The 72,089-nt window shown below is 45.0% G+C and overlaps 1 protein-coding gene and 1 long non-coding RNA gene across 2 annotated transcripts; one reads left to right on the top strand and one right to left on the bottom strand.

Annotated features, from left to right (window-relative positions):
• Window positions 1-30,523: 30,523 nt before the first annotated feature.
• Window positions 30,524-57,192, bottom strand: LOC121232963 (Krueppel-like factor 9). Its single transcript, XM_041121536.1, has 2 exons — window positions 56,470-57,192; window positions 30,524-31,597 (listed from the first exon to the last, which is right to left on the bottom strand). The coding sequence occupies exons 1-2, from the start codon at window positions 56,933-56,935 to the stop codon at window positions 31,368-31,370; spliced, it is 696 nt and encodes a 231-aa protein (XP_040977470.1). The 5' UTR covers window positions 56,936-57,192; the 3' UTR covers window positions 30,524-31,367.
• Window positions 39,505-51,124, top strand: LOC121232974. The gene is made up of 3 exons (XR_005931780.1): window positions 39,505-39,631; window positions 44,983-45,239; window positions 48,250-51,124. It is a non-coding gene; the product is annotated as an uncharacterized LOC121232974 (long non-coding RNA).
• Window positions 57,193-72,089: the final 14,897 nt, after the last annotated feature.

The following is a 72,089-nucleotide window of genomic DNA, read 5'->3' as shown; positions in this document are numbered from 1 at the left end:
CTGAAGTCCAGGTCGACAACATCCACAGCCTTCCCCTCATCCACTAGGTGGGTCACCTGGTCATAGAAGGAGATCAGGTTGGTCAAGCAGGACCTGCCTTTCGTAAACCCATGCTGACTGGGCCTGATCCCCTGCTTGTCCTGGACTTGCCATGTGAGTACTCTCAAGACAAACCGTTCCATAATCTTCCCCGGTACCAATGTCAGGCTGACAGGCCTGTAGTTCCCCAGATCCTCCCTCCGACCCTTCTTGTAAATGGGAGTCACATTGGCAAGCCTCCAGTCCTGTGGGACCTCCCCTGTTGACCAGGATTGCTGATAGATGATGGAGAGTGGCTTGGCAAGGACCTCCGCCAGTCCCCTCAGTACTCTTGGATGGATCCCATAGATTTCTGAGTGTCCAGATGGCGTAATAGGTCGCTAACTATTTCCTCCTGGATTATGGGGGGGTATATTCTGCTCTTCATCCTCACCTTCCAGCTCAGGGGGCCGAGTACCCTGAGGATAACTGGTCTCACGATTAAAGACTGAGGCAAAGAAGGCATTAAGTACCTCGGCCTTTTCCTCATCTCTGGTGGCTACGTTCCCTTCTGTATCCATTAAAGGAAAGATATTGTCCTTGGGATTCTTTTTACTGTTAACATATTTGTAAAAACATTTTTTGTTGTCCCTTACAATAGTGGCCAGATTGAGTTCTAGCTGAGCTTTTGCCTTTCTAATTTTTTCTGTATGACCTAACAAGATCCCTGTACTCCTCCCAAGTTGCCCGCCCTTTCTTCCAGAGATGATAAACTCTCCTTTTTTTCTTGACTCCTAGCAGAAGCTCCCTGTTCAGCCAGGCCGGTCATTTTCCTCGGCGATTCGACTTGCAGCACATGGGAATAGCCTGGTCCTGAGCCATTAAGATTTCCTTCTTAAAGAATGTCCATCCCTCCTGGACCCCTTTGCCCTTCAGGACTGTCTCCCAAGGGACTCTCTCAACCAGTGCCTTGAAGAAGCCAAAGTTGGCCCTCCGGAAGTCCATAGTGGTGGTTTTGCTGACCCCCTTCCTTGCCTCACCAAGAATTGAGAATTCTATCATTTCATGGTCCCTAAGCCCAAGATGGCCTCTGACCATCACACCTCCCACCAGTCCTTCCCTGTTCGTAAACAACAGATCTAGCAAGGCTCCTCCCCTGGTTGGCTCACCTACCAGCTGTGTCAGGAAGTTATCTTCCACACACCCCAGGAACCTCCTAGATTGTTTACTCACTGCTGTATTGTATTTCCAGCAGACGTCCAGAAAGTTGAAGTCCCCCACGAGAACAAGGGCACACGATTCTGAGACTACTGCCAGCCGCTTGTAAAATGATTCATCCGTCTCCTCAACCTGGTTGGGTGGTCTATAACAGACTCCCAGCACAATATCTGCCTTGTTGGCCTTCCCTGTCATCCTCACCCATAAGCACTCCACCTTGTCATCACAATCGCGTAGCTCTGTACAATCAAAACATTCCCTAATATAGAGAGTCACCCCACCACCTCTTCTACCTTGTCTATCCCTTCTGAAGAGCTTATAGCCATCCATTGCAGCACTCCAGTCATGGGAGTCATCCCACCATGCTTCTGTGATGGCGACTAAGTCACATCTATCCTGCTGCACAACGGCTTCCAGCTCCTCCTGTTTATTGCCCATGCTGCGTGCATTAGCATAGATGCATTTGAGCTGGCCTATCGAATCCACCCCTAACATCAGCATGCTGCCCCCAGGCTCATCTCTGGTGCGCCTAGTTTTATCCCTTACCCCCTTCAAACCTAGTTTAAAGCCCTCTCTATGAGCCCTGCCATCTAATGAGCAAGGATTCTTTTACCCCTTTGAGATAGCTGGATGCCATCTGTCACTAGCAAGCCTGGTGCCATGTAAACCTCCCCCTGATCAAAAAATCCAAAATGCCACCAATGGCACCAGCCTCTGAGCCACATGTTAACCAGGTGTGTTTTCCTGTTCCTTTCAGTGTATTTCCCTGCCACTGAAGGGATTGAGGAAAACACTACCTGTGCTCCCGGTCCTTCCACTAATTGCCCCAGTGCCCTGAAGTCCCTTTTGATTGCCTTTGGATTTCTCCCTGCAATCTCATCACTGCCAACCTGCACAACCAGCAATGGGTAATAATCAGAGGTCCGAACCAGACCACAGAGTTTCCTGGTAATGTCTTTTACCCGGGCCCCAGGGAGGCAGCAGACTTCCCTGTGGGATGGGTCAAGTTTGCATATCGGGCCCTCTGTCCCTCTCAGAAGGGAGTCACCTATGACAATTACCCTCCTTTTTCTTTTTTCAGAGGATGTGAGAATGCGTGGGGCTGCCCGACTGAGCCTAGGCACCTCCCTAGATAGGGCTTCACCTACACCCTGATCTTCACTGGCCTGGTCCTCAAGTTCCAGAGCCCCATACCTGTTGTGAAGGGGCAACTGGGAAGGTGAGGGAGACCGTGAGCAGATTCGCCTGCCTCCCTGAGCAGGGACCTGTATCCATTCCCCTCCACCTCTTAGGTCCCCTCCTGCCCAGTGGCAAGAGGGCCGGGGAACCTCTGCTTCTTGCGGAGCCTCCATCTGCTGCCTCTGCCTCAGGGATGGGAGGGTGTGGGCCCACCAATCTATCTCCCTCTCACACTCCCTGATACTCCTCAACCTTTCCACTTCCTCCTTCAGCTCTGCCACCAGGCTGAGCAGATCATTCACCTGGTCACACCTCACCCAAGAGGTGCCCCTGCTGCCCTCCATCATCAGTGATAGACTCAGGCACTCCCTGCAGCCAGAGACCTGGACAGCTGCACGTTTACATGGGACCTCTGTCTGCATCACCACATTTTTCCTGACAATGGCTTTCACCTGAGTGGCAACCATACCTGGGTCTCCCTCCGGGCCGACGCCCACTGCTTGAGTAGCCTTCGAGAGAGGAAGAGGAAGAGGAAGAGGAAGAGGAAGAGGAAGAGGAAGAGGAAGAGGAAGAGGAAGAGGAAGAGGAAGAGGAAGAGGAAGAGGCTACGCCCTACCCGCTCGAACTGCCGCACCACACCCCTGGTCGCTGACGCTCCTCAGGGCCGTTTAAATCTCCCGCGGTTGCCCCTGGCAACGCCCACGCCGCGTCAGCCTCTCTCGCGAGAGCTGCGGGCTCTGGCCGGGTCCCGGGTCCCTCCGCTCTTCCTTGGGGCTCCTGGGCCTCGGGAACCTCCCAGTCCGCCTCAATCTAGCGCTTAGCTGCCGACTTACCGTCCAATTATGCCAGTTATCACAAGCCCATTCAACAGAAAATTTGGGACTTGGACTGATTCCATGTTTTTATAAGTAATCAGTGATACTACTTGCCATCCTGCCGACTATGCCAATTTGTCACAGGGGGAATTAAAAATGAGAGAGAAAGGTTCAGATCGCTTAAAGAATCACCTCCAATTGTATTATCAATAGAAAAATTATTTAATAGAAATTTGTATAGAAGCGCAACTTCACAGAATTCACTGGCAAGGTTCACTCTACTACTTAGTACATGGATGAAATGCACACAGGAAAATTAAATCAGAATCAAACTAAAATTATGTATATAGGGACCAAAACCATAATAGGGTAAAAGGAAATGTGGGAAAGGGTAAGGGAGACCCTCCCGTTGAGTCACGAGGTTCAGAGAAGACCCCCTTGCTTTCTAAACTCCTGTCAGAGTCTAGGTGCAGCTGGATCAACTCCTAGTCCCAGACTTGGTCAACGGTTGTATTGGGTCTGGCTGAGATGGAGTTAATTCTCCCCATAAGCAGACCTTGTAGTGCTGTGCTCTGCATTGGTAGTTAGAAAGGTGTTGGTAACACACCAGTGTTTTGGCTACTGCTGAGCAGTGCTGGCACAGCAGCAAGGCTGTCTCTCCAACATTTTCGCCCCTCTCAACGGCAGGCTGGGGCTGGGCAAGATCTTGGGAGGGGACATAGCCAGGACAGCTGACCTAAACTAACCAAACAGATATTCCATACCATATGACGTCAGCTCAGCTATAAAAGCTAAGTAAAGGGAGATGGAAGGGGGGGCATTTTCATCTTCCAGAGCAACCACTATGCATACTGAAGCCCTGCTTCCCAGGAAGTGGCCAGACATCGCCTGCTGATGGGAAGTAGAGAATAACATCATTTGTTTTCCTTTGCTTTCGTTCGCGACCTTTGCTTTCACTTTATTAAACTGTCCTTATCTTGACCCACGAGCCTTTTGTTATATTTTCTCCCCCCTGTCCAGCTGAGAAGGGGGAGTGATAGAGCGGCTTTGGTGGGCACCTGGCACCCAGCTAGGGTCAACCTACCACAATGATTTATATCTAAAGGGATTATGAGTATAATAGCAGCCTAAAATTCATTCACAGTTGAATAAAAATCACGACAGTAATTCAAGTATAAATTTGAAAGTATTAACTTATAATATATCTTATAATATACTTGCTATAACATACTTAACTTATAATATACTTGCTATAACTTGCTGTAGACTATTCAGGTTAGTACACGCATATGCCTAAAGACACTAAGAGAAATACATATAAGAGAGAATAAAAGAGAGTAAAAGAGGGAGAAAAAGAGGCATACCTGTTAAAAATTCCCCTCAAGGTCAGTGAAAATATTCACATCGAATGCTTCGGCATTTGTCTCAACAGGCGAAGGGTCAAGCCTCAAGGAGCGAAGAGAATCAGCCCAGATCGTGTCGGCTTTCGGCGACAGACCTCCAATTTTCACAAACAGGAAAGTTTGTGAACTCTGAGAGGCGTCCCACTCAGTGGGAGATGCTGGTCACAGCCCGCTGCAGTCCAGGAGAGCTCAAAGGGCCTCGCTTAGTACCGCTGTTTATAGGTTCGGGAGATGATTGACTTTCGTCATCAACAAATTGATAGAATCCCAGCTGAGCTGGAAAATTCCGAGGCTGTTGGAGAATAACTCAAAACATAGATAGGGGATGCTCCAAGATTGTCAGGGGAGGATTGTAATGTCTCAAGGCTGTTATGAGAGAGAACTGGATGCAGGTTGTTATGAGAACTGGCTATCTCTACTCCCGTCCCCCCGCCTTCACTGGGCAGCAGGAGTGCTTGAGACACACAACATATCTCACTGTCTTAGCTGTGTAAGAGTTCCGCCTGACTCATTACACTTATGCTAAGGCCTAGCAAGCCTTCCCGAGTTCATAAATCAGCCTGGAGAGGGAGAAAGAAATGCAGCACCACAAGTGCCCACTGGAGATGTAGTCTCGTAAGTTGGAAAGGGATTTCTTCCGCCAGCCGGCCACGCTTTATGTCTGCTAGGCCAGGCGGCTGCCTGAGCTTGTTCTGAATGGGCAACTCCTGTTACAACTAGGGGAAGCATGCAAGCAGCTTAGCACCACTAGCCATCTTGTTTTCTGAAACCAAAAGTAATGCAAAAAAACCCAAACTCCACCTCTCTTCTAAAAGAACTCCTCTTTACCTCCTCGACTCTCCTCCAGCCAATAGACACCAGCATGGCACTCTGCAAGCCAATGACCAGCTTCACCATAGCTTGTTCACGCCCCTTCAGCCAATGCGTGCATTTTTCACCACAGGACAATGCCCTGTCTCTGTTTTCTTGCTTGTCCATGGGAGGGAAGGGGAAGTAGGATGGGTGGGTGTGTAAGCGTAAGTGGGTTCCTTTTTCAGATGCACGGCATGGGGAGGAGGTTGGGGGTGAAGATGGCAGCAGCAGGCAAATGGAATCTGGGTGCTTGTCAGCTCAGTAGGAGCAGCACTTAGCAGACAACGAAGGCTACTGAGCTCTGCACCCATTTTGTTGACAGCTCCATCATAAGGATCTTCATGGAGAATTTTCATTGATGTCCTGGTTTCGGCTGGGATAATTTTCTTTCTAGTAGCTGGTATGGTATTATGTTTTGGATTTAGTATGAGAATAATGTTGATAACACACTGATGTTTTCAGTTGTTGCAGCATACGAAGGTGTTCAAGTTGCCTCGGAAGTGGTTGCTACTGAAACACAGCTCCTTTTAGCACCCTGACTGCCAGTGCTGGGCTGGATGTTCAAAGGGAGGGTCTCCTCTACACATCATGCAACTGATGCCACATGGAGTAAAAGTGGGTCGCACTGATCACACAACGGGCTTGCATAGGAAACCCCAGTCGCCCAGGAATTTTAGAAGTGATCACGGACTGGCCAGAAGGCAAAGATTTTGGAGTGTCACCAGAGGAGGAGGTGACACATGCTGAAGAGGCCCCACTGTATAATAAACTGCCAGAAAATGAGACGCAATGTGCCCTGTTCACTGACGGATCCTGTCGCATTGTGGGAAAGCATCGGAGGTGGAAGGCTGCTCTATGGAGTCCTACACGACAAGTCGCAGAAACTGCTGAAGGAGAAGGTGAATCGAGTCAGTTTGCAGAAGTGAAAGCCATCCAGCTAGCGTTAGACATTGCTGAAAGAGAAAAGTGGCCAGTGCTCTATCTCTATACTGACTCATGGATGGTGGCAAATGCCCTGTGGGGGTGGTTACAGCAATGGAAGCAGAGCAACTGGCAGCGCAGAGGTAAACCCATTTGGGCTGCCGCACCGTGGCAAGATATTGCGTCCCGGCTAGAGAATCTGGTTGTAAAAGTACGTCATGTAGATGCTCACGTACCCAAGAGTCAGGCCACTGAAGAACATCAAAATAACCAACAGGTGGATCAGGCTGCCAAGATTGAAGTGTCTCAGGTGGACCTGGACTGGCAACATAAGGGTGAGCTATTCATGGCTCAGTGGGCCCATGATGCTTCAGGCCATCAGGGAAGAGACGCAACATATAGATGGGCTCATGATCAAGGGGTGGACTTGACCATGGACACTATTGCACAGGTTATCCATGAATGTGAAACGTGCTGCAATTAAGCAAGCCAAGCGGTTAAAGCCCCTGTGGTATGGAGGGCGATGGCTGAAATATAAATATGGGGAGGCCTGGCAGATTGACTATATCACACTCCCACAAACTCGCCAAGGCAAGTGCCATGTGCTTGCAATGGTGGAAGCAACCACCGGATGGCTGGAAACATATTCTGTGCCCCATGCCACTGCCCAGAACACTATCCTGGGCCTTGAAAAGCAGGTCTTGTGGCGACACGGCACCCCAGAAAGAATTGAGTCAGACAACGGGACTCATTTCCAAAACAACCTCATAGACACCTGGGCCAAAGAGCATGGCATTGAGTGGGTGTATGACATCCCCTATCATGCACCAGCCTCTGGGAAAATTGAGCAATACAATGGACTGTTAAAGACTACATTGAGAGTAATGGGGGGTGGAACCTTCAAACATTGGGATACACATTTAGCAAAAGCCACCTGGATAGCCAACACCAGAGGATCTGCCAATCAGGGTGGCCCTGCCCAGTCAGAATTTTTATGTACTGTAGAAGGGGATAAAGTCCCTGTAGTGCACACAAAAAATATGTTAGGGAAGACAGTCTGGGTTACTCCTGCCTCAGGCAAAGGTAAACCCATTTGTGGGATTGCTTTTGCTCAAGGGCCTGGGTGCACTTGGTGGGTGATGCGAAAAGATGGGGAAGTCCGATGTGTGCCTCAAGGGGATTTGATTTTAGGTGAGAATAGCCAATGAATTAAATTGTATGGTTAATTGCTATATAACCCTGCCACTGTATGTCATCAATTACTATAATTGTTATATGCTATATCAATGGTATTACAGTAAGAATCACATAGATTCATGAAGAATGAACTTTGATGAAACTGAGCGAAGCGCAGTAGTGATGGTGAGACAAGGGGAGTCAAAAGAATCTCAGTAGACATAATAAAGGGGGATGAAAGATGATGTTTATGATGTTTAGCGCTTACATTGTTGAAATTAGCTGAGGTAGAGACAGTCCTTGAAAAGAAGAGCTGGTCCCAAGAACCAGCTAAGACTGGTCTTGCGGCTTGGCTGAATACCAAGAAACCACTGAGCCTGCGCAAGAAAAGAGGTTACTAGCGGTGACGAAGAGGAGTCATCTATCTTCATCTCTGCGACCACCAGACGACTACCATAAAAAGGCACTGCGCAAGCGCAGTTGAGAGGAGACTATGGAAATGACCTCTCGGAGCTAATTTTAATATGAAGCTTGGATAGGTCATGCCTATGTATAGGCGTATTGTGAATATGTAACACTTGACTGTATAAACTTGAAGCAAACTGCCGAGTCGGGCGCGCACGACTTTGGTGGGACTACCCCCTGTGCTGCCCAGCGCTGAATGAACATACCTACTTTACGATCTCACTGATTGTGGAGTCTGTTTTCCGCGCGTCAATGGAACCAGGACTGACTTCAGCATGCAACAATTCAACGGTGCACACCATCCTCCTGCTGCGTCCAATGTCACCTGCCCACTACTACTGCACTGAAGCCTGATCCTTTTCTGCCAACTGAGTGGACTTCGTGCCATCCCTCCTGCCCAGAAAGACTGGTATGACAGATGGAGCCCAAAGTCATAGACTGAATGAAGTCAATGAACATCTTATAGGGATGGCCCATAGACTAAGGGAATGATATCTTGTGTGTATATATGTCAAAGGACATGAAAGGTGATGGTGATTAATTGGGATGTATTGGAAAGCATGGGACCTGAGCATGACGTAAATGATATAGAATAAGGGGTGGATACTGTCCTGGTTTCGGCTGGGATAGAGTTAATTTTCTTTCTAGTAGCTGCTATAGTGTTATGCTTTGGATTTAGTATGAGAATAATGTTGATAACACACTTGTTGTGGAACATATTTAGCTAACGGTCACAAGAGCATTCCAGATACTTTTAGAAGGCCTTGAACAGAATAAACAAGAAGACAAAAATAAGAAAGATACCAATTAGAAAAACACAGGTGCACATTCCACGATAAAGAGAACTTGGCACAAACAACCTCAATTCGGAAGTTTATCTTGACCAATTAGGCTGAAACAAGTCTCGTATGTCTTAGTTAGTCTAGCCAATTATGTCTTATGTTTATACGCGTGTACGGTGTTGATATAACCAATCATTAGGTGTATTTAGGCGCGTGGACAGTGCATGAATAATGTGTGCAACCAATAGTAAAATAGCTAAACGCATGTACAGATGTAACTAATGTATAAAATGATGTCTGATGCTCTAGTAAAGTGGACTTCACCTGATCACATTGGTCTGTGTGTGTTGTCCTGTGCCTCCGCACACACTGATGTTTTTAGTTGTTGCTAAGTAGTGTTTATACAAAGTCAAAGATTTTTCAGCTTCTCATGCCCAGCCAGCAAGAAGGCTGGAGGGGCACAAGAAGTTGGGAGGAGACACAGCCAGGGCAGCTGACCCCAACTGGCCAAAGGGGTATTCCATACCATGTGACATCATGCCTAGTATATAAACTGGGGGGAGTTGGCCTGGGGGGGATTGCTGCTTGGGACCTAACTGGGTGTCAGTTGGTGAGTGGTGAGCAATTGCATTGTGCATTACTTTTTTTGTATGTTCCAATTCTTTCATTATTATTATTTTAATTTTATTATTGTTATTATTATCATTATTTGTTTCTTCCTTTCTGTTCTATTAAACTGTTCTTATCTCAACCCACAAGTTTTACCTTTTTTTCCCCGATTGTCTCCCCCATCCCACTGGGTGGGGAGAAGTGAGTGAGCGGCTGCGTGGTACTTAGTTGCTGGCAGGGGTTAAACCACAACAAGTGAGGAAGTGGCTGGTGCTTTGTTACTTCAGGTGATTATGACTGAGTGGCTGGTGTTGGCCTGTGGGATGTCTTTGAGCGTGGGATGCTTTTGAGCTTTGTTATGCATTCTCTCTGTTGGAGTTGGGCCATAGGTCGCTGGCTAGCATGAGTGCTCTAGGTTTCCTCCCCTAACCCTCCATTTTAAAGTGGATGCAAGATTTGGGAACTGGCTTTTAAGTCAGAAGAGCTAAATCTCAAGCACCAGGTTTGCAAGACAGGGAAGTACTTGCTGTTACCAACTATGGTGCAATGAGTGGAGCATCCCTCAGTTAATGGAGGGCCTTAATAAGGTCTTGGATGTCAAGATGAGCCAGGGCTAGAGGAAAGAGCTGGGTAAAACTTTTTTTTTTTTTAAATGCTGAACCTATGCTCAATAGGAGGAGAGGACCTGCTGTGTGGATTATGGGTTCCTATAGGTTCTTTGTGCAGTGCTACTTCTCTGACAGGTGTGTTCTCCAGCAGAGTCCATGTGAACCTTTCTTCCCCTAAGGTGCATTAAGGATTTAACTGCCACCTTCTCTTCTAGAAGTACTTAAGATATGTTACTGTCTTATCACTTACTGTTTCTTGTTTCTTTTTTAGTGTTAGTGCTTCAGTTTCTCTCTGTGTCTGGTATGGTGTGGGAACAGAACAGCAAATGGTGAATTTAATTATAAATGTGGGGGTGTTAGCAATCATGCTAATGTTATTTAGTTTGTCTTGAATTTGTATGCTAGTGCTTGGTCTTTTCCTGTAGTTCGTATTGCACTAGGCCTGCTGCATGCACCCAATGAAAGATAATATCGAATATAAGCAAAATGTAAAAAAAAAAAAACCAAACCCAAAACCCCAAACAAACAAAAAACCCCAACCTTACTGATAATAGGCTAATTCTCTAAGTTCTTGCAACTAAAATAACGTACTGCAAAATATCCAGTCTATGAATAGGGTGTACCACAGAATTCACAGACTTTTTGCAGAACTTGAGACCCATATGCACCATATGGATTGGACTTAAGTGGAATCTCCTTCTGTGACTGCAATGTAGGAGTCAAATGGAATCAAATATAACAGACAGCTGAACTCACTTTTTTTAAGCTGTAAAATAATACAAAGTTCTAGTTAAAGTCACTAGAAATTGTCTGAATTTAACATTTCATTCTTTATAATCTTGTGAAGAAAGTTGTTGTAAATAACATGGCAAGTAGGATTTTATTCTACATTGTTTTAATGTAGTGGTAGTTTTCACTCTGAGGATTTCTTATAAAATCATATTTTAGGGTTGAGTCTAGATTTGATAAAAGTATATCTGTAATATGTAAATATAATTCTAAGGTGACTTTAAGCAAGTGATTTTTTTTTAACCTTATAAACAATATGTTACATAAGAAAATAAAATTATTGTGCTTTCCAGAAAATATGACATCTGTGAAGTACATGCAGAATCCAAACTGAAGATGATTGTAGGTGTTAGTGGAACAGCAAAGTTGAGCATTGTTTGTGCTATCTGCCTGGGACTGACTGCAAAACCTTTTATCGTATAAGCTGATAAAGTGAATACAAACTTTTGTAAAATTTTGATGTTTAATCTGAGTTTTATTGACGGCTCAGCCCATCACAGGGGAACAAAAGACTATCTTCATTGATTTATTTTTTTTTTATTTTTTTTTTTTAAATAAAAAGGTGTCTGAATTGTAGAATAACCCTGGTCCAGAGACAAAGGCTTTTACCAAATGGATGGGTTTATTTAACTGTTTGTTGTCTTGGCTGAATTCTGAGATGGAAACACGTGAATTCTCCTAGAACCTTACTAGACTAGGTATTACGTTGGAAGATTTCCAGGCTTCTGTAGTCGGGTGTCGTGGTTTAACCCCAGCCAGCAACTAAGCACCATGCAGCCGCTCACTCACTCCCCCCCCACCCAGTGGGATGGGGGAGAAAATCAGGAAAAGAGGTAAAAGTCGTGGGTTGAGATAAGAACGGTTTAATAGAACAGAAAAGAAGAAACTAATAATGATAATGATAACACTAATAAAATGACAACAGTAATGATAAAAGGATTAGAATATACAAATGATGCACAGTGCAATTGCTCACCACCTGCTGATTGATACCCAGTTAGTCCCCGAATGGCGATCCCCCGCCGCCACTCCCCCCAGTTTCTATACTAGATGGGATGTCACATGGTATGGAATACCCCGTTGGCCAATTTGGGTCAGCTGCCCTGGCTGTGTCCCCTCCCAACTTCTTGTGCCCCTCCAGCTTTCTCGCTGGCTGAGCATCAGAAGCTGAAAAATCTTTGACTTTAGACTAAACATTACTTAGCAACAACTGAAAACATCAGTGTTATCAACATTCTTATCATCCCTAATTCAAAACACAGCACTGTATCAGCTACTAGGAAGACAATTAATGCTATCCCAGCTGAAACCAGGACAGTATCCACCCCTTAATCTATACCATTGATGTCATGCTCAGTTCCCATACCTTTAGTTACATCCTGGTCAATCATCACCTTTTCCGTCCCTTTAAGACATACGAACAATGATATATATATATATGTATATATGTATACACACACAGAGACATCATTCCTTTAGTTTATGGGTCATGTTCATAAAATGTTTGTTGAGTTCATTTAGTTCCCGACTCTGGGCTCCATCTGTCATACCAGTCTTTCTGGGCAGGAGGGATGGTGCAAAGTCCTCTCAGTCAGCAGAGCAGGACTGGGCTTCACTGCGGTGTGACGAGCAGGTGACATTGGACGCAGCAGGAGGATGGTGTGCACCGTTGGATTGTTGCATGCTGGAGTCAGTTCTGGTTCCATCACTACTGCGCTTTGCTCAGTTTTATCACAGTTTTTTCTTGCTTGATCTAAGTGATTCTTGCTATAGTACTATGGATATAGCATATAACAATTATAGTAACGATAACATACAGTAGCAGGGTTATATAGCAACTAATATCATACAGTTAAATACTGGCTATTCTCACCTAAAACCAAATCCCCTTGAGGCACACATTGGACTTCCCCATCTTTTCGCATCACCCACCAAGTGCACCCAGGCCCTTGAGCAAAAGCAATCCCATGAATGGGTTTACCTTTGCCTGAGGCGGGAGTAACCCAGACTGTCTTCCCTAACATATTTTTTATGTGCACTACAGGAGCTTTATCCCCTTCTACAGTACGTAAAAATTCTGACTGGGCAGGGCCACCCTGATTGGCAGATCCTCTGGCGTTGGCTATCCAGGTGGCTTTTGCTAAATGTGTATCCCAATGTTTGAAGGTTCCACCCCCCATTACTCTCAATGTAGTCTTTAACAGTCCATTGTATGAACACTATCCTGGGCCTTGAAAAGCAGTTCTTGTGGCGACATGGCACCCCAGAGAGAATTGAGTCAGACAACGGGACTCATTTCCGAAACAACCTCATAGACACCTGGGCCAAAGAGCATGGCATTGAGTGGGTGTATCACATCCCCTATCATGCACCAGCCTCTGGGAAAATTGAGCGAAACAATGGACTCTTAAAGACTACATTGAGAGTAATGGGGGGTGGAACCTTCAAACATTGGGATACACATTTAGCAAAAGCCACCTGGTTAGTCAACACCAGAGGATCTGCCAATCGGGGTGGCCCTGCCCAGTCAGAATTTTTCGTACTGTAGAAGGGGATAAAGTCCCTGTAGTGCACACAAAAAATATGTTAGGGAAGACAGTCTGGGTTACTCCTGCCTCAGGCAAAGGTAAACCCATTTGTGGGATTGCTTTTGCTCAAGGGCCTGGGTGCACTTGGTGGGTGATGCGAAAAGATGGGGAAGTCCGATGTGTGCCTCAAGGGGGTTTAATCTTAGGTGAGAATAGCCAGAATTAAACTGTATGATATTAGTTGCTATATAACCCTGCTACTGTATGTTATCGTTACTATAATTGTTATATGCTATATCCATAGTACTACAGTAAGAATCACTTAGATCAAACAAGAAAAAACTGTGATAAACCTGAGCGAAGTGCAGTAGTGATGGAACCAGAACTGACTCCAGCATGCAACAATCCAACGGTGCACACCATCCTCCTGCTGCGTCCAATGTCATCTGCTTGTCACACTGCGCTGAAGCCCAACTCTGCTCTACCGACTGAGAGGACTTTGCACCATCCCTCCTGCCCAGAAAGACTGGTATGACAGATGGAGCCCAGAGTCAGGAACTAAATGAACTCAACGAACATTTAATGAACATAACCAATAAACTAAAAGAATGATATCTCTGTGTACGGATACATTTATATATATATATATATCTCATTGTTCATATGTCTCAAAGGGATGGAAAAGGTGATAATGATTGACCAGGATGTAACTAAAGGTATGGGAACTGAGCATGACATCAGTGGTATAGAATAAGGGGTGGATACTGTCCTAGTTTCAGCTGGGATAGAGTTAACTGTCTTCCTAGTAGCTGGTACGGTGCTATGTTTTTGATTTCAGTATGTGAAGAATGTTGATAACACTGATGTTTTCAGTTGCTGCTAGTAGTGTTTAGACTAATGTCAAGGATTTTTCAGCTTCTCATGCCCAGCCAGCGAGAAAGCTGGAGGGGCACAAGAAGTTGGCACAGGACACAGCCAGGGCACCTGACCCAAACTGGCCAACAGGGTATTCCATACCATGTGACGTCCCATCCAGTATAGGAACTGGGGGGAGTGGGGGCGGGGAATCGCCACTCGGGGGACTAGCTGGGTGCCGGTCGGTGGGTGGTGAGCAATTGCACTGTGCATCATTTGTACATTCCAATCCTTTCATTATTGCTGTTGTCATTTTATTAGTGTTATCATTATCATTATTAGTTTCTTCTTTTCTGTTCTATTAAACCTTTCTTATCTCAGCCCGTGAGTTTTGCTTCTTTTTCCCGATTTTCTCCCCCATCCCACTGGGTGGGGGGGGAGTGAGTGAGCGGCTGCGTGGTGCTTAGCTGCTGGCTGGGGTTAAACCACGACACTGCCTTTGACTCTAGTTCGTATTGAAGTTCTAGCATATCTGGAATGGCAGCACTCAGCGGTGGCGTAACTTCATTCAAGCCACGATAGTCAACTGTTAGTCTCCACTCCCCATTAGACTTTTGCACTGGCCATATGGACTATTAAAGTGTGAGCGAGTTTTGCTGATCACTCCTTTGTGGGAACATATTTAGCTAACGGTCGCAAGAGCATTCCAGACGCCTTTAGAAGGCCTTGGACAGTATAAACAAGAAGACAAAAAAAGAAAGATACCAATTAGAAGAACACAGGTGCGCATTCCACGATAAAGGGAACTTGGCACAAAGAACCTCAATTCGGCAGTTTATCTTGACCAATTAGATTGAGACAAGTCTCTCATGTTTTAGTTGATATAACTAATTATGTCCTATGTTAATGCGCGTGTACAGAGTTAGTATAACCAATTATATCTTATGTTTATGCGTGTGGACACTATATGCTTGCATGCAGCAACCAATCAGAGCTTTTAAGGAACTTAGAGAATAGTATAAGAATAATCAGCTGTGACTAATAAACTGGCGACTTTGATCATCATATTGGTGTCCTGTCGTCCGTCCCTGCATGGAATTTCTCTGCACTCCTTGGCTCTCCAGTTGGCGAATCAACTTGTGGATGGGAATCAGAGAGTCTCGGTTGGTGTGATATTGCCGCCAGTGCACCGTCGTGGTAGCAATTGGCACTTGTTGTTCTTCAGCCCTCAGCAACCCCACAGTCGAAGGGTCTTGAGAGAGACCAGGCAGGGTAGACAGCTGTTCAGTGCCCTCCGTCTCCAAGGCAGCTATACCAAAAGCCCATCGATATCCCTTCGGGTCCTTAAAATACCTTCTCCTGAGATAGATAGTCTATGCCAAGGATACACGGAGCCTCTGGACCAGTCACAATGGGGTGTTTCTGCCATTCATTCCCAGTTAGGCTTACTTCAGCTTCCAATACAGTTAACTCCTGGGATCCCCCTGTCACACCAGAAATACAGATGGGTTCTGCCCCTTTATAACTTGATGGCATTAGAGTACACTGTGCACCAGTGTCTACTAGAGCCTTATATTCCTGTGGGTCTAACGTGCCAGGCCATCGAATCCACACAGTCCAATAGACTCGGTTATCCCTTTCCTCCACCTGGCTGGAGGCAGGGCCCCTCTAATTCTGGCCAGAGTATCCAGTACTCACTTCTCGTAAAATTGGCTCAGAAGTCCCTTCAAGAGGATCAGAAATAAGATCAGCCCTTCTACTCTGTTTGGAAACTGGAGCGGCATTTTTCCTGGTAGAATCCCCTTTTGTGGTGGTTTTTCCTCGCAGCTCACGTACCCGTGCATTTAGGACCGAGGTAGGTTTTCCATCCCATTTCCTCATGTCCTCTCCATGATCACATAGGTAAAACCACAGGGCACCTCGCGGTGTGTACCTTCTATATTCTCTCTCTTGGGCAGAGGAGCGCTCACTCCTAATAGCCGAGACATTGGTCCTTACAGGTGGGCAATAGGACATATCCTCTTTGAATTGCTGGAAATCCTGGGACAGCTTCTCCACAGCCGAAATGCAGGCTTGTAGGGAGGAGGAGAGATTTTCTTCATATTGATGGAGTTGGTGAGCCACTTCATCCACTGTCGGTGCCTCTTCGTCTTTCCAGGTCATTATTGCCAGTGAGTTAGCATAGGACGATGGTGCGTTCCGTAAAAACTTCCGCCACATGGGTCGTGTGCATTGGACTTCGTCTGGATCTTTGGGTAATTGTGAGTTGTCCAGGTCATGATGAATCGTCTCTAGCACAGCTAATTCCCTCAGATATTGGATACCTCTTTCCATGGTTGTCCACTTGCTTGATTGACATATAACATCTTCCTTAAAGGGGTACCTTTCCTTCACACTTGACAGGAGTCTCCTCCAGAGGCAGAGGGCTTGTGTCCCTTTTCCAATTGCCTTGTCAATGCCACCTTCCCTGGCAAGCGATCCCAGCTGCTTGGCTTCCCTACCTTCTAATTCCAAGCTATTAGCCCCATTGTCCCAGCATCGGAGGAGCCAGGTGCTCACCTATATGGCGGCCGAAATCTTTTCGCATATCCCGCAGCTCGCTCAAGGATAGGGACCGGGTTATTACCTCTGGTTCTGCCTCTTCCTCCTGTTCCCGTGATGACCCTGGCTCATCTCCCTCCTTCGCTAAGCGAACTGATTTTTTTGTATATTTCTTCTTCTGGACGGGGGCAACTGATACTGGTGCAGGTTGATCCGCTGGTTCAGTTGCAGTACCACTTGCCGGGTTTTGGAAAACTGCAGTGCCTGTCGCCGGGGTTTGGGTAGCCACAGTGCTCGTCGCCAGGGCTGGAGGGGCTGCAGCGCCTGCTGCCGAGGTCTGTTGGCCGCAATGCTCTTCTTTTTGTTGTTAGATCCACAGACCTTCTCTTCCCCTTGAGGGTACTGAGTGGTGTTGAACAGGGCTCTATAGGCATGGGCCAGGCCCCAGCACGTTGCAGTGATTTGTATCTCTCTGGAGTTGCCAGGGTGACAGCATACCTTTTCCAAATATTTTACTAGTTCTTCTGGATTCTGCACTTGTTCAGGGGTGAAGTTCCAAAACACTGGAGGTGCCCACTGTTCTAGGTACTTGCCCATACTACCCCACACACCCTGCCACTCATAATTATCCAGCCTCAGGGCCGACCTCTGGCTGATCTTCTTAAATAGTTGTTTAACCTTAAACAAGAGCTGAACCACATTCAGGAGCATGCTAATTCCCAGCAGTAGGGCTAGGACCGTGCTGGTATCAACATCCCAAGAGTATTCAAATTTTTCAAAATTCCCAAACACCATTGTAACTGGACTGAAAGAGAAAGGAGAGGGGAAAAAAGGTATCCCACTCATAGACTGGTTTTCCAAGGAGGAAAGGTAAATGGTATAATTATTAATAGTTTCCCACAGATGGCTCCCGCAGTATAAAGGTGACAATGCTGAGTGCAAATACCGGATTAATCCCACAACCGATGACTTTATCATACCATAAACCAGTGTTAAACAATACATCAAAGCGGAAACCTTAAACCACCTCCCCCGCATGATAAGCAGCAGAAGAGGGACTACATACAGCAAGTGAGGTGATACATAACAGAACTTAAAAAACCAGAGCAACATCTCTAAGAACACATAAATCAACATAGTGACCAGCGACTATTAGACCAATATAATGAATGCTTGTAACAAATTTGTTTTAACAAGCTCTGGTCAGGTTTGTCGTTATCTCAACCCTTCGGGCCCCACGTTGGGCGCCAAAATGGACTGTCGTGGTTTAACCCCAGCCAGCAACTAAGCACCACGCAGCCGCTCACTCACTCCTCCCCCCCACCCAGTGGGATGGGGGAGAAAATCGGGAAAAGAGGTAAAACTCGTGGGTTGAGATAAGAAAGGTTTAATAGAATAGAAAAGAAGAAACTAATAATGATAATGATAACACTAATAAAATGACAACAGTAATAATAAAAGTATTGGAATGTACAAATGATGCACAGTGCAATTGCTCACCACCTGCCGATCGACACCCAGTTAGTCCCCAAGCGGCGATCCCCCTGCCCCCACTCCCCCTAGTTTATATACTAGATGTGACGTCACATGGTATGGAATACCCCGTTGGCCACTTTGGGTCAGGTGCCCTGGCTGTGTCCTGTGCCAACTTCTTGTGCCCCTCCAGCCTTCTTGCTGGCTTGGCTTGAGAAGCTGAAAAATCCTTGACTTTAGACTAAACATTACTTAGCAACAACTGAAAACATCAGTGTTATCAACATTCTTCTCATACTGAACTCAAAAACATAGCACTGTACCAGCTACTAGGAAGACAATTAACTCTATCCCAGCTGAAACCAGGACATGGGGTAAGAAAATGCCTCCTATTAAGTAAATAACATTCAAATAATAATGCCAAATAAATGTAAGGGAAAATTGGAATTAAGTCTACCATAAATTTCCAAATCTCTAAGATCTATAGAGGTAACATCACTGATGTGTCTGAGAATTTATCTAAAAGCCTGGAGCCATTAAACTTTGATTTAAATGCAAGTTGGTTGATTTGGGGTTAAGCGTTCCTATTATCTTCAATGGAACTATCGTTTTTACTCACAAGAGAAAATGTGCTGGCAAAATAGTAGGAAGCTTGTTTGCATTGGCAGATGTTTTAGTTTTTCCTCTTGCTTTGTTGGATATTTTGGTTACATGGAATGTGTTTCAGTAGAACTTTGAAACACTAAATCTGAGCATTTAAATGATTTTGTATATTCTCCAGTTACAGCTCAGTCTTGAGCAAATGTAAATATGGAAATTGTCTGCATGGCAGTACTGTATGTTAGTATTATTTATTGGCCTCTCATATATATATATTATACTATTAGAGTTAACATTTGGACATGTTTTTCATTTGTATTGCCTTTGTTCCCTGAACTCATGGAAACTCCTTCATCTCTGTGGATCTGTTAATTATATTTTGTTCACTTTGGGAGGTTGAAATTGATCAGAAATTGTTAATGTGTAGAGGAAGTTCTAATACTGCTAGTTAATGAAGAAGTTAACAGTGTCTTCCTTTAGTTATTGTTAATAGAAATCCAAAATACATTTTTAATTTTTCACTGTCAGTTTTCAATAAAAATATACCATTACAGAAACCATATTCCACAAATACATATTTTTGTAAGAGAGGCTTTTAAGTAACTGCTATTTTGCAGTAATTTCTATGATTCATTTTGTAGGTTTGTCTCCCTGTAAAGCAGGGCCACTTGAAAGGTGTAGTTGAAATTGAACTGTAAGTAGTAAAATTATATTTCCTCATGCATTTTAATAGGATTATTTCCCTACACAGTCATGGGGGGAGAATATCTAATGTGCAGAGATCTTTCTTTAAGCAGGTGCCTCCTCCCCAATTTTAAGCTTAAAAACTTATGTGTTGTGGGTTAACCCTGGTAGGCAGCTGAATGCCACACAGCTGAACACACCACACACACACAACCCCCCCCCCCCAGGCAGGATGAGGGAGACATCTTGTGGGTTGAGATAAAAATAAGTGAAGGAAAGAGGAAGCGGGCTGTGGGAGCAGCTCGGAACACCTGACATTTGTTTTCAAGAGTGAACGTTAGAATTTGTTGTGCTGCATGTTTGCCAAGCCTTTGAAGAAGTAGTTTTACAAGGTCAGGTCGGAGGACTGCCTGGTGTGTGCCTGGGAAGATGTGGCTGAAGACAGTCACGAGTATGTGTATGGAATGTTTTTATCTTTAACTGTTCTGAGGACTGGCAAACATCCCAGCCGAGCCAGAGATGCATTCCTGTTTTGGTAATATATAAGTATGCTGTAAGAGACAATAAAGAGGTCTTTTTGCCATTGCTTTGGAACCATCTCGTTGTCATCCCGAGTGCCTCTTGCATCGCCGCATTTTTGGTGCCCCGCGTGAGGCTTCAGGGGAGTGCAGAAAGCTCAGAGGAACTTTCCGGCGACCCGCAACCCGACGGGTGAGTAATTGTGGCCACAATTCCTTAAAAATAAGGAACAGTAGCGTCCGTTGAACAGAAAAGCTACAGGGTTGTGATGTGCGGAAACGGACTCCACAATCAGTGAGATTGTAAAGTAGGTATGTTCATTCAGCGCTGGGCAGCACGGGGGGTAGTCCCACCAAAGTCGTGCGCGCCCGACTCGGCAGTTAGTTTCAAGTTTATACAGTCAAGTGTTACATATTCACAATACGCCTATACATATGCATGACCTGTCCCCGCTTCATATTAAAATTAGCTCCGAGAGGTCATTTCCATAGTCTTCTCTCAACTGCGCTTGCGCAGTGCCTCTTTATGGTGGTCGTCTGGTGGTCGCAGAGATGAAGATAGATGACTCCTCTTCGTCACCGCTAGTAACCTTTCTTCTTGCGCAGGCTCAGTGATTTCTTGGTATTCACCCAAGCCGCAAGACCAGTCTTAGCTGGCTCTTGGGGCCTGCTCCTGCTTCTTATCAGGAACTGTCTTTACCTTATTGGCTGGTTCTTAGGACCAGCTCTTCTTATCAAGGACTGTCTCTATGTCAGCTAATTTCAACAATGTAAGCGCTAAACATCATCTTTCATCCCCTTTATTATGTCTACTGAGATTCTTTTGACTCCCCTTGTCTCAGTCCCCCTTTTCTAGAAAATAGTAAATTCTTTTACTATATCTAATCCTAGTACTTCTAATACATTATCTCCCTATCTAGCATCTTCTCAAAGTATTTGTTGGTCTCGAGTTTTCGTCGTAACTGATTCTTTTTCCATTCACTGTAAGAGTCTCCTGTACTCCTACAGCACAAAAAGCCACATCGAACCACTATGCCAAGAACCACAGACAAGAGAATAATGATTATTATAGTGAGAAACAATTGCTTCAACCATGTCAAATCTGGCAACCAGGAGGTTAATTTTTCTAATATGTCTGTCAAGTCCCAAGAAGTGTCATCTTGGGAAGCTTCATGTAGTATTCTAGTCTTTTCCCATATCTCTTCAAGATCTGTTTCAATTCGTTGGTTTTGATTGATATAGGTACAGCAGGTTTGGTTTATAACTACACATAAGCCCCCTTCTTTTGCTAAAAGCATGTCCAATCCCATTCTATTTTGGAGTACTACTTTACTTAGGGATTGTATTTCCAGTTGCAGCCCTTGAATTGCATCAATTGTAGCCTTTTCTATAACCTCTAATGTAGCAGATATATTCACGATAGCTTTCTCCAATTCGCTTACCCCTAAAGAGGGGATTAGCCATCGGACAAAACTATGGTACCTAGTACCTCGAATAATTAGTGGGTTTTCAGTCCGTTTTACACGGAGCCAAGGTGTTCTCAAAAACCCTCGGGAAGGCGAAGCTCCCTCGAATATACTGATCTGAGGTGCAAGGTACCCCGAACACAGTGTCCCTTCCAGTTCTGGGGTAAACTCTTTCTGGCCCTGCCATCCCCACAGAGCCACCAGTATCCGGGCCCTGTGTTGCATCTTGGACCGAGATGTGTCTCCCTTCTATCTTGTTCTTGCCCCTTCTTTTCTGGCCCCTTCTTTGGTTTCCGGATATAATAGAAACTGATAGTTAAGTTCAGTCCAAGACGTTCTAATTTTTCTTTATCAAAAGTTCCCAGAATTTCTGCAAGGCTACAATTATCCATGTCTCCCCAAATATTATCAGTAATATTTAAGCAACGGCCAGTAATTAAGACCTCTTTAGGGTCAGGTACCTCCAGATCAAAGCTGGGTCCCCGCTGGGTATTTCCCTTTCCATAAAGGCATAATCCATTCCTGTCTGGCCCATCTTTAATAAGAGATGTCCAGTTTGTGGTTGGGACTCCTAGAAAGGGGAGTTCCATGTTCCCCTGAGGAAGGGGATTACATACCCAACAATCTGATAAATTTAGTACTTTTGAGATACTCTCTGTCATATTTAAATAAGTATTTCAATCCCAAGCCTGCCCCTTGGGCAAGGTCCAACTGAGGAGCATGACAATCAATGTCTTACAAATTTGAGCTTCAAAGGTCCCTTTTCTTGTGAAGTCCATTGTCCTTTGGGTGCCTTCTTCACCCTAGTGTGATGGATCCAGGCGCTCTGTTCCTTGATCCTAATCGTGGTGAAGGAGGTAAGTAATACTTGAAATGGTCCTTCCCACTGCGGCTCCAGAGTTTTTTCTGTAAGAGACTTTATATACACATAATCTCTTGGTTGTATATTATGTACAGGCCCATCCAAACCTCTCCCTCGAGTCCCTACCACATGCTTCCTGATTTTATTAAGTTGCTTACCTAATGCTACCATGTAAGAAGTCATAATTTCATCCCCCGCTTGTACAGACACCCCTCTCTGTATCCCATAGGGTTGTCCATACAGAATTTCAAAGGGGCTCAGTCCTTCTTTTGCCCTTGGTCTTGTTCGTATACGCAGAAGGGCTAAAGGGAGAGACTGAGGCCATGTCAAATTTGCTTCTTGTCCCAATTTCACAATTTGCTGTTTGATTAAGTGGTTCATTTTTTCCACTTGACCACTCGACTGGGGGTGATATGGAGTATGAAGCTGCCAATCTATACCTAAATGGCGGCTAATTTGTTGTACTATTTTTGAGACAAAATGTGGTCCTCTGTCAGAGGATATGGTTGCTGGAACCCCAAAACGTGGTATTATCTCTTGTACTAGTATTTTAGTTACCTCCCGAGCTTTAGCCGTTCTTGTTGGGAATGCTTCTGGCCAACCTGAAAAGGTATCAGTTAATACCAATAAATATCGATACCCCCCCTTTTCTTGGAAGTTCTGTAAAATCAATTTGCCATTGTTGTCCAGGCCCATTGCCTTTTCCAATCTGGCCCATTTCCGGCTTGGGGGTATTCTTAGGATTAGTCTGGAGGCAAAGATCACACTGTTGAGTCACCTGTCTCACCGTGGTGTATAAATTTCTAGCCACAATTTCTCTTATCAAATGATTATACAGAGCCTCTGTTCCCCAATGTCTTTTCCTATGCTCCTCTCGTATCAAATGCCATAATAAGCAAGAGGGAACAATTAGCTTTCCTTGTGGGGTATGAGCCCACCCCTCTTCATTGTACGACCCTTCTAAATCTGTAATGAGCTTCTGATCTTCCTTGGTGTATTCTGGCTTACCTTCTAGGGAGATCTGCCTATCCGGAATTAAAGCCCCTTCTGTTTTTACCTTTGTTTTGGCCACTTGTTTTGCCTCTCTGTCCACCAATTCATTCCCTTTTTCCAAATCTGAGCTCGCTTTCTGGTGTGCCTTAATATGCATAATTGCTACTTTCTTAGGGAGTTGGACAGCTTCCAGTAACTTCAGAATTTCTTCTGCGTGTTTGATATTTTTCCCTTGAGAACTCAGTAGTCCTCTCTCCTTCCAAATTGCTCCATGTGCATGTACAACTCCAAAGGCATATTTTGAGTCTGTATAAATGTTCACAACTTTGCCCTGGGCCAACTCCAGGGCGCGGGTTAGAGCAATTATTTCTGCCTTCTGTGCGGAAGTGTTCATGGGCAAAGCCCCTGATTCTATTACCTCTTGGCTGGTGGTGACGGCATATCCCGCATGTCGATTACCATTTAGGACGTAACTGCTTCCGTCTGTGAACCAAGTTTCCCCGTTTTCCATGGGGCTGTCTTTCAGGTCTGGGCGACTGGCGTATATTGCTTCAATGGTTTCCAAACAGTCATGATGTACTGGTTCTCCTGTGTTCCCACTGAGAAAAGAAGCTGGGTTAACAATGTTAGTGACTACAATCTCCACATCATCCTGCTCTACCAATATAGCTTGATATCTCAGGAATCTTTGTGGAGAGAGCCAATGTCCACCTTTTGCTTCCAGTACTGCTGATACTGTGTGAGACACCAGAACAGTCATTTTCTGGCCCAGAGTAAACTTTCGGGCTTCCTGTATATTCAGTATCACAGCCGCAACCGCCCGCAGGCATCCAGGCCAACCTTTTGCAGTCATGTCTAAATGCTTAGAGAAGTAGGCAACTGCCCGTCGATATGGACCCAGGTTTTGTGCTAATATTCCCAGGGCAATGCCCTGCTTCTCATAGGAGTAAAGAAGGAATGGCTTACTCACATCTGGGAGTCCTAAGGCCGGGGCCGACATCAAAGCCTTTTTCAGTAGCTCAAAGGCTCGTTCGGTCTCCTTGTTCCACTCAAGGTGATTCTGCTCAGTGGCTGTCAACGCATACAGTGGTTTAACAAGCAATCCATAATTATAGATCCGCAATCGGCACCACCCTGTCATTCCCAGAAAAGTCTGTAACTCTTTTACTGTCTGAGGTCTCCGAGTTTGACATATTGCCTCTTTACGGGCCTGTCCCAAGGTTCTTTGTCCCGCACTAATTTCATAGCCCAAGTAATTCACTTTGCGTTGCATTACCTGTGCCTTTTTCTTGGATACCCGGTACCCCTGGAGTCCCAGAAAATTTAACAGACTCACCGTCCACGTCATACAATCTTTCTCTGTTTTGGTGGCGATCAGGATATCATCCACGTACTGCAACAGCTTCCCCTCCTCAGACAGGGCTTCCCAGGATTCCAAGTCTTTCGCAAGCTGATTGCCAAAAATGGTAGGACTATTCTTAAATCCTTGTGGCAACACCGTCCAAGTGAGCTGGGTCTTTCGACCACTTTTGGGGTTTTCCCATTCAAATGCAAATAATTTTTGGCTGGCTTCATGGAGAGGGAGGCAAAAGAAGGCATCCTTCAAATCTAAAACAGTAAACCAAGTCAATTCAGGTGTTAATACAGTCAACAGGGTATATGGGTTCTCCACTACTGGGTAAAGATCTTCAGTTATCTTATTCACCGCCCATAAGTCTTGGACCACCCGATATGACCCATCGGGCTTCCGAACAGGTAATATAGGGGTATTGAATTCAGACTCACATTCTTTTAATAATCCCAATTGCAAAAATTTTTCTATCACTGGCCGGATTCCTTCTCTGTCTTCCTTCTTTAGGGGATATTGTTTAATTCTTACCGGCTTTTGGCCTTCCTTGATCCTAACTTCAACAGGTGGAGCACTTTTCGCTCTTCCAGGTGCATCAGTAGCCCATACCCCTGGGTACACTTGGTTTAAGATGTCCTCATTAATGCTTCCTTCTAGGGGGACACTGGTTAAGGTTAGGCTCAATATTTGAACATATTGCTGATCTTTTACCTCCAGAGTAATTTCTCCCTTTTTGAATACAATTTTTGCTCCCAATTGTTCCAACAAGTCCCTTCCCAAAAGTGCCTTTGGGGAGTTGGGCATATATAAAAATTTATGAATGCCTCACTGTTTTCCTAATTTATATTCTAAAGGTTTACAAAAATATGCCTTTTCACTTTGGCCAGTCGCTCCTTTCACCATGACATAATCATCTCCCAGAGGCATCAAAGCTTGATTCAGAACCGAGTATGTTGCTCCTGTATCTACCAAAAATTCTACCTCTTGTTGTGTTTTCCCTAGCTTAATTATAACCAGTGGATCCGCTAGGGTAGATTCCCCAGGTTCCCATCAATCTCCCTTCACATGGGCTACCGTTCTTCCTGTTTGAGCCCTCTGATCCTCCTCGTTCCTTGGGCATTCCTTTTTCCAATGACCAAATTTCTTACACAAAGCACATTGATCCTTGCCGAGTCGGGGCAAGTCTCGTCTAGGCCCTCTTCCTCTTTCTTCCTGGATAACAGCCAGTAATTTCTTTTGCCCTTGCCTATATCCTTCCTCTCTGTTACTAAATACTCTCCATGCTTCATCCAACAATGTTTCTAAATTCCTACTCTCTGTAGGCCGTAATTTCTGAAGTTTACGCCTTATATCCCTTGTAGATTGACCCAAAACCAGGGAGACTAATTGTTGTATTCCTACCTCTGACCCAGGATCTAGCGGTGTGCTGCGGTGCATTACATCCCTCAGTCGATCCAGGAATTCAGATGGAGACTCGGAAGGACTCTGTTTGACTGCATATAAAGCTGACCAATTTATAGTTTTGGGGATTGCCCTCTCCATTCCTTTTGTAATCCAATCCTGATACCCCTGCAATCTTTCCATATGTGCAGATCTATTAACATCCCACTTTGGGTCTTGGAGAGGGAAATATTCCTTAATGTCCCCTCCTGTAATCTTATAATGGTCTTCAGCAAGATTCCCTGCTGTTTTTAAAATCAGCTGTTTCTCTGTCTCAGTCATATATTCCAGTAATAGCTGTATATCCTTCCAGTCAGGGTTATGCTGTTTTACAATAAATTGGAAATGCTTAGTTACACCTATCGGATCACTCCTATAATCTTTTGCAACCTTTTTCCATTCCACTAGGTCAGCAATAGAAAAGGGTACTTTGATTAACATCGTCCCCCCATCCGGCCCCACTGCCTCTCGGAGAGGTGCTTGTAAAGCTGTTGAGGTAGTTTTCTTCCTAGTACGGGAAGATACAGGGCTGTCCGGGGGGGGTCGGAGTTCTATCCGAATCTGCATCCTGTTCCTGTGGTCGAGGGGGAGGCTTAAACAAATCAGTTAGATCTTGTTCTGGTGCCTGATGGATTTTATTTGCCTTAGTACATCTTTGTCCAATACTACATGCCGAACAACACCGCCTCAGTTTACCTCTAAGCTCCTTGTTGTTCTCTCGCTCAAGTGCAAGCACCATGGGGTCCTGTGGGGGTACCATTCCACAGTCCCTTTGCCACTCCGGATGGTTTTGGAGGGTGAAAAACATGTCTGCATACGAAACCTCATCCCATTTTCCTTCTCTCCTTAAAAACAGCATTAGTTGTAATAGAGTATTATAATCTATTGACCCATTAAGTGGCCACTTAGCGTCACCTTCTAACTTATACAACGGCCACCATTGATTGCAATATTTAATAAGGTTTTTTTTACTTTCCGTACCTCCGGTCCCAACAATATCTTTCCAGTGGGCAATTACACAACCCAGAGGACTCTTCCTCAATACTCCTCCTTGATTGTTTCCCATTTTAGTACTCCTTTAATAAGCTTCCATGCAAATCGTTTCTTACACTTCTTTATAGTCTTCCCCCAGTTTTCTTCCCACACGTCCCAAATTTCTGGAATTAAATTTTCCCTTCCACACCAATCTCACTATTTCAGATTCTTAGTATGCTCTTTCCCAACCACAGAAGCATGGAATTTGGGAAAACACTCAAGGCAGTGTGGTTTCCATCTGTTAGATGTACAGTACCACCTCCTCCCACAAGATGTACACTTCAACAAAACCCAAGCCGGATGCTAATTGCTAATTATTGTATAGTCCAGCTGCAAGCCCACATACAAAACAGGAAATCACCCCTATTAAGACGTAAAGACATTCACACATTAACAAACATACATACACCTATAAATTTCAACATATCATTTCCACACATCCACACAAAATCTTTAACATAAACTTCCAAACATTCACATCATACAATCATCGCTCCAGTTGACAACCTTTCAGCAGCTGCAAAAGTAAACCAAGCGCAATTGCGAGGCGGTCCGCTTACCCTTCTCCTGCCTCTTATATACCAGTCATCGACAGGTCCGTCCTGGCTCCCGATACCGGGAAACAGCGGTCACCCCGGATTTGCTCGATCTACCTCCAAGATCGCTAGCGGCCGCTCTATCGGTCAGCAAATCCCCCTTTTTTTACCATACAGGGTACCCTCCTCCCATACGGGGACTCTGCTGCACGCCAGACATCTCTGCGCAATTTACCAGCTGCCCCGGCCTGTACCTTTACAGGCTCCCTTTGTGACACATACCGTTTGGTCCGCGGCTTCAGAAGGTCGTTGTCTGCTCCCGCGGTGAGCGGCTGGCAGTGGAGGCCCCTCCGAGGAAAGTGCTCGGGGCGCGCCGAGGGGCGTCCGCTCCGCAGTCAGTCCCGCAGCTGAGCAGAGAGCCTCCTGCCTGGCTCGCCAAACTGACGTGTGGAAACAGACTCCACAATCAGTGAGATTGTAAAGTAGGTATGTTTATTCAGCGCTGGGCAGCACGGGGGTAGTCCCACCAAAGTCGTGCACGCCCGACTCGGCAGTTTGCTTCAAGTTTATACAGTCAAGTGTTACATATTCACAATACGCCTATACATAGGCATGACCTGTCCCCGCTTCATATTAAAATTAGCTCCGAGAGGTCATTTCCATAGCCTCCTCTCAACTGTGCTTGCGCAGTGCCTCTTTATGGTAGTCGTCTGGTGGTCGCAGAGATGAAGATAGATGACTCCGTCACCGCTAGTAACCTTTTTTCTTGCGCAGGCTCAGTGATTTCTTGGTATTCACCCAAGCCGCAAGACCAGTCTTAGCTGGCTCTTGGGGCCTGCTCCTGCTTCTTATCAGGAACTGTCTTTACCTTATTGGCTGGTTCTTAGGACCAGCTCTTCTTATCAAGGACTGTCTCTATGTCAGCTAATTTCAACAATGTAAGCGCTAAACATCATCTTTCATCCCCCTTTATTATGTCTACTGAGATTCTTTTGACTCCCCTTGTCTCAGTTTTAAAAACTAAGGAAACCGTTATGGACACCAGTTTGTTGCTTGGAGACACCTGAGATGTCAAGAAGCGGATGAGTGAGGAAGACTATGAAAGACCACCAGAGGACTCCTGAGGACCACCAGAGACCTTCACTGCGCCTGCGTAAAGGACATTTACATATGCTAATGATTTCCCGGAAGTCTAATGAATATGTATAACTTTTCTTGGAAATCTAATGAATATGTATCAATAAGTCTTAATATAAGGTGTATTGTTTTGGTGACAGGTGTGCGTGGTTTGTGAGAGGACTCGCCCGCGCACCCGGCTGTCAATAAAGAAGCGTCTGCTTATCTACACTAAATTGGTGTTGATAAGTTCTTCATTCCGAGCTTTTCGGTAACACTCAGATAATGACAATGATTTAAATTTTTCCTTCAGTGATGTTTTTGCTCCTTTTAAAGAGCAAAAGATAGTTTTAAAATAAATATTGCCTTTCTCAGTATTTCATGTGTCATGGGTGATACAGGTACAATGCAAGGTACCTAGAGAAGCTTATGACACTAGGAATATTATGACACAACTTCTGTGTTGTATTTCCAATTAGCTCATGGTTTTCCCCCATACTCTACAGCAACAGCTACAAAGAGATATAGGAGCCCTTTCAAAATGCTCTTTACAATAATTTTAGCTGTTTCCATTAATAGAGAGCTCTTAAGGAAATGTCTACTCTCTCCATAAGCACACACAACTGCCATTGGATTTTGCAGGAGTTAGATAAGCCTATGAAGAGAATAAATCTTTAAGGCAAGTGTATGAAGAGAAAAAAAAACTTTAAAAAGCAGCAGTTTATAAAGATGACAGCTGCTGTTATGCATCCATTCAAACAAAACAGCAAAATAAAGCACTGTTAGTAGCATTTCTATAGTACAGTACTGTATTTATTGTCAAATGAAAGTATAGGGTTAACCAAGAGATGTATTTTTCTGCCTTCATACCCCTGTGTATGGATTGTCCAGCTCATAGTTCACAAACAAGTTTCACCATGTCTAGTGCACACAGGTGACTCATGAGGGGTTACAAAAGCGACCCAGCCTTGGATTGCCTTGAGGCCCTGTCTCTCTGCAGAGATGACTCACAGGGAGCTGTGTAGACAGCTTAGCCCTGGGTTGTCTGATAAGCCCTAAACTAAACAGGGTGGTGGCTGCACCATTCAAAGAACCAAAACCTGAATTGAGCCTTGAAATCCCTCAACAAATAGTATGCCCTGAGTCTCAATCCAACCACTATTCAGTTGCCTGAGGAAGCAAGGTAAAGAAAAGCTGGAGGGTTTCAGCTTCAGTTTCAAAAGACAACCTTGCGTATTCAAACAATCACAGACCAGCAAAAGAAAGATAGATAAGGGGAAACTCCACTCAGATATATATAATCCACTCAGGCATATATACATAATCCACTCATAGTCATACACACCGTTCCACAAATCAGGGGATAAAACCCCTAAGATTCAGGTTGGAAATGGGGGAGTCAATTCTCCAACTATACAGTTGGCTTGTGAAGGAGACCCTTCCCCTCCTTGATCGGGACGCTGGTCGAGGTAGCTTCCCTGGGATTGAGAGCCCTTACCTGGAGGGGTAAGTGAATATTGTTTATGCTTTAAGTTTGTAAACACGTGTGTGCTTGTGGTTGTCTGTGAATTGCTTGTGGTTGTAATAGTGTACTACTCTTGCTTTTAAAATTGCAATAGTGCATTCCTCCATTGTATCTGTAAAACCTGCAATAGTGGCGTGTTAAGTCTGTAAGTGAAGTTCAAATAAATCATTTGCTTGAACCTTGCAGTTAAGTCTCTTTCTGCCGCACCCTGCCACATTACACAGGCTGATTTCTATTTTTTCCAGGTAAGTAAATAATAGAGCTAAATACACATACTGTCAGTAAATGACTGAGCTGTTGTGACTTTCTTTGCTTTAAGTATCTGCTTGAATTATACATTTTTTTACTGGATAAAGTGCAGCTTATATTCAAAAGTATAGTTAATACAAAGAAAAATTGAAAAGACATTTACTTTAATGGGTCTTCTTGAGTATAAATTCACCTTATTTTTGTGTATCGATCAGATGCTATTAGTAATAAATGCAATATTTCTCTTAACCACCTTTTTAAATGAAGGATCATTCTGAGATAGAAGTAAACCCACTTTTAAAATGTGCTATGGAGTTTTTACTTGAGAATTATTTAAGTGACTCTGAGTAAAACATGGGTTTACTCAAATTTTAAATACAAGCAGCATTACATTGTTCAACAAAACATGTTCATGACACAGCAACCACAAAGACCATGCTACTGTGGTGTCACAGGCCAAACCATCCAGTCAGACATATATACACCAGTGTCAATGCTTTAAATTACAGAAGAAAGTCATTGCCTAGACCAGTCACCATCCCTTCCCTCACTCACTCTGCAATTCACTTGCTTAAGACTGTTGCTCCTAGCAAAGGGTGGGGAGTGGGGCACAGAGTACTTATTTTTTAAACTTCGGCTACATGTGCTTTCAAACCGTGAGTAGAGACTGAACAGCACGGCAGCGGAGACTGCTCTTGCACTGTTCATCATATCCTTGCTGTGGCTCGCTTCCCCCACTCTCCTCCCCAGGCCAGCTCTGCCTTCACAAGGAGCTGGAGCTGGATTTTTTGGATCGCTTGATCATGCTGGGGTGAAACTCGGTGTGGCGCCGGGCATGCTTTGTCAGGTGGTCACTCCGCATAAACCGCTTCTCGCAGAGGGGGCACCGAAACTGTTTTTCGCCTGTGTGTGTTCGGTAGTGCCGGGTGAGCTCATCGGAGCGAGAGAACTTTTTAAGGCAGCCAGGCCACGTGCAGGGGAATGGTCGCTCGCCTGCAGGAAGAAAAGGATGCCAAGAAATTTAGGGGAGGGATATAAACACCAGCACATACAAACTTTGCTGCAGCAGGACAGCTGAGAAGCTGGGTAATATGCTGCTGAGGGGATGTTGTGGTTTAACCCCTGCCAGCAACTAAGCACCACGCAGCTGCTCACTCACTCGCCCCCACCCAGTGGGATGGGAGAGAGAATCGGAAGGAAAAGGTAAAACTCGTGGGTTGAGATAAGAACAGTTTAATAGAACAGAAAGGAAGAAACTAATAATGATAATAATAACAATAATAAAATGACAACAGTAATAATAATAAAAGGATTGGAATATACAAAACAAGTGATGCACAATGCAGTTGCTCACCACTCGCTGACCAATGCCCAGTTAGTTCCCGAGCAGTGATCCACCCCCAGTCCAACTCCCCCCAGTTTATATACTGGGCATGACGTCACATGGTATGGAATACCCCTTTGGCCACTTTGGGTCAGCTGCCCTGGCTGTGTCCCCTCCCAACTTCTTGTGCCCCTCCAGCCTTCTTGCTGGCTGAGCATGAGAAGCTGAAAAATCCTTGACTTTACACTAAACATTACTTAGCAACAGCTGAAAATATCAGTATGTTATCAACATTCTTCTCATACTGAACCCAAAACATAACACCGTACCAGCTACTAGGAAGACAATTAACTCTATCCCAGCCGAAACCAGGACACATGCAATACAGGTGGGGGGGGCTTCACCTGCCACCCCTGGTTGCATGGCAGCAGGATTAGGTAAGACAGTAGAAACCATAGGATAGAGTGTGGCAACCAGCAGAGCAGAATCAGAAGACAAAGAAAGAGCATTACACGCATAAGGTGGGGCGGACGCAGTTGGGGCATTATCTGAGGCTTTGTCTGGGGCAGTAGCCTCCACTACTGCAAGCATTACCTTTGGCGATGCCTCTTTCATCCCACACCTCTGACTTTGTTTTTTTCTCTCCCACGCCAAATCATCCCAAACATACCAGTAATCCATTTGTCCTGGGAACCTATCCTCTAGGCAATGTCGCAGAAAGGTAAGTCTGTGCTGGTCAAAGGTCCCTTGCGGTGGCCACCAGTCTGCTGGGTTTCCATCTCTAGTTATAAATGGCCAGCCTTCTCGGCATAAGGTAACTGTGTGCTTTTTTGATAGGCTTGCTGTACCAAAAATTCTTTTCCAATTTTGTAATACCTCGACCAAGGACATCCCCTTCTCCGTGCCGGGTGTATTTCCCATCACTTTCCTTATTTATCCATATGTGCTTTACACTGATCCCCCTCTCCGGCCATGAAACAGTATCCTATTCCCCAAGAAGCTGAGAAGAGCATTCAAAAGCAAATAGACTGGTATTTAGCTCAAGGAATTTTGAAAGCATGTGTGTCACTGTATAATACTCCTATACTCCCTGTAAAAAAGAATAGATTAGATGAAGATGGGGAGCCAGAATACCGTTTTGTACAAGATCTGCAGGTAGTTAACCAGCACGTAGTGGTTCCTCACCCAGTAGTGCCCGATCCCTCTACCATACTTCTACAAACACCACATTGGGCAAGATATTTTACTGGGATTGATCTAACCACCGCCTTCTTTAGTATTCCTTTAGATGAGGACAGCCAACTTTTGTTTGCCTTTACATGGAAAGGACAATTAACCTGGACGCATCTCCCACAGTGGTTTGCAGGGTCTCCTACATTTTTTTCATGAATACTGGGAGAGTAATATCTATCTGTTAAAGGACAGGGGACAGTAGTTAATGAGAATGTATAAATTTGTATGTTGGGTATAAAGGCAGTTTAAGTATGTAGTTTAAGTTGTAAGTGTTGGTAAGAAGGGATTTCAATAATGAGAATTAAATATAAATGGAATGGTTAGAAAATATATGTGTATTAAATTATGTGGGACCTGAGCATGGCGCAAATGGTAAGGAATAAGGGGTGGAGATTGTATTGGGTCTGGCTGAGATGGAGTTAATTGTCCCCTGTCGTGGTTTAACCCCAGCCAGCAACTAAGCACCATGCAGCCACTCACTCAATTCCCCCCCACCCAGTGGGATGGGGGAGAAAATCGAGAAAAACAAAAGTAAAACTCATGGGTTGAGATAAGAACAGTTTAATAGAATAGAAAAGAAGAAACTAATAATGATAATGATAACACTAATAAAATGACAACAGTAATAATAAAAGGATTGGAATATGCAAGTGATGCAGAATGCGATTGCTTACCACCTGCCGACCGACACCCAGTTAGTCCCTGAGCAGTGATTCGCCCTAGCCCCACTCCCCCCAGTTTATAAACTAGACATGACATCACATAGTATGGAATACCCCATTGGCCGCTTTGGGTCAGCTGCCCTTGCCATGTCCCCTCCCAACTTCTTGTGCCCCTCCAGCCTTCTTGCTGGCTGAGCATGAGAAGCTGAAAAATCCTTGACTTGAGACTAAACATTACTTAGCAACAACTGAAAACATCAGTGTGTTATCAACATTCTTCACATACCTAACTCAAAAACATAGCACTGTACCAGCTACTAGGAAGACAATTAACTCTATCCCAGCCAAAACCAGGACATCCCCATAGCAGCCCTCATAGTGCTGTGCTCTGTATTGGTAGCTAGAAAGGTGTTGATAACACACCAGTGTTTTGGCTACTGCTGAGCAGTGCTGGCACAGCATCAACGCTGTCTCTCCAACATTCCCCCCCCTCACCAGTAGGCTGGGGCTGGGCAAGATCTTGGGAGGGGACATAGCCAGGACAGCGGACCTAAACTGACCAAACAGATATTCCATACCATATGATGTCAGCTCAGCAATAAAAGCTAAGTAAAGGGAGGAGGAAGTGGGGGCATTCATTATTTATGGTTTTCTTCCGGAGGAGCAACTGCTACATGTACTGAAGCCCTGCTTCCTGGGAAGTGGCCAGACATCGCCTGCTGATAGGAAATAGAGAATAAAATCTTTTGTTTTCCTTTGCTTTCGCACGTGACCTTTGCTTTTGCTTTATTAAACTGTCCTTATCTCGACCCACAAGCCTTTTGTTGTATTTTCTCTCCCCTGTCCAGTTGAGGAGGAGGAGTGATAGAGCGGCTTTGGTGGGCACCTGGCACCCAGCCAGGGTCAACCCACCACAAAGACATATGAAGATTGCTTGAAAGATACTATTTGTCTATGTACTGCTTAGCAGAAAAAGGTCATCGTGCATCTCTTTCTAAGCTTCAGCTGTGTCAGCAGGAAGTAAAATATTTAGGATTCATATTAAAAGAAGGACAAAGATTAGTAGACCCAGAACAGGTCCAGGCTATTGTAGAAATACCTCGACTGATAACAAAGAAAGAACTGCAAGGATTTTTAGGCGCAGTAGGATACTGCAGACCCTGGATACCGGGGCTAGGGGAGTTAAGCAAGCTGTTGACAGAAGCTACAAAGGCAGAGGAAGCGGACCCTATACGGTGGGATTCAGAGAGGGAAAAGGCTTTCCAATCTATAAAAGGAGTTTTAGCTTCTGTTCCGGCATTGGGATTGCCGGATTACTCCAAGTCCTTTGAACTATTTGTGCATGAGAACAAAGGAGTAGCCAGTGGAGTCCTTACTCAAAAGCTAGGTCTACACCGCCGCCCTGTGGCTTATTACTCAACTGAACTGGATCCTGCAGCGGCAGGGAATAATTCCTGTATTAGAGCAATAGCCACAACAGCAACTACCATAGAAAAAAGCAGACCATTAGTCCTGAGCCACCCAATAACCGGGTATGTCATGTCCTGCATGAAGTAGAACTGATTCTTAAGCAACATGCTACACAAGCATTGTCCCCACAAAGAGCGCATCACTATGAATTAACAATTTTGAATACAGATAATATTACTTTTAAAAGATGAAATGTTTTGAATCCAGCAACTTTACTGCCTGTTCCCTCCAATGGTGAGCCGCATCATGATTGTGCTCAGGTAGTGTTTCACTCCAGCCGCCTATGGGAAGATCTGCAGGATCAACCTCTAGAGAACTTGGATCTAACCCTTTTCACTGATGGATTGTCATACTATGTGAAGGGAAAATGACACACAGGCTATGCAGTGGTGAGAAACTCAGAGGTACTTGAAGCAGAACCTCTACAACCCTCGGTGAGTGCCCAAGGGGCTGAATTAACTGCATTAACAAGAGCAGCCTGGTGGGGACATAATCAGTGGGTAATTATTTATACTGATTCTAAATACGCTTTTGGAGTGTGTCATGCAACAGGTATGCTGTGGAAGAATGAGGGTTTCTTACCTCAGTGGGAAAGAATATTTCTAATGGAACTGAAATCTGAATGCTGTCAGAAGCTGTCGTGGTTTAACCCCAGCCAGCAACTAAACACCACGCAGCCGCTCACTCACTCCCCCCCACCCAGTGGGATGGGGGAGAAAATCGGGAAAAGAAGTAAAAGTCGTGGGTTGAGATAAGAACGGTTTAATAGAACAGAAAAGAAGAAACTAATAATGATAATGATAACACTAACAAAATGACAACAGCAATAATAAAAGGATTGGAATGTACAAATGATGCACAGTGCAATTGCTCACCACCTGCCGATTGACACCCAGCTAGTCCCCGAGCGCAATTCCCTGCCCCCACTCCCCAGTTCCTAAACTAGACATGATGTCCCATGGTATGGAATACCCCGTTGGCCACTTTGGGTCAGCTGCCCTGGCTGTATCCTGTGCCAACTTCTTGTGCCCTCCAGCTTTCTCGCTGGCTGGGCATGAGAAGCTGAAAAATCCTTGACATTAGTCTAAACACTACTTAGCAACAACTGAAAACATCAGTGTTATCAACATTCTTCTCATACTGAACTCAAAACATAGCACTGTACCAGCTACTAGGAAGACAGTTAACTCTATCCCAGCTGAAACCAGGACAAAGCTATTAAGCTTTCAAGGGAAATCACTGTAGTACACTGCCCAGCTCATACCAAAGGCTCCAGTGAAACTGAAAGAAATAATGAATTGGCAGATAAAGCAGCTAAAGCCGCTGCCTGCCAGCCTACACAAGTGTACCGCCATAACAACTCCCTCTGCTGATGATTGGCCAGATATCAATAACCCAGCCCAAATATATACAGAGGTTACTCAGGAAGAACAGGCTCATTGGGAAAGTTGGGAGGCTGTGAAAGATGAAACTGGAATTTGGACTGTTGGGGGAAAACCCATTTTACCGAGAAAATATTTAATGACTTTGGCTGGGTGGTTTCATGATAAGACACATGGAGGGATGACAGCAATTGTTAACCAGATTGAGAAAATGTAGGCAGCCCCCGGAATACATATGGCAGTAAAAAGGATTGTGAGTTCTTGTCCCACATGCTGGAAGTTTTCTGATGCAAGGAAATCTGATACTGCGGGAGTGGTCAAAGCACTTCTGCAGGAAATCATTCCCAGATACGGAATACCTGAAACCATAGAATCTGATAGTGGTTCTCATTTTTCAGTGGGAATACTAAACAATATCTATAAAAGTTTAGGAATACAGTGACAACTACATGTTCCATATCATCCGCAGTCCTCAGGGCAGGTGGAAAGAATGAATAGGACTCTCAAAAATAAAATTGCTCGAACTTGTAGTCAGGTAGGTTTGAAATGGCCTGAAGTTTTAGGAATAGTGCTATGGGATATTAGAAATATCCCTCACCAACCTTTAGGGTTGTCACCAGCAGAAATAGTGTTTGGCAGGCATTTAGCTGTACCTGGGACCTTTGTCCCCGCTAGGACCAGCCTCTTAGATGGAGATGAATGGTTGACCCAGTACGTTTTGTATAAGCAACAAGAGTTTAAAGAGAAAAGGAAATATGCTCAGTGATATCAACCCACGCTACCTGAAATACAGGTACATGATATACAACCTGGAGATAAAGTGTTAATTAAGGTATTTTCCTGAAAATCAAAATTGGAACCCAAATGGGAAGGGCTATACACTGCCTTATTGTGTTCTTATTTTGCTGTTAAAGTTTTAGGAAAAGAAAATTGGATACACCATTCTCATGTCAAATAAGTGGTGGATAACCAACCAGCTGACAGATGACAGATTCCTGAAAATCAACAAAGAATGAACTGGGATATTTCACTACTCCTGATACTGTCGACTCTGGTGACTGCTACAGCATGGCTAAGTATAAAATTAAAAAGGATGGATGATCCAGAGTGGTGGAAAGGTGATAAATTCAAAAAGAAAAAAAACTACCTAGGTTATACAGGATCCGATTTCCCAATTCTTGAAAAACCTAAAGAAGGGACTCTCATTTTCTGTTGTGAATTGGATAGGGCATATGATCTAACTGTGACAGAGGTAATCAGAAAAAATAGATCTCATTGTCCCAATAATACCAGTTGCTGTTTAACACTTGATTCCAGGTGTTGTGTGGCAGTTAATGGTGTAGTTGGCAGAATACAAATTAATGTAACTTGTGAAAGAATTGACTTGATACCATATACAGTCCCTCTACCCACCATGATGAATCCAACTTCAACTCCGCTAATAAGAGAGGAGTTGATCCCGCAAATATCTGAAATTGGACCACATGCTATCAAATATGTAGGGCAACAACAAGTGTTATTTAATCCCTCATGGTCACTGAAACAGGTAGAATTGTTGATACAAGTTAATGTTTCTACGATCAAACCGACCTGTTCACCATTCCTGAGTATATCCTATGCAGGATGGTTAGCATGGTTACATGAGTGAACCTTTACCCCCTCGAGGCGAACAAAAAGAGATGCAACTGGTATCATAGGGACAGGATTGGGAGTCTTAAATAGCATAAATGCTGAAGTACTTGTAAACAAACTGAGCGCAAACACAAGTGACTTCAGCAAATCAGAATACCCATTGCGGTCCTCTCTATTAGCATTAGGGATTAACCAATGGCTTGTTTTTGATATGCTACCTCAGTGGGAAAAAATTAATGAAAAAGACCACCAGTTGATTGTAGATGCACTCAGAACAGTCCAAGGCAATGTTTCACTAGCCATTAGCTGTATCCAAGCTCAACTATGGATGCAGTCTACAGTAGCAGCAATTATAAGAGAAGGTGAAGAAGACATTTTACCCACGGAGATTCAAAAGGTAATTTGGAACAATGCAACTAAATTTGAAAGAGAATTCCAATCCCAGTGGTATTTAGTCAATTTTATTTATGACCCCATCAACAATAGGGCCACTGCTTTTGTCTTAACAATACGCAATGCTTCGGTGTACACCATATATCCAATCATTGTGTTAGGGTTAAATCACAAAGGAACTGTTCTCTATCCATTAGAATATAGAGTATTAGCAGAAATGCTTAATAAAAACAAAGGGAGGACTGTTAAGAAAAACTAGTCATTTAGCTTAAATAAGTAAGTTTTAAATATAATGAATTGCTCAGAGTCAATCATTTAGCATTAGGATGCAGGGGTTACAGCTAATGTTGTGCGATTTGGTGTACTGTTTGTGTAGCATTACTTACTTAGCATGAGTAGCTAGACTTGCTGAAGCCTTAGGCCACAAGCTGTGAACTTTCACCTAGATATGCTGAATTTTTACCTAGTTAAGCAAAAGGCGGCCTCCAGAGCCAGCACAAACCAGAAGATAAGGAGACTACAACCGTCAGCAGAAGCTGCAACTCAACAAGATAAGAACAGTTAACGGCCTGCCTGGAGACAGAGAAGAAATCCAATAAGGTGTTAGAAGATCTCAGACCAGAAATCACCATTGGACCAAAAGGCGCGTGAAGGGCGCGTGAGGGGCGGGTGCATAGATTGTAAGGATATAATTGCCCAGGGATTTCTTTGTTCGGGGTCCCTCTCCAGAGGCACCCAGCTTGAGCTGTTTGGGTTTTTTTTCCGGCTGTACCATCTGAATAAATTTATTTTTTTAAGATTCGATGCCTGAGACTCTGCTATGGGAAACCTAGGGTGAAGAAACTTCTTTAACAGTTTGCCACCCCAGATGGGACCCTAGGCCACCACCTTCGGACCCTCTCGCCTCCAAACATCCAACGGCCAGCATCGAGTGAGGTCGCTTGGGGTCTTTGGAGCGGGAGGCATCGAAGGGTGAGTGTTAAAATTCCCTGAGCAGACTTAGTGGAAGTAGAGAGGAAAGTTTCTTGCTGCAGTTTTTTGCAGTGCATGGCCTGATCAGCGTAAAGCACACAAGGGTGAGTGCATGGCCTGATCAGCGTAAAGCGCACAAAGCGAAAAGGGTTGGTGTGTGGCCTGATCTGCAGTCAGTGTCTGCAGAGCTGTTGATCGGTTACTTCATCAGGTTTCAGTCTCACCTCTAGCAGAAGCCAAAACCCCCTCCAACCGTGTGAAACTCACACTCTAGTGCAGAACCTTACATGACTCTGAATGCTGTCACAACAACAGATGAGCTCTGCCTATTCCTGTACATTTTTTATGTTGTGCTCGCTACAGAGGTTTGAGAAAGGAACACCACTGTTATTCCTCTAACACTTCCATTCTGCTGAATAAAATAATCTGTAACCATTAGAAAAGCAGCAAAAAAAAAAAAAAACAAAACAAAAAACAACTCAGCTAGGACAAGTAATTCCAGTCTGGGAAGAATTGAGTGGGGAGGGGATTGGGAGAGCTGTGCAGCCCCACCCAGGGCTACAAATATGTACAGCAAAAATGCTGTGGCTGTAGAGAGAGGGCCTATGCTCCCCCTCTTTTCCTTTCCCTTTCTCCCAGAAATCCAAGCTGCTCCACTAAATAAAGGTCTCCCCTCAATCTCTTAGATGGCTGATTTGAAGGCAAGAAAATTATCTCATTATTCACAGCTCTATCAATATGAATGTTTGCTATGATGATAAAGAACAAAACCAAACACCTTAACCTAAAATACAGTGCACCTTTGTTTCAAAAACAAGGATGTGAGGAGTGAACAGTACTCACTATAATTTCCCTAACACTCCAAATCCCTTCAGTTCACCTCTGCAGGTTGCATGGGCCTTGCATACAGTCACAGACCCAATTCTTCCTGATCTGCAAAGCTGACTGTGGTGGGTTGACCTTGGATGGCTGCCAGACCCCCACCCAGCCCCTCTCTCACTCTCCCTCCTCAACAGGACAGGGGAAGGAAATAAGATGGATAAGCTCACGGGTTGAGATAAAGGCAGTTTAATGAGAAAAGCAAAGGCAAAAAGAGGCAGATGCTTCCTATCAGCAGGCAGATGTCCAGCCACTTCCTGGGAAGCAGGGCCTCAGTACATGTAGCAGTTGCTTCAGAAGACAAACGCCTTAACCATAAATGCCCCCCCTCTTCCTTCCCTCAGGTTTTATTGCTGAGCATGATGTCATATGGTATGGAATATCCCTTTGGTCAGTTTAGGTCAGCTGTCCTGGCTATATACCCTCCCAAACTCTTGCCCACCCCCAGCATACTGGCCTTTGGAGGGCGGTTTGGAGAGACAGCCTTGATGCTGTGCCAGCACTGCTCAGCAGTAGCCAAAACACTGCCATGTTATCAACATGGTTCTAGCCACAAATGCAAAGCACAGAACTATACAGGCTACTATGAGAGCAGTTAACTCCATCCCAGCCAGATCCAGTACAATCTCCACCCCTTATTCTATACCATTTGCGTTATGCTCAGGTCAGTACACTGACTCAGTTATATGACACAGAAGGAAATGAAAACTTTTAAGTTCACATGGAAGCTTTCAGTCACAGACATCATGAGCCAGTACATTTTGATGCCTTAATTCCCATTCTTAAGAGTCTCCCAAAGGGAATATAAATAACAGCTATGTGACAGCTATTTATAGTCAACCATGAAATATAAAAACTATCCCAGGAGTGTTTCCAACTTGGAAGAGTTGGAAAGAAATTCAAGAACTCCAGTGTTTCTTGATACTGTGAAGTTTGACACAACACACAAGCTCACTTTACATTTACAGATCACAAAAAAAGGAGTCATTTACAAGCAAGTGTGCCTTGGAATAACTCCTCAGAGATGAAAGACCAGGATAAAGACTTGAGGAATTAATAGCCCAGAAGCCAGGATGACAACTGGCAATGGAAAGCATTGCAAAGCTTGAGAGAGAAGAATGGGAGCAGAGGAGTGGGGGGAAAAATGACTGATGGCATCCAGAAGATGTGATGTCAAGGAAGAAGATGATGGACTAAATAAGCTGAGATTTAGCCACACAATGGGCCCTTAAAGCCCTAGTGAAATTCTCATAAGTAATGTAGTAATTTTAATGGTTTAGGCTTCTAATTATATGGTATTCCCTGACAGGCAGACTACTTTGTCTCAAAATAACCAGCATTTGGTAGTTTTAGCTAGATGAGTACGAGTTTGCACATTAAGGCAGCCTCTTAGGCCAGCCACAGCATAGCCTGCTTCCTGTGCAATTTCTTTCCTCATCTCACAGCAAGACTGGCTCTTGGTCAAGGAAGAAGGAAACAGAAATAACAAAATGCCAATTTAGCCTGGTGCATTAACCCAGAGCAGGGTGGAAACACCACTGCAAGCCATTCTGACCTGTGGGTTATTTTTTACAGATTTCTTGGCTTCCTGCTGTATGTTTTTAAACATGGTTGGAAGCCTTTCAGAATAAGCACTGCCTGTATAGAAGAAATTAAAACTGTATGTTTGCTCATATACACATGAAGGCCGTGATCACAGCTACAACCCAGGGCAACACTGGGAGGTGCACACAACCATACAGAGCACTTGTGTGATGGCACTATGCTAACTGGTCTCTTCTGGCTTTGCTCTGCTTGATGTCTGCACAACATTTGAGTCAAGCATTTCACTTGTACTGCTCTTTTACTATCTTATGGTTTCTGTCGCAGCTTCTTGAAGCAGGCATCAGTGGGAGGTGCAGAAAAGCTTTCTAGATCCCCCAGGGAGTGTGGGAGAAGTGCTATAAATCTTGCATGTGTGGAGGCATCTAATATATGGCTCTATATAAGGTACCTACACCCCAGAGCAATGGAAAAAGTTCAGGCATCCTGCCTCTTCCCCAGAAGCAACATTTCTTATAATCTACCTCAGGACAGCTCTTCAGCCTGCAGAAATGCCTAATTCTATTAGAGAGAGATCAGGTACCTAGGCTGGATAACAAGGTGCTACTGACTTCTGTGCTCTAGTCAGACATTCCCCTCCCCCTCATGTTTTTCCTCTTAGTACTTCTAAGGCTTGAAATGAGCAGAATAAACCCTTAAAATGAATTGGTATTATGTACTATTTCCTTTGTTGTCAGTATGCTACTTATGTTTTAAAACACGCCTTAGCTTGGATTTCAACCAAGTGATGGAGGAATGTCCACTGATGTATCAATACCTTAAAACCATATGCGATAGAATCTGAACAAGAGATAAAACTTTATTCAAAAGACATATCCAGGGCAGCTTACAGAAGTAACAAATGAAACAAATTCATTTAAAGGTTATTGGAATAGGTATCTGCAGAACTCCCATTCTTTGTCCTGTTTGCCACCAGGGACATAGTGGTAGACATAACAGCACAAGCTAACATTGGTTCTCCATAGATCTTTTCTGAAGTCTAAAGAACTTGCACTTCTGCATCAGATCCCATATGGATATAAAGCCATTGTGGATCCTTCTGATCTCTGTTCTCTTGCTCCAGTTAATCTTTTCTCCCTGTTCCTTCTCACACGCTCTCCCTCAAATGGAGAGTTTTAATTTCTCTGTGAGTTTAAACTCTGTATCTAAGCTGCTTTTTATGAGCTGAGGGAGGTAACTTTCCATTTTTTTCTGACTAGGGGGGTCAATTATTTAGCTTTTTTTTGGTCCTGCCCTGAGACATTCCAGACTTTCTACATTGTGGTCTTGTGCAGGGTTTCGGGGGTGGGGGGGGGGGGGGGGGGGAAGAAAAGAAAAAATAATATAAAGTCTGCATTAGTAGATTCATCAATAGTACAGGTATTATACCCAATATCCTGATTCATCATTTGTCTCTCACTACAAGACACTGGTTTAGATGTGGATGACAGGTTAGGAGCTGCAGTTCAGTAGCTTTAACAAAGATGACTTAATTTAGACAAGCAAGTGATAAAGAAGTTCTGGACTGTCTTATTTTTCCAGAGGGAAAATGAAAAAAAGCAGTGTTTGAAAAAGATGAAGAAAAAATTGATAATCACATGCTTAGGCTATTAAAAGCTTATAAAAGGACATGCACTAGGACTGGAACAAACTGAGCTTCTGTGGTGCAATTAATTTTAAGTTCACTCCATGGTGTATTAACTTTTAAGTGAGTTACTGGAATTGTTTGAGCACTAACTTTACAGAAGACTTTCAGAAATTGCTGCTGGTATGGATGGAAGTCTGGCCAAGATGAGCTGTTTGTTAGACTTGCTTTGTTTTTCTAGCTGACAGTAGTGAAGTTGGACACAGCCATGAGTCCAGAGTCTGGGATCTATGTTAGCTAATGCAGAACAGTTTATCATCAAATAATGCTAATGATACTGCTTCACACATTAACTAGGAAGTCAAATGGACTGTAGTTGCAGCTGCATGAATGGACAGCTAATTAGACACCCTTGACTGATGTATGTACAAACAAGATACCATCAGGTACATGGTAAGACTGTGCTGCCTAGGATGCATAATAGCAACTATATTAAGTATCAAAACTGAAGAATGGTTCCAAGTTTGACTTATGGGATGCAGTGCCTGTACTCAGTTCCCATTCTGTGTCTAGTCATGTGACATGGCATAGCTGTAGCCATCATCTACTGCTGCAGCAACTTCGATCTCTGCCTGCAGCACCTGCCCTAAAATCCAGAGGTACAGAACTACAGCAGGGCTGACCCCTTCCTATCAGGGATTTGAGGGAGCTGATGGGAAAGAGGGAGATGGAAAAGCACACAACTATGGAAAGCTGAAATAAGGAAATCTTTTGCCATCAGGCAAGAGCAAAGCTACTTAGGAAAACAGGACTGTTTGCATGAAGCCAGAGAGGGGAAGGGGAGAAGGAAAAAAAAAAAAAGAGTATCCCCACAGCTTCAACACACAGATTCAACTCTGCATGGTTCAAATAGGAGAATCTAGCATACCTTCTTGTCTTTGTCTTCCAAGATCCTTCTGAAGCTCTGTGGCTGCTGGAACTCGAACTTTCCAAAGAAATCTTGGTATCCTGAAAAGATCTAGTCCTGAACTACAATCCTTGGCTTAGACACAACCACAATAAGCATTTTTTTCTTTTCTTCTTCCTGTGAACCCACTCAGCCACCACTCCTGTGTTTCTCAGTGTCTCACAAAGTATCACAGGTTCTGTAGATGGATGAGTGCAAAGAACATGGTCCAGCTTATTGCAGGAAAAAAGATGGACAGGCTTTCTTCCTTGCCCCAGAGTAGGTGTTATCTCAGGTCTCTCTTACTTTTGTCTTCCAGTGACCTTGTTTCCCCCACACACTCTGAATGAGCAGTTTCCTGTGGGACATGTGGACACTCATTCAAAACCCAAGATATTCTGATGAAGAGGAATCTCACAGGCACCTGTACACCCACTTCTGAGCAGTGGACTGGAGGCATTTCAAGCAGCCTTTTTCCTCTTCTGAGAGAGTCCAAAATTGGATCATTAAAACGTGGCAACCAAAGCTACAGATGCTGGTGAGAAACAGCACAGAGCAAGATCAGCAGTGAGGATGGTATGTACTATTTGTATAAAACAAGGACTTCTAGAACACTTAAACTCAACCAGCTAGTCTTGCAACAGATTTAACAGACCCCTAATCAATGTCAGGTGATTATAGGATAGGCAACAGATGGATAATTTGCATCAATAAGTTTATTCCACCAGCACTCAGGACTTAACACCACAGAATGATTAAGGTGTTAAAAATGCCACCTTCAGCAAGTAGACTGCTCTGACATCCTCAAAACCACCACTCAACAGCTGCTTAAATGTGCAGGTGTTTGAGTTTCTTTCAAAAAAAAAAAAAAAAAAAACCAACCAAAAAAACCCAAATGCAAAACTACCCACTAAAACCCAGCTCTACTGAGCTGTTGGGAGTCCTAGCTCATGCCTGAATCCGTGAGACTCAATCTTGCTGTTACCCCCATCTGATACAGTGTCAGATGTAAGGAACATCCTTGTGGCTTCTCTACTGGATTACATCCCTCCCCGCATGCCTTAGAAAAGGCTTTATTTGGGGGATTGTGCTCCCTAATGTCTATCAGTCAGGGAAGCTACCTGGGAGATGAAAGACCTCACCTGAGAGTTAAATTCACACTTTTCATAGCTGAGAGGAATATCCTCAGCAATAGACTTTCGGTTACTCTGGGGCAAGTCTCTACCTCTTCTCCTTTTCCATCTTTTCTCCATTTGAACTTCCTCCATTTTGCAGTAATATTTAAATATTAACTGAGCAATGGAGAGAGACCAACTCATAGCATGGTGCTTAGGGCACTTACCTGGTATTGAGAAGCACTGGGTTTAGGTTCCTGTTCCATCTAAATAATTAAATGCTTGTTAAAGAGGAACAGCTTCAACAGGGTAAGGAGCAGAAACTTTCTCCGATCAGAGGGGTCTCTTTCCAAACTCCACAGAGCAGGGACTTGAAAACTGGTCTTTCAGCTACTGATGGCATTTTCTAATTACTGAGCTACTGGGTATAATAGTGTTATGGAACTTGTCCCCTACCTCCTCTCTAGCACAAAGAGGAATGACTTGGCATAGGCACTTTGCTTCAGAAGAAGGTTCATGGCTAGGCATCCTGAGCAAAGATAGGACCATCTTTCTCTCCAGCCTGGAGTCAGGCACTGAACTACTGACATGCTAACACAGACAGCCCTATGCACAGCTGGGGCTCCCTCTTTGAGGTGCTTGGCTCTCCTTTTGCATTTGGGTTGCAAAGGAAGACCTTTCTTTGGATTCTACTTGGTGACCTGGCTCTGCAGAGATCAATGTTGCAAGCATCTGTGGGGCTAGCTGAAAGTAACCACAGACAACATGCCTGTAGGGCCTACCACAACCAGGTGGACAATGGCTAAGCTCAGCTTGCTCAGAGCAAGCATTGTCCTCACTGCAGTGTACTCTTCTGTTCTCTGAAGATGTGTATGAAGGAGGTTAAGTGGTGATCTTATCAAGTTGCTCATGTACAAACAAGCTTAACACTTGTGGCCAGAAACACACAGAATGAAACTGAGGTACATTACTGGTCTCAATTTTATGTGTATTCAGAAAGATAATATAATTTTTATTATTTTAATATTAATCCATTAGGAAATATTTCAACAGACTCTTCCTTCAAGTTTAAGGTATTTATAGAGTGGTCTCAGGCTATTCACAGTCACCATAGCTTACATCTAGATGATAAACTACATTACCACAAATAAACATTTGAAGTGTGCTTTACCATCGCTATCCCAGAGTTTGGCCTTTTAATCTTAACTTGGCTTTTGCCTGCTCTTCTGGCTGCAGGTTTGGGAGTTCTGTGAGGCAATGAATGACAGCGTGGTACAGAACAGCACTGCAATTAATGAAGGGGAATGATCGTTCCCACATGGATCCTAACACCTAGGAGTGCAAGAGACACAAACTTAAAAAAAGCACAGGTGATGCCTACCACATGGTCTTCAATATCATAACACAACAGCATGCAGGAACTCAGTAGAGCTGCATTTTCAATACATTCATCTGGCAACAGGAGTCACATCCTTATGGGCAATGCCTGCTCACTGCTTCTCTCCTACATGTGTACTTCCTTACATGGATTGAATTAATATAATCCATGCAAGCTTTTCTGGGGTGTTTCCCCCACTGTGAAACATACGCTCACTTAACTTTATTTTTTAAAACAGGAAAAAAACCACAACTGAGTCAGGCAACACTGGACTTAATCTTTATGATTTTTGCCTACCTTGCTCAGCTAGCAAGGCTTCCAGTCAATATTATCATATTTCTCCAATACCTGGAAATATGCCTATTAGAACCCTAACAATTTGCATGTTTTTATAAATCCTTGAGAACAGGGGTTGCAGGCAAAGGTCTGGGTTTAGCAAAAATGTCCTGCTAGCTCCACTTTCTGCTCTTCAGTCTTATTGTAAAGGAACTGGCAATGTGTCATTGCATTGCATAAATTTCAGATTATGCTCACATAAAATACTCAAAAAAGCTCAAGCAGAGGACTGCCAACATATCTGTATGTGTACAGTCTGTCAATCTAGTGATAATCTAGAATACAAATAACAAAGCAGTACAGTCATAGAATCATAGAATCATTTAGGTTGGAAAAGTCCAACCGTTAACCTAACACTACCAAGTCCACCACTAAACCATGTCCCTAAGCACCACATCTACACATCTTTTAAATACCTCCAGGGATGGTGATTCAATCACTTCCCTGGACAGCCTGTTCCAATGCTTGATAACCCTTTTGGTAAAGACATTTTTCCTAATGTCCAATCTAAACCTCCCCTGGCGCAACTTGAGGCCATTTCCTCTGGTCCTAACACTTGTTACTTGGGAGAAGAGACAGACACCCACCTCGCTACAACCTCCTTTCAGGTAGTTGTAGAGAGCAATAAGGTCTCCCCTGAGCCTCCTTTTCTCCAGACTAAACAACCAAACTAAACTGATATGGTGCCTGGATCAATGCCATGATATCTATATTGCAGCACTAATCAGTTGCTGTTTGTATCTTTCCCTTCTACCAGAAATGCTCCTCAGATTCACCTTGTAGAATGGCCATCGATGGATCCATGCTTCTGCCCACAACCTACTACTGACGATCAATTGGAGCAAAATGTCAGAAGAGTGTATCAACTGCCTAATGTTACAAACTGATTTACAAGATGGCAGTTGACTATAAAACCTAGTTAGAGGGAAAACTTTTCATAGAACAGGATTTTTTGTGCATCTAACCTTAATTAAGAGTACCTGATGTAGACATGAACATCCCACCAAATTGTAGCACTAAATTTTGGGAAGTGTTTGGAATTTACACACACACATCCCCCCCCCAGATGAGTTAACTTCTAAAGGTCCTGTAAGAGGCATCTCACAAACTAACATCATGGTACCTTCTCTATCCCTCTTTTCTAATTAGGAGGATCTGCTATGAGCTGCCATATGCCCTTTAACTGGCTTGTATTCACACCATCCTAGCAAGTGTACATTCTTTAATTTAGTTTCTCCTGCCATTCCTTTCCTTTCTTTTGGTATCTTGTCCTTTGTTCAATGCTCCCTGCCCAGGCCTTCTGGCTGAGATTGCTTATTTACTCTCATATGTCTGTCTGTATTTTCCCTGGAGATCCTCTGGTCTGCACATCCTCCTCTGTTAAGTCCCCCATCCCCCCCCCCTCATTTTTGAAGCTAATAGTAAACCTACATATTACTGGCCATATCAAACCTCTAAAACTACCTATTTAAAGAAGTCTTTGCATTTTCAAGCTAATCCTCTGCATATCCGCTCTTACTTCCAGGGCTCTGGTCTTGTGCACATCTTGCCTATGTCTGGGCCTTTTTCTATGCTCAGAAAGCCCTCAGGGGAAGTCTGCAAGACTTGCCCATACCACCTCAATACTCAAGACTGTTGTGCAGAAAGACCACTCTTGTAATCCATCCTGCTACTACCAAACTTGATCAGAGTTTACCTGTCCTATTCTCATAATACTACCTAAGTATTATGAGACTAAGGTAAGGTCACTTCATATTTCATATCCTCCACCTGCCCTCCAGACAAATAGCTTTTGGCTTGTGAGCTTTGGGATAACACCATATTTTATCTTCTACTTAAAGTGCCACATACCTCAGAGATGCTATGGGAAATAGTTCACACAATCTTACCTGTAATAGTGTTCCTGTCCAATACATCAGAATTTAAATAATAAATTCCAAGTTACTTTTGGATAGTAGTGATAAGACAGGAAAGGCAGTAGTTTAGTTTCAGTGACAGGCTTGTCCTTGTATCACAGGCTTTTGCAAGTTAATAAATTTTGAATTTAGGTATACATCCAAGATAGAATGAAGAAGTACCTGACTATATCACAGAAACACTGGGGGTCTGGCAAGAAATGAAAGGCCTACCCTCTGGAAGAGTGTTCAGACTTCCTTAGCTTCCTCCTGCAAATCCTATTCTAAGTCATACTGAGTTCAGTAGGAATGGTGGCAGAACCAAGGGCTGCTTGTTTAAGTAGGATGTGCAGCACCATCCACTGACTTTTTTGTTAAGATCACCACAGAAGACAGTTTTAGATGGGTGTGCTGGGTTTGGCTGGGATGGACTTAACGTTCCTCATAGTAGCCCGTATAGTGCTGTGCTTTGGATTTGTGGCTAGAACCATGTTGATAACATACCAATGTTTTGGCTACTGCTGAACAGTGCTTGCACAGCATCAAGGCTTTCTCTCCAAATCCCCCACCTGGCTCAAAGGCCAGTAGGCTGGGAGTGGGCAAGAGGCTGAGAGTGGACATAGCCAGGACAGCTGACCTAAACTGACCAAAGGGATATTCCATACCATATGATGTCATGCTCAGCAATAAAATCTCAGGGAAAGGAGGAGGAAGCAGGGACATTCATGGCTATGGCATTTGTCTTCCCAAGCAACCATTACACGTGCTGAGGCCCTCCTTTCCAGGAAATGGCTAAACATCTGCCTGCTGATGGGAAGTAGTGAATGAATTCCTTATTTTGCTTTGCTTGAGCACACAGCTTTTGCTTTCCCTATTAAACTGCCCATGGCAAGGTTGGAACTAGATGATCTTTAAGGTCCCTTCCAACCCAAACCATTCTATGATTCTATGATTATCTCGATCCACAGGTTGTCTTGCCTTCCTTCTATTTTCTCCCCATCCTGCAGGAGAGGGGAATGAGAGGGACAGGATAGCTGTTTGGCTGGGGTCAACCCACCAGAGTCTTCTGGAAATTTAGCTAGACTCAAAGGCTCAAGCAAACAGTTATTATACAGATAGCTTTGGTCTCTGAAATACATAGTGCCTTTGAACCAACAGGTTTAGAGAATTACTAGTAAAATACAGACGTTTAACCTCTGAACATCAAGTCTTTGGTCTTCTAACTTTATTTGCTCTTTCATGTCTCATTTCTGTTAGCTGACCAAATATGGTCCAGTGAATTTTTAGATTCTCAACATTACACAGCACAAATCAGTATTCAGAGCTTTCCACCTTGCTTAGTTAGCATCCATGAGTAAAAAGTCATGTTGGTACAAGCAAGATCATAGGTGTGAACCAAAGTCCTAAAGTCATTGTCCAAGATTGAGAGACTGAGGTTAAATATTAAAGTTTTAAGACCAGGAAGTTTTTAATTGATAGCTGTGTACCTACTTCAGCTAAAGGATACAAAGCAGCAAGAAACCAAATCGATGGCCTGATTAAGAAGTGGAAGGTAGATGGAAGGGATTCAAAAAATCTGAGATGAGATAAATGATTTTTTTTTTTTTAAATGGTACTGAGGAGGGAACATTAACACTCCACAATATGTAGTTATGAATAACTCCGGAGGCTCAATCAAATCCCACTGTTGCTATGGAATTGTTCTGCCATTTATAAAAAGTAATTAGCATTAGCAGCTGTATTGGCTTTGTGTGACAAGGTTTTGGTAGCAGGGGGGGTTACAGGGGTGGCTTCTGTGAGAAGCTGCTGGAAGCTTCCCCTGTGTTCGAGAGCGCCAATACCAGCTGGCTCTAAGACGGACCCACCGCCGGCCAAGGCCAAGCCAATCAGTGACAGTGGTAACACCTCTGTGATAACATTTTTAAGAAGGGAAAAAAAGTTGGGACAGACAGAAACGGCAGCCAGAGAGAGGAGTGAGAACATGTAAGAGAAACAACCCTGCAGACACCAAGGTCAGCAAAGAAGGAGGGGGAGGAGGTGCTCCAGGCACCGGAGCAGAGATTCCCCTGCAGCCCGTGGTGAAGACCATGGTGAGGCAGGCTGTCCCCCTGCAGCCCATGGAGGTCCACGGTGGAGCAGATATCCACCTGCAGCCCGTGGAGGACCCCACACCGGAGCAGGTGGGTTCCCGAAGGAGGCTGTGACCCCGTGGGAAGCCCGCGCTGGAGCAGGTTCCTGGCAGGACCTGCAGATCTGTGGAGAGAGGAGCCCACGGAGCAGGTTTTCTGGCAGGACTTGTGACCCCATGGGGGACCTACGCTGGAGCAGTGTGCTCCTGAAGGACTGCACACCGTGGAAAAGGACCCATGCTGGAGCAGTTCGTGAAGAACTGCAGCCCGTGGGAAGGACCCACATTGGGAGAAGTTCATGGAGGACTGTCTCCTGTGGGTGGGACCCCACGCTGGAGCAGGGGAAGAGTGTGATGAGTCCTCCCCCTCAGGAGGATGAAGCAGCAGAAAACAACGTGTGATGAACTGACCGTAAACCCCATTCCCCGTCCCCCTGTGCCGCTGGGGGGGGTTGGTAGAGAATCCGGGAGTGAAGTTGTGCCCGGGAAGAAGGGAGGGGTGGAGGGAAGGTGTTCTGAGATTTGGTTTTATTTCTCATTAACCTACTCTGGTTGATTTGTAATAAATTGAGTTAATTTTCCCCAAGCTGAGTCTGTTTTGCCCGTGACGGTAATTGGTGAGTAATCTCTCCTGTCCTTATCTCGACCCACAAGCCCTTTGTTATATTTTCTCTCCCCTGTCCAGCTGAGGAGGGGGAGTGATAGAACGGCTTTGGTGGGCACCTGGCGTCCAGCCAGGGTCAACCCACCACAGCAGCATCATTTAGTATTTCAGTTGGTTACTATTAACTGTTCACATTAGAAAGCTCTCAGTTTATTTACTGCTGCATTTTTGTAATGTTTTTAATCACACAGAACTACAGCGAAGGTACATTAGTGTGTCCAAGTTAAGCATTTAGTACTTGGAGTTATGTGCTACCCACAAGTGAGTGGCCTTTGTAAGCCTCACACTACTTCAGAAGATACTTAGAACTATATTGCATACAGCAAGCAGTGTGGGTTGTACAGTATATTAATTTTCATGTTAACACCCAAAATGCTATCCCAGTTGATGTCTGTTTTGGTCCCCATATCAGGGTGGGTATCTGAGCACTAAGTGGAAGTGATACTAATATATTTCCTTTGTCACTTGTGAGCCAAAGTTTTGCAAGGCATCAGTTACCTTCAGCCTCCAAAAGAGGATTTGAGCTGAAATCTTTGAGTTGATAACACAATAATCCCTAGGGTAGGTACTGAGGTTATTTAAGGGTCATCACTGACCATCTTCTTTCCTTGCTCATGGAGACAGTCTTGACTCCACCTAAACGCAGAGTCCACCACTGAACCACATCCAGTAACCCTCCTTCTCCTGACCTCTTGAGCCAAGCACATAACAGATCTCCTAGTAGGGCATAGGTAGATAACCAACTCCAGGTCTCTTCCTTTGCAATACAAATATAGCTAGATGAACAGGCAAGTCAGAGCAATAGAAGTTTAGCCAGTGTTCAGATTTGACCATGCCCTACTCAGACTGCACTAAATACTTGCAACATGTTCCCTCAGTGATGAATTCATTTTTTACTTCACCACTTACTATCACTGTCAATATACAAAATCCAGAAAAGAAGTCATTTACAAAACAGATATGAAGCACATGGCAGTGTGTTTCCTTTGATCCATGCCTTTCCTTACTCATACACAGCCCTTTAATCTAGAGAAATTTTAAAAAGTCTACAATTACTATGCTCTTAATTATTAGGCAGAACCAGAGGAAATAAGAGTTGCTGCAGCAGATTTTTTTTAATCACTAAGTTTCCATTTTGCCACACCCTCTAAACTGCTTGGGAGAGTAGATGGGTATTAAAGGACACAGTCTTATGAATTAAGCCCTTGTGAAAAATGCCATCTCAACTGAGATGGGTTATGATAACAGGAACAGCTGAGCAGAGAAGCAGCTAATCCCATATGGACAGTGGCTAAATCCTCTAGGGAGTACAAGTTAACCTGCTGGTATCATTTGCAAAGTAACCTAAATCCCTGAAGAAAGTCTCTTCCATGGGGAGTCTGTGAGGCTGACACAGGTTTTTAAGTCACGTACTTTTGGAATTTTCCCCTTAAGTTCATTTGGTCCTTCTCCTGCTTGAGGGGGTCTGCCAACAAAAGCCAAAAGGTATAATTTATCACTGTGCAAGGGAGACGTGGCCTCCCCTTTGCAAGGAGCTATGCCAAGATTTAGCAGTTCAGTTCACATAGCCCAGACTTGAGACAGAGTATGATGCCAACATACAACACAACTTCAGTACTCAAGCCATTACTAGGATCCTGAAACATCCAGTTTCCCTGGCATGAAGCAAAGCTTAAAGATACTAAGGGCTATCAAAACACAGACTGCAAAACTGATTAATTAAACCTGGCTTCAAAAAGGTAAAACCAGTAGTTGAGCATTACCAAATACACATCCTTTAAAAGAACAGCAGGTGAGCTTTTTTTTTTACCCAAGGCTACTGATTTATTTTTAGAAAATGGGCCAAAAATCTTTACTACTGCAAGTGAGCAAAATGCCATTAGTGTCTCTGAAACTTGCTCATTTATATGAGCAGAAAGTTTGCCTCTGTTCTTTCAGAACTCAATACTCTGAAAAGTAGCAAGGATTTCCTTACATTCAAAACATGCTCAGCATCTTCATATAAAGCTGCTCTGCCACAGCCAATACTATAGTAAACATCTGCATTGGGTTTACATGGCAAGGCTTTGGATGCAGGGGGGGGGGCTGCAGGGGTGGCCTGTATAAGAGATCAGGGGCTGCCCCTGTGCCAGACAGAGGTGGTTTCAGCCAGCTCCGAAATGGACCCACCACTGGCCAAATCTAAGCTAATCGGTGATGTTGGTAGCACCTCTGTGATAACATATTTAAGAAAGGGTTAAAAAAAATGCTGTGCAGCAGCTGTGAGAGAGAGGAGTGAGAACATGTAAGAGAAATGACCCTGCAGACACCAAGGTCAGTGAAGAAGGAGGGGAAGGAGGTGCTCCAGGCAGAAGAGCAGAGATTCCCCTGCAGCCTGTGGAAAAGACCATAGTGAAGCAGGTTGTCCCCCTGCAGCCCATAGAGAGGGCCATGCTGGAGTAGGTGGATATGCCCTGAAGGAAGCTGCAGCCTTGTCCTAGTTTCAGCTGGGATAGAGTTAACTGTCTTCCTAGTAGCTGGTACAGTGCTATGTTTTGAGTTCAGTATGTGAAGAATGCTGATAACACTGATGTTTTCAGTTGTTGCTAAGTAATGTTTAGACTAATGTCAAGGATTTTTCAGCTTCTCATGCCCAGCCAGCGAGAAGGCTGGAGGGGCACAAGAAGTTGGCACAGGACACAGCCAGGGCACCTGACCCAAACTGGCCAACAGGGTATTCCATACCATGTGACATCACATCTAGTATAGGAACTGGGAAGTGGGGGCGGGGAATCGCCGCTCAGGGGACTAGCGGGGTGTCGGTTGGCGGGTGGTGAGCAATTGTACTGCGCATCATTTGTACATTCCAATCCTTTCATTATTGCTGTTGTCATTTTATTAGTGTTATCATTATCATTATTAGTTTCTTCTTTTCTGTTCTATTAAACCGTTCTTATCTCAACCCGTGGGTTTTGCTTCTTTTTCCCGATTTTCTTCCCCATCCCACTGGGTGGGGGGGGAAGTGAGTGAGCGGCTGCGTGGTTCTTAGTTGCTGGCTGGGGTTAAACCATGACAAGCCTGTGGAGAGCCCATGCTGGAGCAGTCTGTTCCTGATGGACTCTACCCCACAGAAAGGACCCGTGCTGGAACAGTTCTTGAAGGACTGTATCCCGTGGGAAGGACCCCACGCTAGAGCAGGGGAAGAGTGTAAGGAGGAAGGAGCAGCAGAGGCGAAGTGTTACAAACTGGCCGCAACTCCTATTCCCCATCCCCCCTGTGCCGCTTGGGGTGGGGAGGAAGTAGAGAAGTGAGGAACAAAGGAATGAAGGTGAATTTGGGAAGAAGTGAGTGGTAGTGTTTGAGGTTGGGTTTTATTTATTTATTTTTAAAGTTTTGGGGTTTGTTTCTTCACTGTCATACTCTATTTTTAATTGGCAATAAATTAAATTAATCTTCCCCAAGCAGAGTCTGTTTTGCCCATGACTGTAATTGGTAAGCAATCTCCTTGTCCTTATCTTGATCCATGAGCTTTTCCACCTTATTTCCCCCCCGTCCTGTTGAGGAAAGGGAGTGAGAGAGCAGCTAGGTGGGGATCTGGCAGCCAGCCAAGGTTAACCTACCACAGCATCTATAATGAAGGCGACTGTCATATAACTAAGAAACTTATGTGCTGTAGCGCTGGATCAGAAAGTCCGATTCAAGAAGCTCATAAATAAAAGCAATACAGCAATTTTGGAACATCAGCCACTGACAGCTTCTCTTCAAACTGATCCATTTACCTAAAGTGTATTCCACTTTCCAAAGGTTGCTACCTTTCTAAAAAACCAAGATTTTCCACAAGACTTGCTCTTCTGCTCCCTGCCTTTTTCTTCCTTGGGCTTTCCTCCATTAATTGCCGTCCCTTTCACACCAGGGCTATTGGAGGAGCTGACCTGAGCTCTCCCTTGAGGATTCAGGAAGCCCACGGGGGTACGGGAGGACCAGCCACGCCTGGCTGCCACAGCCCTGCCCAGGGCAGCCGGCCCCACTCTCACTCCCCACGGTGGCAGGTGGCCTGCTCACTGGCCGCTGGCCTGGCAGACACCGCACCCGACCAAGTCGCGCTGTTTTAGACAATCCCGAGGGCTCTCGGCCAGATTTACGGTGCCACTGACGTAGGGCTCACACGGGACCCCCCCTCCACAGGCTCCCCATCTGAAGTGTGTGAGGGGAAATAAGTGATATTGCGGCAAACGATCCCCACAGGGTTCATCCGAGGACAAGCAGCTCCCTCGAGCCCCGCCCCCCCCCCTCCGCGCGCCCGCGGCTTGCCTGTGTGCACTCGGTAGTGGGCTTTCAAGTGGGAGGACTTCCCGTAGATCTTGCCGCAGCCACTGTAGGGGCACTTGTACCGCTTCTCAGCGGCCAACTTCCCCTTGGGGGGCACAGCGTCACGCAGGTGGGGGGGCTGCCCCGGCGCCGAGTTGCGTGCCGGGCTCAACCCCGGCTCTGTGGTCGCGTCACTGTCAGAGCCCACCTCCTCGTCCGGGCTCTCCACGTTGCTGCTGCAGACGGAGGGGACGGGCAGGGGCCGGTACTTGTTCAGCTCCAGAAGGCTCTTGGCAATGGTCACCAAGGTGCAGTAGTCCTTCCAAGCGTCACGGGGGTCGTACGGCTCCTTTCCCACCTGCTCCTCTCCTGGCACTTTCAGCCGTGCCGCCTCGGGCATGGCAGAACCGTTGGAGATGGACACCAGGCACTGGGCAGCCACAAAGTCCATGTAGGCGACGGCCAACATGGTATGGGAGCAGCCCCGCTGCTGCCATGCACAGAACCACTCCCACTGCTGGCTGCGCTTCGCCAAGTCCCCGGACGGCGCAGGGCACCTCAATACACTCCCTTGGGGCCTGCCGCGCTGTCGCACCAGGTGCTGCAAGCCATGGTCCGCCAAACACTGGCGGGTCAGTCCAGTATTGGGCGACGAGGCTCAGAGACACAGCTGCCGGAGCTGACCTCTAGTAGTTCACTGGGGGATACTTAATAAAAGAAAACGTGAGGGGAAAAAAAATTTTCAAATTGCTCCTAGGGCTCGTTTTTCACCCCCCCCCCCCCCCAAGACAATATTCAGCAGACGGAGGGCAGTGCTGAGGAAAAGCGCTTTGCCGTCTGCACGGTCGGCCTGGGTCTGGCGACAGCGGCGGATGCAGAGGCGCGGCCGCTAGTAGAGAGGAAACTGCTGGCTGCCTCGCGCACTCCTGCTCAGGAACGGCCGCGCCGAATCCCATCACGTTAGGTTCGGAGCCCCCCCCCCCCCATCGGCCAACAGGCAGCACAAGTCAACTCTGTTTACCTTCTTGCCTCTTTCGCTCAGATGAGCCTTTTTGCATGGAGGGTGTGTCCACCAGGCGGCAGGCCCACCAATCCCTGTGCTCTCTCCCCAGACCGCGTGCTACTCTGGGTGCCTTGGCGCGCCCGTTTAAAAGGGCGATGATGCGAGAGGAGTGAGAGGAGGGGTATTCACGTCTCCCTCGCCGCAGCCTCTCGGAGGCTCGATTCGCACCACCGACCCCGCGCCCTCCTCGTGAGGGGTGCGCGGTCCTACCGGGGGGCTGCCGGGGCGGCTGGCGCCGCGCGGCATCGAGAGGGTTAAGTGTCTCGCTAGAAGCTCTACAGTCCCAGCAACCAGCCGGCTAATGAAAAGTGAGTCGGCTGATGTTATTGGCAGGGGTTGGCTAGTCAGAGAGAGGTTCCGAAAGGTGTGCAACGCTTGTAAACCCGGTGGGCCCGTCACAGCCCTGCAGGCCAAGGCCAAGCAGCTCACTCAGGTGCCCCAAAACCTCCAGCTGACTCTTCTGTAAAACTAGCAGGCCTTCTCTCCACCCAATACAAGAAAGCACAAGTTTAGGGCAATGTAAAATTACTTAACGAATAACTTCTGTATGCATTCATATGTGTGTTTTTAGTTGACTTCCTGACTTTCTATCTGGAGGAACCTCATTGAGTCTCATTTCTCCCTGCCAGGAAAAAAGCAGCCATGCCACAGGCAGCTCTCTATCTCCTCAAGGAAACAGGGTCAACACAAGTTTTCTGAATGAACCTGCTGCTGCACACATGTTCCCTCACAGAGAGCTGCAAGAGACTGCTCAGGTCACTGTGCAGTGGATATGAAGTAAAAACAGGTCCATGGTGCATGGGCCATTCCCTGGCACCCTTTGACATACCTAAATCTTATGTAAAGGATCAAAAGTCACACTTATAATATAATCACTGGGAGAGAGGAGGACTTCAGTCTATTGCCAATATAGTAGGGTTGGGCAGAGTGGACTACTTTCTCTGTTACAGAGGAGGTAAAAAACTAAACAACCTCAATAGTCTCCACAAGTCTGTTGTGGGGAAAGTTTCTTCCTGAACAAATTGTTGGTAACTGGTTCAACCCAAAGTGCATGGGAAAAACTACAAATCGGGTATCTGAGGAATATTTTAATGCACTTCTGCACCCTATCTTTCATCCCTCTTCTAATCCTATGCTTCACAGGAATAAAAGAAACTTCCCTCCCACCAATGCCATTTCACAAATCTCCCTTTCAAAACCCCCAAGCCCAAGAAGTCAAGTTTTGCAACAATGCAGAAAAAAAGGTACTTCCTGGGCCCTGAAAACAATCAGAAAAAAAAAAAAAAGTAAGTAAAAAGAAAAAAGAGTGTAGGACTTTAATATAGATTCAGTGCAAGAAACAGGAATCCGGTTTCCTTTCAAAGCCCCTTAAAGAAATTCAAACACTCAGTAACATGACTTATTTCAAAGAAGTGTAAAGAAAGCCAGTGGCAAAATAGTATGCCTTTAGGTATATGCTTATTTGTAATACCTGTTTTGAAGGTCAGAGCATCATCCATTGAAATATGAGCCGAGAGCACTCCTTGACACTGAGAACTCAGCAGTCATTGTCCAGTCTCAATCTGTCTAGTTATGCATTCATCTTCATCTTGTTTTTTATAGTTGTCAAAATGCTTGAGTGTCTTGAGGGGATCTGAACAACTTGACAGATAATAAAACAAATCAAGGGCTGTTTACTGGGACTTTCAGGACTCAGACATTAAACTAGTCTTTTCTGTCTGTGAGACTCTGCATGCCGTTAAAGTTATCACCTGCCTTTGCTACTGTGTGGTGAGCAGCCAAAAGCCCACCCAGCTGTTCTCTCTCTCTCTCCTCCTCCTCAACAGCACAGGGGGAGAAAATAGGATGAAAAAGCTTGTGGGTCGAGACAAAGACTGTAAGATTGCTTACCAGATACTGTCACAGGCAAAACAGACTTGACTTGGGGAAAATTAATTTAATTTATTGCCAACTAAAATAGATTTGGATAGTAAAAAACAAATACAAAAAAATTAAAACACCACCTTCCCCCCACCCTCCCTTTCCCGGGCTCAACTTCATTCCCAGCTCCTCTACCCACCCTGTGGTGCAAGGGGGGTGGGGGGTGGGGGATTATGGTTAGTACATAACGGTTCCTCTCTGCCACTCCTTCCTCACACTTTTCCTCTTCTCCAGTGTGGGTCCTCTCCATGGGCTGCAGTCCAGCCAGGAAAAATCTGCTCCAGCATGGATTCTCCACAGGCTACAATTCCTTCAGGAAATATCCTACTGCTCCAGTGTGGTCTCTTCCACAGGCTGCAGGGGAATACCTGCTCCAGTCCCGTGGAGTACCTCCTCCCCCTCCTTCTTCTCTGACCTTGGTGTTCACACTGCTGTTTCTCACACTCTCCCCACCCCTCTCCCTCTGCCTGTGTGGTGTTTTTTACCCTTTCTTAAATATGTTTTCACAGAGGCACCACCAACTTCTCTGATTGGCTCATCTTTGGCCTGCAGTGGGTCTATTGTGGATTCAGCTGTGTCCAGCACAGGGCAGCTCCTGAGCTCACAGAGGCCACACCTGCAGCCCCCCCCGCCCTCCCTGCCAACCTTGCCACATACACCCAATACAATACTGTTACTCAGTAGCATTATTCAGTTCACTTTTTATCCTGTCTTTCTGAGGAAACAAAATGTATGTTGCCCTACTGTCTGTGCACCTGTCTTTCTGTTTATCTGGCTCATAATACCTCTGAGCCCATTAGCCAGTTTCAAGTGAATTTCATATTGAAGATATGAACTTCAAATTTAGTGAAAATAGGTGTTAGGCAGAGAAGAGAGAAACCCCTTTAGTACCTTAACTGAGGACATAGTTGAAGTATGAGCTTGCTCTTTGTTAGACATTCAGATATCTTGACAAGAGCCCACACTTTGAACATACACCATAGGAGACTAGGATTCCTTGGTTCCACTGCTCAGGGGACTTTTATTATCTTATAAAATGTTTTTACTACTTTGTTGTCAATATAAGCCACAGTTAGCAAACAAAAGTACTTGCAAATATATAGAGCTTATAGTGTGCTGTCAGGGTTAACTGACTTTGACTCTATAAGAGTAGAAGGAAAAATGATTTTCTGGACCAAGTACTATTAAAAAAAAAAGCAAGGAACTTGCTATCATCCATTGTTGTGGTTTAACCCCAGCCAGCAACTAAGCACCACGCAGCCACTCACTCACTTCCCCCCCACCCAGTGGGATGGGGGAGGGAATCGGGGAAAAAAAGTAAAACTCATGGGTTGAGATAAGAACGGTTTAATAGAACAGAAAGGAAGAAACTAATAATGATAGTGGTAACACTAATAAAATGGCAACAGTAATAATAAAAGGATTGGAATATGCAAGTGATGCACAATGCAATTGCTCACCACCCACCGACCGACGCCCAGTTATTCCCCCTGAGCGGCAATCTCCCCACCCCCACTCCCCCTAGTTTATATACTAGACGTGACGTCACATGGTATGGAATACCCCATTGGCCACTTTGGGTCAGCTGCCCTGGCTGTGTCCCCTCCCAACTTCTTGTGCCCTTCCAGCCTTCTTGCTGGCTGAGCATGAGAAGCTGAAAAATCCTTGACTTTAGACTAAACATTACTTAGCAACAACTGAAAACATCAGTATGTTATCAACATTCTTCTCATACTGAACCCAAAACATAACACCATACCAGCTACTAGGAAGACAATTAACTCTATCCCAGCTGAAACCAGGACATCCATAAACCATGAATACCAAGACATGAAGTATGTTAGTTTGTATATTTTTCTGTTTCTCAAGTATCAGGAGAGAGCATAATGGGGAAACACTCTGCCTTTGAAATTATTTGCATAGGCATTTATAAAGCATTAATCAAAGTAAAACCAGGGTGCCTCTAAAATCTTTGTATAGATATAAAAGTACTCTTGTCAAACAGAGGAGTTTTACTCTTCTTTTGGCAGTGATGAATTGAGGCCCAGCAAGACTGAGCTATCCATAACCCAAGGTCACTAAGGCCTTATAACAGGCAAAGAATCAATCAAACCTCAATTTCCTCAGTTTCCACTGCTTCAACCACAGACCATCCTTCCTTGCAAAAATAGACAGGGCCCAAACCATAAAGAGCTTTATAGATTGCTTTTACTGTCTTTAATGGAATATGGAGATAATTAGGAAGTGAGTAAAGAATATGAAACAGCATTGCTTTCTTCCCACAAGAAATAAAAATTAATAGATGTCAGCAATTTTGTACACTAGCTCCCTAAATGTCTAGGTACAACCCCACGCAATAATGATCCTTTGCTATGGATAGTTGGTATAAGGCTGAAATCATTTAGCATATCATAGCTGGGGGAAAAAACCTAAACCAAATGAACTAGTGGTTCCATCTGTTACTGGATGATCTGTAAGTTGATGAAAATCAAATAGAAAACATGAATAGAACAATTTGTCTAACAAGGCAGCCATCAAGGGATGAAGGCTAGTTTTACCCCTGTTCTTTGAGCATTTTTCCCAACTGGTCCTGCATCTGTTGCCCTCTGGTGCTTACAAGGCTAACTAGTGCCCTAACGGCCCTGTTATCCAGATCTGATCAGGAGTACAGAATGGGTTGTTGTTCATGTACCACTAATACTGTAAATAAATATGGCATGTTCTCTGTAGTAGCAGTGGCTAAAACCTATTTCCTTAAGAGGGGCAATAACATTTTCCACTGAGAGCTGACCCCCTGGTTCATTAAATTGGATATAAGGAACATAGTTTCAAGTTGCAGTTTCATCAGCTTTTTAATAGCACTTCCAGAATTTCTTTGGCTGACGCTGTCCAAAACTTGCTAATAGGAAATGTCATAGTCTGTCTTTTACTGACATGAAAATGACTTCCCAGAGGCTGACTTGCTGAATCCAAATCTAATTGTCATGTTAATAAATACTCAGATATATACCTCGAAGAGACAACTCTGATTTCATTGGGCTGTCAAACAGAAGGAGCTGTTCTGGTGGAAAGGATTTCACAGATGCTGTGCTGGTACAGAAGACCTAAAAGTATTTTTCTTCCTAAGAAGCTATTTGGAGAGAGGTAGGGAATCATTAAGTCTAACTTTGATGCACAGCAGGGTAACACAACAAATTCAATTCTTGGGATCAAATGTAACATGTAAACTGAGTTGGCTTGAGGTAATAGTGCTGGTGATGATGGGATACAGAGGAGAAACATACTCAAAAACTTCAGACTGATGGCTCAGGACCACTAATAATCAAAATTATCACACTGTCTAGGCATAGCAGGATTGAGTTCATTCTCTTTCTCATTATCCCTTGCCTTTCTTCTCTCTTTGTTCCACTATCTGTTACTACATCTAGCAGTACCTCACATCTAACCTCACTACTGCAGAAATATTTTTCCTCCGGAAAAATGTAGTTGAATCGTAGATTGCCATAATTATTCTTTAGGAATGATGTTATCTTGAGATATTTGCGACAACCTCATGTTTCTCTTAAGGCTGTTATTTTAGGTTTTCTGTGGGCTCAGAAAAATTACTCCATATTAATTTATAGTGTTCAGGGAGGGAAGTGTTAATAAGCAAAAAAAAAAATATTACCTTTTTTTTAATCTGTTAGTTTGTTTGGTTTTAAGCTAACTCTTGGCATCTAGTTTAAAGGCTAGAAAATAATCTCTGATAAATTCCATGAGGAAGCATGCTGAGCTTTTAAAAATAATTTCAGTATGCCTCCAAAAATACATTCCCTATAAAAGAAAAAATGATGTATTTCATTTTGATATATGTAGCAGTCCAAAACTGAGACTCCAAACTGACTAGGTCCAAACATCACTTACTAAGTGATGTTAGCAGAATTTGACACTTTGAGGTGGTTTCAAAATGACCACAATTACTTTCTAAACAACATTTTATACACACAGTGGAATGGGATTATTGTAGGGTACGGCGTTCGGAAGATCTCGCGATGTCATGGAAAGGTAGAAGGCTAGTCGTCGCCTCCCTATGACATATCAGTAATCCCACCTACCGTTGTTAGTATAAAAGGAATTAACTGCGCAATAAAAGACGAGTTGGCGCTCACACCATGTGTGTTATCTGTCTCTTCCCTGGTCCGGGCTGACCAGTGATCTAATCGCGGCACCTTGATATGTAGCAACGCTACATAGTGGTGACCCCGACGTGATCGGTCGCACAGGCGACGATGGGGCTTGCGCAAGCGATTAAGGTATTAAAGGTGTTAGCTTATGAGGTGGGTGCCCGCGGTTCGATTTGCAGGGGCCCCACGGGCGAATGCATCCAATGGATGCTGCGCTGGGGGGACATTGAGTTTCCTAGATAAGTTTTGAGCCCCCCAAATTGGGGAGAGATTCGGGAGTCCTTGCTCCGATCCGAGCGCGGAGCTGCTGAACGATCGCAGAGTTGGGGGAAGGTGGAGCAGGTGGTCGCGGCGGGACGGGAGGCTGAGGCGTGCTGGTTGGCGGCGCGAGCTGCTGCGTCTGCGGGTGCAGCGCCCTCGGGAGCAGCGGGGACAGCGCCCTCGGGGACAGCGGGGACAGCGCCCTCGGGGACAGCGGGTCGGACTCAGACGGAGCGGGCGGCCGTGGAGCGGGGCTCGCAGAGTGGTCCGTCTTTGATCGCGGACATGGGCACGGAGGGTGCGGCGGAGACGGAGGTTTTTCCTGCAGAGGCGGCACCAGCGGGACCTGATGCGCCCCCCCCCCAGTATCCACGAGAGGAGTTGCGGCGGGTGGTTCGGCAGCTCATGGGGAGGGACGGTTTGCAACGCCTCAGGCACAGGCACAGGGCATGCGCGGGCGTGACTTTACGGCACTTGCAACAACTGCCTTGGCCGCACTTGGGCGTGTCGCGGCCAAGGATAGAGCGGACCCCCCTTGCGTGAAAGTTCCGCAGGGGATTGCCGAGAGGTTTACTGCCTTTTTAGATCGGCTTCAGCTTGCTGTGCAGGCGGCAAACCTCCCGGAGGCGGCTAAAGAGGCGATTGTGCTTGAATGTGCTAGGGCTCAAGCTAACCCACAGAGCGCAGCGCTTGTCTCTCATTTGCCAGCGGGTTCGTCCCTAGGCAACATGATACGCCATGTACTGCAGAGAGAGCAACACCGGGAAGCGCGTCCGGTAGTGGCGGCCTTGCAAGAACTTTTGCAGGCGGGTACAGCCTGATACTGCTTTTGAGGAGGCAGTCTGTAAGCAGGCCGCTAATGAGCAGGATTCTGATTCTGATAATAATTCTTTTGTATCAGGCAGGGTGGACTCTGAAAAAGAGCCGGATTTATATCCCTCATTACCTCCACCGCTGCCTGCCGCGGCCGTCCCGCCGCTGCCTCCCGCGGCCTCTGCGCGGCCGGGACCGCTGCCGTGCCGCCGCCGGCCCCCACCCCCCCACCCCAATCGCCTGGTACTCCCTCTCCAGGGTCTGCAGAACTTACAACGGAACCTGGCTTTGCTGCACTGCCTGTATCTCCTTCTCCTGCTAATCCCTCTAACTCTGTGCCTCTGTCTAATCCGTGATGATTCACTTAATAATTTGGGAAAAAATACACATAGTTTGATGCAACGCTGTCGAGGAAAAGCTCTACAGCAAGGAGATACCATGTTTACTTTTCCTGTTGTATGCACACCTGCCTCAAGAAATGCAAGAACCTCAAGAGTAGAGTTCTTAGGATCAGTCATCATGAATCCCTGTGTGATGTTTAATTACACCCATAACACCACTCGAAAGGGTCAGAATGTAAATGCTATTTTGCCTGTATATAGAAATGCTACAGCTTGGTGTAACTATATCTATTCCAGAATATCACACTCTTTTTTCTATTCCAGCTGCTTTACCTACGCGGATGTTTTTAATTTGTGGGAATAGAGCATGGGAGAGGAATTCCATAGAAACTTAACAGGAGGCCATGTAGCCTCGGACGACTTGTGTTACTAACACCCGATATTAATATGATTCACAGTAAAAGGCTCACGATAACTGACACAGGTTTAACTGGATGGCTAACAAGTTTGGGAATTACGGGATGGTTGAAAGATTTGCTTATACCTAACTTAGTTATTTTAATTGTAATATTAGCAGTTGTAATGATTGTACCACGTATCATAAAATAGTTGAACATATGATTGCAAAAGCATTTCATGTAACTTGGCTTGCATAAAAATAATTAAAAAAAAAAAGAAAAGGGGAAATTGTGGGAGAGTTCATAGAAAATGGGGGAACATTTCTTTGAGCCTGATTATTTAGAGTTAGCATAAGTAGCCCGCAGTCAACATGAGTGGACCGGAGTACGCTCCCTTTAAGCCACTACAGTATTTGCATGTTACCGTAGACACCTATAGTAAATATATTCTCGCTACAGCGCACAGGAAGCAGAATAGCTTGGCGGTTGTACAACACTGGTGTGCTTGCATAGCCCAACTGGGGATTCCACGACAGATCAAGACGAATAATGGTACAGCTTATACTGCGGAAAAGGTGAAGCGATTTTGTGCAATCTGGGGTATAGCCCTTGTACATGGCATTCCTTATAACAGCACCGGCCAGGCCATTGTAGAACGAGCACATCGAACCTTAAAGACCCTGCTAGATCGTCTTAGGGAGGGGGACCAGGCGGAGCCCTCCTGCTTACGGGATAATTCACCTGTTCTCCGTACACAGCGTCTCCTGTTAACTGCGTTAACTTCATTAAATCAGACAATTCGGGGGGACCTGGACCAGATGACGGCGCAACGACATTTTACGAGTACGGAAGAGAAAGGCCCCTACCCGTTGGTCCGTGTGCGTGATCCCCAGACACGCCAATGGGACGGACCGTTTGAGCTGCGTTGCCTCGGGCGGGGGTACGCCTGTGTACAGACGCCTGAAGGGCTTCTGAAATGGGTCCCTAGTCGTATGGTTCGTCCTGCCCTAACCTTGTAGTGTTTGAGTGTTTTTCTTTACAGATTGCTGTTATCCTTTCCTGGCTTGTGACGTCTTGGGTATCTGCTACGAATTTCTGATGCTGGAGCAATTAATAAACAAGATAACAGAACTGCAGAAGCAAGAAGGCGCTGCAAGACCTTTATAGCAATTAAGAAAACTGTCATTTCGGCTTAGAACATTTAGCTGCGGGATGGGGACTTAGGAGTTGGTTTGTATCTTTGTTAAAAATCGGGGTTTCTTTTATTCTTGTGTATTTTATTAGGTATAATGTTGCTTTTACTGTGTTTAATTAATTGTGTTCATATATCTTGTAGGTCACCTTAGCCAACATAACAGGTCAAGATTCTCTGTGCACTGCAACCACATCACTAAGCCCGTGAACCAATAGACACGATGGCTATGACTTGTGCGGCACGTCTGGCCAGCGACTGCATGTGCCATAGGCTTCCCATGTTTCAACTGAAGCGAATTTTGGCACCCGCTGGCCACGTGTGCTGAAATCTGTTCCTCTGCAAATGTACAAATACTGGGATTTTCCGAAGAGCATCGGGCTGGTGTACGGCAAGGCCATCGTTGCCTCTGTGGGGACGCCCACGTAAAGCTGGCACCTACCGATTGCTGGCCTGAGTTCGCGGATGGTGGTGACTAGATCTGCTAATGCTCTTCTAATAGAAAAAGGGAGGGGGAATTGTTGTGGGAACATATTTAGCTAACGGTCACAAGAGCATTCCAGACGCCTTTAGAAGGCCTTGAACAGAATAAACAAGAAGACAAAAATAAGAAAGATACCAATTAGAAAAACACAGGTGCACATTCCACGATAAAGAGAACTTGGCACAAACAACCTCAATTCGGCAGTTTATCTTGACCAATTAGACTGAGATAAGTCTCGTATGTTTAGTTAGTATGACCAATTATATTTTATGTTTATGCACGTGTGCAGTGTTGATGCAGCCAATCATTGAGTGCAACTGGACGCGTGGACAGTGCATGAATAGTGTGTGTAACCAATGGGAGCTAGTTGGACATGAGGAGGGGGAGATGTAGGGAACACCATTCGGAAGATCTCGCGATGTCACGGAAAGGTAGAAGGCTAGTCGTCGCCTCCCTATGACATATCAGTAATCCCACCTACCGTTGTTAGTATAAAAGGAATTAACTGCGCAATAAAGGACGGAGTTGGCACTCACACCATGTGTGTTATCTGTCTCTTCCCTGGTCCAGGCCGACCAGTGATCTAATCGCGGCACCTTGATATGTAGCACTGCTACACATTCCAATGAATAGGAAGTCAAGAAAAAATGCCAGGAGGCCTGTGTGGATGAACAAGGAGCTCCTGGACAAACTCAAACAGAAAAAGGAAGCATACAGAAGGTGAAAGCAGAGACAGGTAACCTGGGAGGAATACAGAGACATTGTCCGAGCATCCAGGAATGAGGTAAGGAAATCCAAAGCTTACTTGGAATTGAATCTGGCCAGGAATGTCGAAGACAAATAGAAGGGCTTCTATAAGTACTTAAGTGACAAAAGGAAGACTAGGGAGAATGTGGGCCCACTGCTGAATGAGATGGGGGACCTGGTGACACAAGACATGGAAAAGGCTAAGATACTGAATGCCTCCTTTGCCTCATTCTTTAATAGCAAGACCGTTCTTCAGGAATCCCAGGTCCCAGATACCAGGGGGAAAGGCTGGAGCAAGGAAGACATGCCAAACCAGACATACATAAGTCCATGGGCCCTGATGGGATGCATCCACGAGTGCTGATGGAGATGGCAGATGCCATGCAGGGCCGCTCTCAAAAATCTGTGATCAATCATGGTGATTGGGAGAAATGCCTGAAGACTGGAGAAGGAAAATGTCACTACTATCTTCAAGAAGGACAAGAAGGAGGACCCAGAGGACCACAGACCAGTCAGCCTCACCTCAATCCCTGGGAAGGTGATGGAGCAGCTAATCCTGGAAACCACTTCCAGGCACCAGAAGGACTAGAAAGTCATCAAGAATAGTCAGCATGGCTTCATCAAGGGGAAGTCATGCTTGACCAACTTGATAAACTTCTACAATGAAATGACTGGCCTGGTAGATGAGGGGACAGCAGTGGATATTGTCTGCCTAGACTTCAGGAAGGCCTTTGACACTCTTCCATAAGATCCTCATAGAGAAGCTGATGAAGTATGGGCTGGATGAGCAGACAGTAAGGTGGATTGAAAAGGGGCTGAACAGCTAGGCCCAGAGGGTGGTTATCAGTGGCATGAAGTCTAGTTGGAGGCCAATAACTAGCAGGCTACCCCAGGGGTCAATATTGGGTCCAGTCCTGTTCATCATCTTCATTAATGAGCTGGATGATGGGGCAGAGTGCACCCTCAGCAAGTTTGCAGACAGCACCAAAACTGGGAGGAGTGGCTGATATGCCAGAGGGTCATGCTGTCATCTAGAGGGACCTGGACAGGCTGGAGAAATGGGCTGACAGGAACCTCATGCAGTTCAACAAGGGGAAGTGCCAAGTCCTGCCCCTGGGGAGGAACAACCCCAGGCACCAATACATGCTAGTAGCCACACAGCTGGAAAGCAGCTTTGCAGAAAAAGACTTGGGGGTCCTGGTGGACACCAAATTGAACAAGAGCCAGCAATGTGCCCTTGCTGCAAAGAAGTCTAACAGTATCCTGGGCTACATTAGGAGCACTGTTCCCAGCAGGTCAAGGGAGGTGATCCTTCCCCTCTACTCAGCACTGGTGAGGCCACACTTGGAGTCCTGTGTCTAGTTCTGGGCTCCCCAGTACAACAGAGACATGGACATACTGGAGAGTCTCCAACAAAGGGCCATGAAAATGATTAAGGGACCAGAGCATCTCTCCTATGAGGAAAGACTGAGAGCTGGGACTGTTTAGCCTGGAGAAGAGAAGGCTCAGGGGGGATCTCATCAATGCATACAAATATCTGAAGGGAAGGTACAAAGAGGACGGAGCCAGGCTCTTTTCATTGGTGCCCAGAGACAGGACAAGAGGCAATGGGCACAAACTGAAACACAGGAAGTTCCATCTGAACATAAGGAAACACTTTTTCTCTGTGAGGGTGGTAGAACACTGGCACAGGTTGCCTGGAGAGGTTGTGGATTCCACACACCCCCCCGAGATATTCAAAAGCCATCTGGACATGGATCCTGGGCAACTGGCTCTAGGTGGCCCAGCTTGAGCAGGGGGGTTGAACCAGATGATGTCCAGAGGTCCCTTCCAACCTCAACCATTCTATGATTCTGTGAGTAAAATCAAATCCAACTTTCTGGAAGAACAAATGTTATAGATACACAGTCATATCAGAGAACATGTTCCCTTCTGTTTACTACTCAGTATGGCAAACTCTTTGCTATTTTGAGTGTTAGCATTTTTCTCTTTTTACATTTAAGTTTTTCTACTGTAATTCCATACATATTCTGCACTACAGTATTATTCACAGGTCTTGGTTTTGAGCTCTTCCTAGTATCTCCTGAATCACAGCTAATGTCCTTAACCGTGACCAGTTCTGTTGATCTTGAACCTCAGAAACCAGAATGACTCTTCCCTCCCTGGGGCTTACCTATGCATGTGATAAGTACTGAAGGAATGTCTATGCTTCAAATAAATTATAGCCTACGTGGGTGAAGCAGATCTAGATTTAAGCTTGTTTTGGATACTGGTGGCAGTGTAGGCATAGCAGCACTGAACTCAGCGTGGGTTAGCTGCTTGAGTATGTACTCAGGATCCCAGATGGATTTTACAGCCTGCATCAGACACTATCTTTCAGTGCTTATATGGGTGTGTGAGCTTCAAGTTCATAAATAGAAAGTTAAAGTTAATTTGGAAATGTCTACCTTTGACTGCGGTAAAGACATCCAATGAATAATAAATTCACAACAAAGCCAGCACACAATATACATGGAGAATGTGGACTGGGAATCACTTTATGGTTAGGTTTAAAGGTCATAATTTCTTTTCATTCAGTGATTCACACCATTTTTAGAAACTGATCAAAAAAACATTCCTCCTCCTGCTTCCTCAAGATTGTACTATGATGCTAATTGAAAATAGTTTTTTGCCATTTCTATCACAGAACATCGGCTCATCAGGCATGTAAGGCCTTTGAAACTTCCTAATATCTACTTGATAGTAAGAATCAATATCTGACAGTACTACTGTTTCAATGGAAGGCTGTCACTGGGAAAGGGTGCTGCAACACAGCCTATCAACATTGGCACCAGTTCACCCCATCAGATGGGTTGTGTAAATTATACAGACAAGGCATTGAAATGTTTCATTAAAAAAATAGTAGAGGGATTGAAATTCAGTGAGTTAAAGTGTAATTCATAATGTGTTTTGAATAAGGAGTGAGGTCTTTTAAGCTTTCTACCTTTCCAAGTGAGAAGGAAAATACCGTTACTAGGATATCACTGCATAATAAAGTACAATGGAGCATGTACACAATTCTACAGCCAGCTTTGCATTGACTATTATTAAGTTCATTAAGTGGAGATGGCAATAAAATGGTAGAACTGTTGCTTACAGTGGCTTCCCACCAGTGACCATCCTCCAGGATCTCTGCTCAGCATATTTTATGTGTTAATCTAGACAGGTATCTCTAGCCTTGCAATCATATTAGCTCATGTTGGCTGACCCTAGAGCTTTTCTTCCCTGATCACTATGCTTAAATGTAACTTTTCTTTCTCTACTTTTGGAACCAACTCCAGATTCACATATTGGTCTGCATGTTTTCCAGCAGTGGCTTTCCCCAGCACTGATGCACCCTCTTCTCCATTCCCCCAGGAAAAATCCCAAGGAAAGTTATTTGCTTTTCAACGTGATTTTTTTTGCCTCTGCACATGGTCTCCTGGAAGAACGAGGTTGAACAGCTGTAGGTGCAGGCGGCCAGGCAGAGGTGTCGGGGTTGCCCCGGGGAAGCGATGGGACCGTGCGGGCAGCGCTGCTCCCACTGCTCCGGCCTGCGGGCGGCCCCCCAGCGTGGCGTGGCGTGGCACCACCCCTCACTGAGGGCTGCAGGCGTACATGGGGCGCAGGCGAAGCCGGGGACGGCTCGGCACCGTGGCATCGCCACTTTAAGGCCGTGGCGCAGACAGCGGGAGGAAGAGGAGAGGAGAAGGAGCTGGGTTCATCCGAGGATACATTCTCTATTCTCAGAAATCCCCTCGCTGCGGGAACACTGAGTTCCCGTTACTGCAGTTAAATAAACTGCCCTAGATTGGGGGCTGATGGGCCCGCCCTGCCTGTGCGCCGGACCCACGTGAGCCGCACTGAAATTAGAACTCCCCTCCCCCGGTGAGCAGCGAGGGTGATTAGGTTCTGGGCTTTGAGTCGCCCTCGGGGCTTCTGTCACCCAGTGCTAATGTAGAACCACCGTGGCCCCTTTAGGTTTGCTCTTGTTTTTTTGGGGTTTTTTTTTTGTTTGTTTGTTTTTTCTTTTGAGGGGAGCTCCCTGCAAATCCACAGCGTAATCCTTTTTAACCCTCTCAGCCACACGGTAGCCATTGGACTGTTATCGAAGATGGAGCTCAGTGATTGGCAGGCTGCGGGAACATGTTTGGTGGTGGGTTATAATAATAACCTCTTTCGAGGGTGGGAGAGTTTAAAACGCACCTGCACCACGGTGCTCA

Source organism: Aquila chrysaetos, assembly GCF_900496995.4.
Source record: "Aquila chrysaetos chrysaetos chromosome W unlocalized genomic scaffold, bAquChr1.4 W_unloc_2, whole genome shotgun sequence".
Lineage (NCBI taxonomy): Eukaryota > Metazoa > Chordata > Aves > Accipitriformes > Accipitridae > Aquila > Aquila chrysaetos.
Note: the sequence above shows the minus strand (reverse complement) of the source record. Positions and strands in the feature narration are given on the sequence as shown.

Bases quoted from the DNA above. Each gene is read 5' to 3' on its own strand.
- LOC121232963 (XM_041121536.1), bottom strand. From the start codon at position 56,935: ATGTTGGCCGTCGCCTACATGGACTTTGTGGCTGCCCAGTGCCTGGTG. The intron at 31,598-56,469 runs GCAAGCCGCGGG...TTCTTCCTGCAG, and splicing joins CCACTACCGAGTGCACACAG to GCGAGCGACCATTCCCCTGC.